The 57,819-nt window shown below is 43.1% G+C and overlaps 1 protein-coding gene and 1 long non-coding RNA gene across 2 annotated transcripts; one reads left to right on the top strand and one right to left on the bottom strand.

Moving 5' to 3' along the window:
* Window positions 1-200: 200 nt before the first annotated feature.
* On the bottom strand, window positions 201-33,188 carry fscn1a (fascin actin-bundling protein 1a). The gene is made up of 5 exons (XM_050068490.1): window positions 32,134-33,188; window positions 10,370-10,526; window positions 6,963-7,084; window positions 4,237-4,404; window positions 201-3,629 (listed from the first exon to the last, which is right to left on the bottom strand). Exons 1-5 carry the CDS (start codon window positions 32,972-32,974, stop codon window positions 3,421-3,423), a joined length of 1,497 nt encoding a protein of 498 aa, XP_049924447.1. The 5' UTR covers window positions 32,975-33,188; the 3' UTR covers window positions 201-3,420.
* On the top strand, window positions 24,818-57,326 carry LOC126405009 (uncharacterized). The gene is made up of 4 exons (XR_007571547.1): window positions 24,818-24,915; window positions 31,014-31,147; window positions 40,675-40,760; window positions 57,204-57,326. It is a non-coding gene; the product is annotated as an uncharacterized LOC126405009 (long non-coding RNA).
* The last annotated feature ends 493 nt before the right edge of the window (window positions 57,327-57,819 follow it).

The raw sequence follows: 57,819 nt of genomic DNA, 5'->3' as shown, positions 1-57,819 counted from the left end.
CCACCTTACTGCCTCTTGATAATTCTCATTTTAAAACAGTGACGTTAAATAATTTGCTAATTAGCTACAGCTGATAAAATCTGTTTGTGCCAGTTGCCATTTCAGCCTGAGTGTGCTTGCAACTCTTATAATTATATTTTCTGTATCGGAAAATTTGTAGTTGAATGAGGGGAACACTCATCAAGAAAGGACAAAGAGACTTTAAGCGTTCCAAATCCCAGTTTTATTGGTCGTTGGATTTCAGGTGAACCAATGGCACGAGAGAGAGGTTAATCCACAATATCAAAAAAATTATACAAAATAATAATACAAAAAGAAGTTCCAGTTATACAAAGCAAAGATGTGGATCCTTTTTTTTTTTCATCTTTTATTTTCCTACTGCCCAAAAACTCAAGAGTAAGGCACAGTCATTACCACATGTTTACCCTTCCACATCCGTTTGTCTAAGCCTCGGTCTCGGTTACCTCGGAGACACGAGTTTCTCCGGGGACAACCGCTCCTTTTATTCGCTTGAGATTCTCAACCCTTCATGCCAAAACGTTAAAAACTTCAGAGAGAAAATTGGACGGACTTGGTGAGGAGCTGGCTACAATCATGTATCATTTTATAGGGCTACGATGTTTGGTTTTTCCGTACTGATTTTCACATCAGAGGAATGTTTGATGATGGAGATAATGGATGGATGAGCCCAGCAATTCAGGGCTCAGCGCCACAATAATCTTTACTGTACTGTAAAAATCAGTAGACAGAAACCATACTTACATGTGTGGAGAAGCTGAAGGGTAGAGAATCAAAGGTGGGCGCATTGTGCTACACGACTGCATAACAGACACTTCAGTTAAATAGACGACAAATTCAAAGTCTGCTTCTTTTCTTCTTTTTTAAACATATCCCGCCCTCGCTGACGAGCCAGGAACATAAAACTCCAACAAAAACAAACACAATTTGGTCACATCTCATTACGAAGGCTGTCGTGACACTCCTCAAAGCTCAGACAGAAATTAAAACTAAAGACGAAGCAGGTTTAAGTAATTAAGGGCACTCTTTCAGCACCTTCGGTTTCATGGCAAGGCTCTCAAGTGCAGGGGCAGGGACGCAGTATAAAGCCACTATCTGTTGGTCCAGACAGTGCGAGATGCTCGATGAGACTAACAAATCTGAACACGTCATGAGTTAGTAGCACCAGGTTCCAGTTGTGTGTGTGTGAGATGATAGTTTGTTAATCCTGTATCAAAGGTTTGGTCTAGATAAAGGCTGAGGTCTAAGGTTTGGTTGAGGGATTCAAAAAGCAGCTTTCAAAAGGGTCTATAAATCATTTCACTCCAGTTGCTATGGTTACCTACTGTACCCATGATAATGTCTGTGCCTTGGACATAGAAAAAGAAATCCAACTGTGTATCAGGGAGTGTTTTTTTAAATCTTCCAGTAAGACAGGTGAGTGCAGTAAACATACAGTATGTGGCCGCACCATTTCTATTTTTAATTTCTTTATACTGTTCTCGGGACAATAGGTTTAGTGTGTGGAGAAGAGGGGGAGGAAGGTTAAGTGTTTTAACTTCCTACATCCTGTCAAGGAAGCTGTAAAAGAAGGAAAGGACATCAAGGATGTTAAATCTTGCATTGGAGCCAGACTGTAGTGCCATTTTGGCACACCAAATCACACTGTAAGCCATCATAACTTTGCTGTTTCACCTTTGACTGAAAAATCAATTCTCTAAATTAAAAAACACACTTTACATAATGCTTACTGATGGTTTTAATCTAATTATGCACGCTTGTTTTCCTCTTTATTGGTCTCCAAACTGATTGCGGCTCTGTCTGTCATTAAGGGAACAGACTGGGAACGCCATCTCCTCGTTTACGACCTGTCATTTTAACAGAATCATCTGTAATTTGTTGCTCTTTAATAAGCTAATGTTTGATATACTGGTTGATATATATTTCCTCAGATAGCTTGTGTATTTTGAGTCCATTTTCCCCACTGAAAGAGAGGGGCACAGAGTAGCTTAATTTTTTTAGACGACAATAAGCCATAAAATTGCAATACTCAGAAAGGTTAACGTTAGCTAGCTCTTTCGATAACGTTTACTATTGTTGTTAGGAGGTGGCACTAATCAGCAAGTTGTATACGCCTCTGTAAATCTGGACCTTGATCACTTAAGTGACCTGCAAGTTACCGATAGCCGCCTGGCTATAAATGCAGTCTGGTCAGCGATAACAGGTCCGACCTGCCCCGTTCGGTCGTGCATCATGGTGCAGCCATTTTGGAGCAAATGGGCTTGACTTGAGCTATGATGTGTTTGTAGACCAATTACAAGGAAAACAAACGCACACATTACGATATAAAACGTCAGTCGACATCACGTGATATAATCAGGTGATTTCAGTCCAAGGTGAAACACCAAAGATACAATGGTTATAGTGTATGTCGTGCCCACTTTGACTCCAATAGAAGTGGCACCAAACTTTGACGTCATATCCTTTCCTTCGTTTATCGTTTCCTTGTTTTGGTCCGGGTAAAAATTTCCCTGCAACCAATGAGAACACAGCTAGAGAACAACACAGGAAACTGGTTTACATTTGAATATCTTACAGTTGAGATGAATAAGAGTGGGAATGGGTTAATAAACCCGTCAGTTACATCATCTTCAATATCTTCATCATCATCAGATCCACTCCAGTTATACCACATGGTCATCACACAGAGGCAACGGCGCCTGCTCATGAAAACAAACATACTCGGCCTGGTCTGACAGAAGCAGTAAATCTGTTTTCTACAGGATGCAACCGCACAAAAACAGACCCACCGTCTCCGCCTTGTATATCCAGCTAACAGGAAGCAGATTTTATCCGGTGGTGGTGGATCTGTTTTGGGAGATTAGATCAGGTAGAAGCAGATCCAGCAGACCAGGTCAGATACCATAAATACTGCCACCATGTGCTGCTCACACAGACAATAGAGACAAGTGGAAAGACGAGGGGGGTCGAACTCAGAGAGGAGGGGGCTCTTTAAACGTGGCTCTGCTCTGCTCTGGGAGAGGGACGGCCCAATCGTAAGGCGAGGAGGGAGTGTGTGGCAGGTCGAGCAGCGAACCAGATCGGAGCAGAAGAAAGTGCACAGCCCCACGGTAACTATGGCAACAGATAAAGGTCGGCGCTGCAGAGCAGAGCTGGGAAAGGGAGGATAAAGGGAAGGAAAAGGGAGGCAGGAGAGAAAGGAGTGTCTCCTTCCTTTCGTCTTCTGTCCTCCCCGTTCTCTCTGTGCAGTTTATCAACATATAAAGTCAGGTTATAATATGAGGAACAGGACAGGAGGGGGAGTGGAGGGTGTGGATAGGTAGATGTATGGACGGGTCGTGCTGCGTCGCCACACTTCATTCATCAGCATCGCAGCAGTGGGCGACCGCATCCCCGCTTCCCTCAGTACTCCCAGAGTGTGGCGGTTTCCAGGTCATCAGCGTTGGCCTTCAGGACACCAGCGTGGTCACCACGCAGGTACTTCCCATCAGCGGCGTGGCGGACGGCCAGCTTGTTGTAGTCGCAAAACTCAAAGAGGAAGTCGACGGGTGTGTCGCTGCTGCTCACCACCGACTGCTCATTACCCACCATCCAGTATTTACCCGTGGAGTCTGCAGGAGGAGAGGAGATGGAGTTGAGTTGGGGGGTGTCATGTGGCAGAAAGGTGGGGGAAGGGTGTGAAAAAACGGAAGAGGGAACAAAAGATACGGCTTAAAACTGCTTTGTCTGAATTACATAATGCGAAGGCGGGGAAATTATCCGAATCAAATCCCTCTTTTTGGCCCAAACCTAAGTCCATAATGAGAGTTAATGATTTAATCCCTCATATGCCTGCAGGAGGCCCCTACACACGCTCAAACAAGCTTTACCTTCCTGCTGCCTGTGGAACAATGCTGCACATGTGCAAGTTTACATCCCAAAGTAGCCAAGATGTCCTTCAGCAAGAACATTTTGTGGACACAGTCCGAACAGGGATGGTAAATGAATGTTATGCCATAAAGTGCCACTGACACGTATGTTATATGTCACACTAGAGGCCAACGCTGCTGTGTTACACGTCACGCCTGTCATGCTGCGTTTGTCCCTGCAACACCTCATGCTATCTAAATCACTCACTGGGGGCGGCATTATGCGGGCGTGATTTGGTTCTGTATAAAAAAGACAAGGTGGTGTAATGAAGTGACTTTGTATTCGGTTAGCTAACACGCTTAAACTGACCTTGCAGGCTGTAGGCTCCATCTCTGAACTCCAGGGTGAAGTAGTCATAGGAGGAGCGGTTGGAGTCAAGCGTCCCTGTCACCTTCCTGCAGCCGATGAAGCCGTGCTCCCCTCGCAGCACGATGATGGGGCGGTTAATCAGCTTCATGAGAAACTCCTCGGACTCACCTGGAGACAGACAGAAGGCACAACATGCTTACTGGAGAGTGTATAAATTACCATAAAGACACAACAAAGCTCAACAGTTTATTTCACTGTGGGCTTAAATGACTGACTTAAATACATTTCATTTAAGGTTTACTATGCAGGATTGTCGTAAACATGCTAATGAGCAAATGTGAAAGTAAAAGCCGACCCCAGGTTCACTCTCGTTCGATGTTTCGCCTCGCTATATTTGCATTTTTCAGCGCTGTCTCTCTTGTACGCCTGGTGCTTACAGCCTGGCACCTGGTCGCTTCCTTTTCATAAAGCCTCAACCTCACCTGAGCGCTGTGGGAGCACATATCAAGTGCCGAAAATAAGAAAATACAAGCAGAACGCAGAGTCTCTGCAGATAAATACACCACCACACACTTCTAGTGGGTCATAAGTGATGACTCAGAGGGATTACTTCTCTACAAGTCTGGTTTTTAAAAAAGAAATCCTGCATATTATACCTTTATAATAACACGTTTGGCTACAATATTTAAAACACCACAATCTGTACATTAAAAACACAAAGTTGTGCATTATACTGCAGCTCAGTCTTTGAAGTTAAAATGCTGAGTTTTCATACATCTCATTAAAAATGTATGCAAAGCAACTTGGCTTCAAACGTGCCCTAAAAAGACCAGTGTGGCAGCCAACAGCTCCCTCATCAGAAACTGCAGCACAAAGTAAAAGCTTGTGCTTTGATCCACTAATGCCAGCACCCAGCGCCCGCCTTATAATTGGACTATCTTCTGATCTGCTTGCTGACATGACGCTCGTTACTTTGCAGCCATGAAAGCGGAGGCTCTAATGGCCAGAATCTCTGCAAAGTCTTCACATTGGCTGTTTGTAGCATCTGTGTGAGCTGGCGTTATTAAAAAGTTGTAGATTTTGACATTTTGTGAAATATGTTTATTTGCCGTCTTGCTGAGACGGATCCAGCTGCAGAGCTCCAGGCTTGGGCCCACCTCCTCTGTCGGACCCTTTCTGGTCCCAAGCTTGGAGAAGGAAATCTGATATTGTGTATGCCCGCAAGAGACAATCATCAGCAGTGCACGTTCATTAATTAGATTAAGCCCCAGGCCCTGCACCAATTTTAGTAAGGTCAACAATACAACCTAATATTTTGATATAACGGTAAAGTTAGGTAATGTAACGTTAAGCAGCAAATAACTTGTAACTCGCAGCATTCACAGACAAACACTTGTCTTTATCTGGACACATTTTTCCCACAAATACAACATGCTAACGTTATTAGCACAAGCCTATGGCATTTTACATTGTATAAATTAGCCTAGCATTTAGCTGACTTTTTCCTCTACTCATATGAAGCCAGGGACAACAGCAACATTTACCAAAGCTAAATTCAGCTGCATTACAACTCAAGGTTCACCGACAAAACAACTGTCTTATACTAAACATGTTTTCCAAACAAATACAACATGCTAACGTTATTAGAACAAGCCTATGGCATTTTACATTGTATGAATTAGCCTAGCAACGAGCGGAGATTTCCTCTGCTTATATGAAGCCAGGATAAATCACACACAAGACTTAAAATACTATTTTTGTGGAGGCCTTATTGTCCTCACAATTTATTGTTTCTTATCTGTGAAATTAAAGTAAATAAAAGCTTCGTTTCCACTGAGGGAAATGGTTTGATTACAGAATCAGACAGGAGGCCTGCGTTGCTGGGAGCGTAGTTACATTTCTGGGGAGGTGTAAGTCAGGCTAGGGGCGTAGGGTACGTCAGAAGTATAAATCCCACTTTAGAAGATCAAAACTGCTCTCATACCTGTCTATTAAATGTAAGGCTTCAGCCAGCACCTGGTTAACTAAGCTTAGCACAAACAGTGGAAACAAAGGGAACCGGCTAACCTAGCTCTGTACAAAGGCAACAAAAAAACAACCTCCCAGCATCTCTTAAGCTCATTAATGAACAGGTACTGTAAGAACAGAATTTGCTGTGTTACTGTGGGTTATGTGCACCTAGATCAAAACCTTTACTGAAGTCAAAGTACCTGCAGTCAGCATCTTGCTTAAGTAGAATTAAAGTAAAAATACTTGTTCTGTTGTAAAATGTCCCCTAAGACAGATACACTATTATATATGACATAATTAGATTGTTTATACTGATGAATCATGTTGAGGTACTTGTACTTAAGTAGAGTACTTGAGTAAAACTGTTTTTCCTCCACTGTTTTTGTGTCACAAGCTCCACAGTGACTCTGCATACTCTGGAGTTTTCTCATGATGTTTCCAATCAACATGATTGACTCAAATAGAAACACAGCATGAGCATGGCAGTGGAACAAAGACACAGATTGCAACGAAGCTCATTCTCCGAAGAGTAAACAGCTACGTTCTGCTGTTACGAAACAGAACCGGCACTGAGGCCTTTGAAGCTCAGAAACTACTGGAACATCCAGCCATGATTTAATTCCTGCGCTGTGCTGAAATCCCCCATCGCTGCTGAAAAGTAAATCAGTTAGCTACGTGTCATTGTCTGAACGGCTGAATCAACAAATCTCACCGACCGGCAGAGTCGATGGTGGCTGCTAGCTGGCCGTTTTTCTTGGCGGCGACGTATTTCCCATTGGCAGCCCGGAGAGTCAGCCTCTTCCCACGCCACTCAATGTCAAAGTAGCAATTAGCTGACCTGCACAGAGAGAAAGAGGGAAAGTGAAGGCATGAGAGATAAGCGGGATAATTACATTTACATGGCAGTTAGAGATCCAGTGGCACACTTGTGTGAGTGTCAGGTGTAAACACACAGTCACATTTAACTCTCCTGTTGCTGAAAACTACACACACCTGTTTAATCCACAACTTAAGTAGCTGTAATCGGATAGGTAGGGTCAAGGTAGTGGGATAAGCTTCACTTGTAGTCTTTGTGCCAAGTGAAAGGATTAACTAAGAATTTGATTCAACTTCACCAGAGTAGAGTTTTATTCTCTCATACTGCCATCACATTCTGCTTTGCTATCTTTCATTAGAGAAGCTCTGAAGTATTCTCCTAAAATGTTTCCTCAAACCTCGGAAAGAGGACTTCACTTAGTGGGAGCAAAGATTTTTGTGGTCTAATCTGTGAGGAGAGTCAAATGTCAAGAATGCGATGAAGGAATTCGGTGGACTTCCTGCGGAGCGCTCTGCAGTGTCGATGACTGTCTCTGCTCTTATCTTTAAAAAAATGGAGCGGTGTTAACTCGGGACATGTGGTTCTCTGACCGCTCTCACACTGGAACACATTTTTGTTGCATCACTTCTTTATCTTCTTCATGACTCTACATCCATAAAAACACTGAGGTATTCAAAATAAGGGTCTTCTTTACAGGAACAGTTCACCCCAAAATCAAAAACACATTTTTTTTCCTCTTACCTGTAGTGCTATTCATCAGTCTAGATTGTTTTGGTGTGAGTTGCCGAGTGTTGGAGATATTGGCTGTAGAGATGTCTGCCTTTTCTCCAGCATAATGGAACTAGATGGCACTCAGCTTGTGGTGCTCAAAGCGCCAAAAAAGTAAAACTGAACAACAATATCTGTTTCCAGAAATGATGACCCTGTTACTCAAGATAATCCACAGACCTTGTTGTGACCAGTTTTATGTAGGAACTATTTTCTCTCAACCAAACTACACCCACCAACTGTATCAGCATGCAAAAGGAAGCATGCATCTACTGCTAGCTCTCCATGTTGCCGACATATTTGAAGGGGTGAGACGACTAATGCATTTCAAACTTAGCCAGTGACTACTGTTGTGATAATTGAAGCGTTGTACAAATAAACGTGTGTATTTTTCATTACCACTACACTGTTATCAGATATAAACAATCAGCTTTTTTATTTGGTTAATTGACCCTTCGTTAAGCCCCGCCCCCCTTAGTTACTGTTGCCATGTCCGTCAAGCTTTCGCTCCTAGCATAAGAAATATGGAGTTTTCAGCGATATCAGTGAGAGATATTCCAAAGGATATAACATCAAATTTCTGGAAAAACTGTTCCGAGATATCAGAGAGAAGCCGACAGTAAGGTCTTCAATATGCATGTGAGAGCTACATTCACAATATCATCTGCTGGCGGAGTATAAATCACGAGAACGTTAAAATAGAGGGAAAAGCTCACCAGTCGCAATGCAAGTGTCAGGCACCCCATGTCTTGAACAAAGAATGTTCTTGTACAGCAGGGTAAGTCAATATATGGTTTAAATTTAAGTTAATGTTGAGTTATGTTCCCTCCTTGGGGCAGACAAAGGGAGAGCAGCTAGCACACAAAGCTAGCGTTAGCTAACGTTAGTTAGCATCTTAACTTTGAACAAATGTAGGTGTTTTTATTGAGCTTTGCTGGATTCAGCTGTTCGTGTGGTCTTCCACACTGTTTTAGCCATATCTTCCTTGGGTCTTGGGCTTGGGGAAAGGGAAAAATTCAACACCACCTTCGACACCTTTTGGGTATCAGGTGTCGGACTTGAAGGTAATGTTACCGTATGCATGCCGCTTTGGCATATTAGCTTCTGCTGAAAGCTTGACGGACCTCTTGGTTGCTACACACGGTTGCTAACGTAGGATTGGACAGTGACTGATTAAGGGAGAGACTTAGCGAAGGGTCAATTCTGTAATAATTTGGTACCGAACAAAATGCTAACATTAGCTTGCTAACTAAAAATAAAAAAAATTAATTTCGGTTGAGAGAATCCCTTCATTTTCTAAACTTCTAAACTTTTATTGTGAAACATTTGCAGGAACCTGTTGTAAAGGATTCAGTGACGTGCACAGTTTGCATGCTGTACTTCAAATGTAGCTCCTGCCACCTGGTTGCGCTTTTTACATAACTACTATAACATTTCAGCTGGCACATGAACAGACACAGTGACTGAAATAATAGTAAAACTAATAAAAAATAGGACAAGAATAACCCGATGTCATGAAAGAAGACTGGGGATAGTTGGTCGTGGACCATCGTGTAGTGTGTCATGTCTGTCGGCCAAGTCACGGCACGATTTTATGACTCCAGAATCGTCTAATGTGACATAGAGACTGTCGGAACAGACAAAAATGTTGTGTAGTGTGAACCAGGCATTGTAGTAGAAAATCTCAGTATTATATTTGTGGTCAGATGTTTGACAAGTTGTAATTATTCCCAAAATGTGGCAGCTATCATTAACACAGTATATCAGGTGGCGATAGAGCCAGCCATATTGTGAAAGCACTTTTGTGACATTTGTTTGTCACAAATAGGTCATGATTTCTGGAAAGAGAAACTGATGTTGAGTTTTTCAAACATACCTTTTTGGCGCTTTGATCGCCACAAGCCAAGTGCCATCTAGTTCTGTTATATTGGAGAGAAGGCAGACATCTCTACGGCTGATATCTCCAACACTCTGCAACTCACCCCGAATCAATCTAGACTGATAAATAGCACTACAGGTAAAAGGAAAAATATGTATTTGTGATTTTGTGGTGAACTGTTCCTTTAAAGAAGACAAGAAAAGTCTGAGATTCTACTCTTGAATCTGTCAGGGGGCTCACAGGGAAATCATCCATGAGCAAAGGGTGAAAGGTCAAAGGTCGGGGGTTAACAGCCCGCACTCTGGCCGGGCAGAGCCACTGCACATAAAAGAAAATCACTCTCCACAGGTTGAGGTTGAACACAGATGCACTTAATCTCCCACAAGATGCCACAGCCATGAGATGAGGTCACTCACTCTTCACCTCCCACACACGTCATCCACCCCTCACTGTGCGCACACACACATACACACAAATCTCCTTTGTCATGTCACAGTTCACATTACTGGGACTACAGACTAAGAGCTGTGACGGACCAGTATCAGGTTCTCTGTGATCACTCACACACAGATTGGAGCAGGTGTGGTGAATTTAAAGTTTCAGATGTGTATCTAACGGAGTAGAAAGGAAGAGACATGACAGTGATGTGTGATGCGTACTTGGTGGAGGCAGTGCACTGCAGGCCACCGTTGGCAGTCAGGGTCCAGTATTTCCCAGCAGCGGTCCGGAATGCGCACTTCCTGTTTTCACGGCAAATCTCCACCTGGAACACTTCCTGGTCGCCCTCCTCATCCTGATTGGCTGACAGGTCCATACCTGGGTGGGGTCGGACAGTTGGGGGAGAGGGTTTAGCTAAAATACAGGCCAGTGGGTCAGTCGTTAACGCACATGTGAGGGCTGCAAATAGCCGCAGAGGATGACCATTACCTACAAACAGTCCACACACACACACACACCAACACACAGTGAGGTATAAACGGCTTCTAACACACACGCCCACACACATCCTCTGGTCAGGATCAGACATGCTAAATGAGCAACATCAGACGGGTTTGGATTAGTGAAGGATTTCACACAGCTGCACACCCACACATACATCTGTCACAGTCCAGACAGACCCCTCTACAGTTCAAAGGATTAGTCGTCATGGTGGACGGTCACTCAACACAGAAGAAAAGAAACACACACAAGGCCACATGAGTCTTCACCTCACTGGCATCTACCATGGATAAAGACTGCAACAGCTAGAACTGGAACAGTTGATCAATGAACAGAAAATGTATCTATAACTATTTTGATAATCAATTATTGACTTAATTTATTAAGCTGAAGACTGAAGAGTCTACAGCCATGCCAGTGGCTCTGTGAGACTGCACTTAGACACAGCAGTGCTTTGAGCTAAACACTGATGTCAGCATGCTGATATCATCAGGTGTCATCCTCCTGGCACCACTGGGCTGTTCTCATGCACTGTTCGTATGTATACGTACGAAAACAAATTCATATAACCCACAAAATTGTGAAGGCTGTGACCACATGACGAACGCGCTGACAACTAAAGAAGGAAGCGGTATGAAGAGCAAAGAGCATTAAGTATGTAATAGAATGTTAAGTACGTAACCTGACGATGGCCAACTATGCTTCACATCCTAAACCTAATAAACATGACTTTCCTAAACTTAACTTGCATAACTCTACTTTAAGTACGTCACATATTGAGACCCATAGAAATTACAAAATCATTAAAACCACTAGGAGCAACCAAAGGCTGTTGAACATGTACTTCGATATTGTCGATAATAACTGTGGTATTTATTTCTGTAGTTATCACGATAATATTGTTATTGTGAGCTCTCTTGGCCACGATAACCGTGAAGTGATCTGTCGTCTTGTCAAGCCCACATCCAACATTATAGCTCTACTTTGTTGCAGTCTTAGCAAAGGAATTAACATTTGCACCTACAGTAACTCTACATGAGTTTACTTTCTAAATCTAACTTATATAACTTTACGTAAAGTTAGTAAGTTCACCTTTACTACCTTACGTGACTACACCCAACCATGATTCTTTTTCTAAACTTAACCTAAGCAGGGGGATTACTAATTTGTTAGAGATCATATGAACTGTTGAATGGGGATACGTTGGCACCATAGATGTCTGTAACTAAAATTTAATGGCAATTCAGTCAGTAGTTGTTGAGATATTTCAGTCTGACCAAAATTCCCTGGCAAAAGATGTCAAACACGTGGACTCTAGCTCCTCAAATAAAAAGGTTTGCTGCTTATCTGTCTCTTATATATCACTTGAAATTGAATATTTTGGGGTTTTTAAGTGCTGGTCAAACAAAAACAAGCAATTAGAAGATGTCCGCTTCGGCGCTAGGATATTGTGAGAAGAAGCTTTTTGCCAGTAATTGACAGGACAGTTGTTATTGTGAAGGGGGGGTTTAAAATGCTGCAAAGGCTCATAGGTTCCAATCGAACCCACGGCCGCTGCAGCAAGGACAAGGCCTTTGTACCTGGGTCACCTGCCCTACCAGGTGAGCTAATGGGCACCCTGCAAAAGGCTTTTTTAACTATTTTCTGACACTTTACAGGCAAAACGTTTAGCTGATGATTTACCGGGTCATATCTAAATCCGGCACTGTTGGCAGCGGGGTGTGTGTCATAGGAGTGTTGGATTATGTTGGATTATATAGCAGTGACCTCCATATCACCTTCTGATGCCTCTGTGCCTCTAAATAGTGGAAGAGTAACTGTACATTTCTGTATAAATATGTAAAAACTCCTGTTAGCATGGTTAAAGCCAGCGCTATTTTGGCCACGTCCACCACTGTATGCAATGACGCCTCATTTGTGACGCCTCACAAAGGAGACAACGGCCCAAAAATCATCCTGGTTACACATCCACGCTGAAAACAGTTTCTGAAAAATATCATGCTGGAAAAAGTTTTACAAAAGGTTCGTCTCCAGTGAAATAAAACGCAGTTTGCATGTGGACAAAAGACCAAAACGCACAGAAAAAGCGGTTTTAAAAATACGCGTGTACGGCTTAAATCTATAGGCAAAAGCGCTGATGTGCACGTCTGTGCTCGTATGTCTGTGTGTGTGTCCATCAACCTGACTGTATGTGTACAGAACGCCAGACCTCATTAAAATCACATCAAGCCCTCTGAAGTACTTACAGCAACAAAGAGGTAAACAAACATGAGAGAACTATAGGATGGAGACATACATGACTCTCCAGTGCACCACTCCCCTCACACTCACTTCATGCAGCACAAAGCGTGCTATTGTATATGATGAGGTCACGGCGTGGATGGACCTGTAGCCAGAGGGCTGCACAGAGAGAGATGGACTGTCTGTTGGACTGCTGTGTAAATGTGTGCAGAGCGAGACAGACGGGGAGAGAAAGAGAGATGTGTTCGAGAAAACAAACCAGCACACTCATGTGTTCCCCATCCGTCTCCCTTTTCATGTGTGACGCCCTCCCCCACTCCATCTCAGTTTTACCCATGTTGTCTTGTTCTCTCACAGCCTCACAACTGGCCGCAGTGGTCTCGTAAAATATGTTAAAATCTGCCCGAAAATGCTGTTAAACAATAAATAATATCATCATGTGGGTCAAAAAATGGAAGTAGGCTTTTTCTTTTGCTAGAGACAGGGTTGCATAATTTTTGGGGATAGCAGGGGAGTGTTTAATCTTTGTTTTCTCACCCCAGATTTATAGAAAAAAAGATTACATGCTGTAAATGATGGCTTTAGTGTGTGCAATGATTCATATATGCATGTTTGCCATAAGCAGAGGACAAGAATCCTGTGTGTTTGATGTTCAGTCATAATGAAATGGTAGCTCGTACACACTGGGGGTGTTTTTGTCGTGTGATTAAGGCCATGTCCACACGGATGGCAGTATTTTTGTAAACAGGGTTTTCCATCTTTCGTTCTCAAAAAACATCCCACCCACACACAATGATAAGTACCGTATATTTATGTGTATGTGTTTATGTGTAAACATGTAATATGTCATGTTAGTAAGGGTAGAATCAGCACTATTTTGGTCACGTCAGCCATGGCACGAAATGCTGCCTCATTTGTGACGCATCACAAAGAAGATAACAGTGCACACTCTGTCGTTACAAGCCAGACCTGTTTTCCCTGTCTACAAGTCAACACTGACAAGAGTTTCTAACGGTCTTCTGAGTTTCTAACAAAAGGTTTGTTTTTAGTGACTTAGTTTTGGAGAAGCCAGGGGTGGACTCAAAGACTAGTGATGCCTCACAGAAAGCCCATCACTAAAGCAGCTCTGTCTTTTAATATCCGTATCTAATGTCACAACAGGCGATGGACAGTGGTTACTAGCATTGTCACCTCACAGAAAGAGGGTTCCTGGTTTGAACCCCAGGGTGGGGGAGCCCTTCTGTGTGGAGTTTAATTATTCTCCCCATGTCAGCGTTGGTGTCCTCCAGGTACTCAGCTTCCTCCCACAGTCCAAAGACATGCAGGTTAATTGGTGACTCTAAATTGTCCGTAGGTGTGAATGTGAGTGTGAATGGTTGTCTGTCTCTATAGGCCCATTTCCACTGAAGAAGTTCCTGGTACTATTTGGGGGACAGGAACTACTACAGGAACGTCCTCTCGCTTGGCCCTCTCAACCGCCGTGAGAGAGTACTGAGAGAGCGGAGTAGGAGGAAGGTTCCTGTAAAGTTACCGGGCTCTGTATGTGATGTAATCGTTGGGCGACCATTTTGACCGGGGCGATGTAGGGGCGTAGGGATGCCGTTAGCGGTGTCTGTAATAACTCCGGTCACGGTCCATGAAAAAAATATTTTTTCCAGCGGATGTCTTAGTTACAACATGATTGAGCTAACTGGAGTAGTTTCATGTCGTATCCGACAACGGGAGGCTTTTAACAGATGACGTCCTGATGTTAGCTTTGCTGCTGCTGTTAGCTGTCCCTGTCAGCTGATGCTTTCTAGACATCGTGATTTCCCAAAACTGAATAAATACCACACATAGCAACACAAAACTGCTTTGCTAGCTCAATCATGTTGTAACTAAGATATCCGCTGGGAAAAAAAAATTTTCACGGTCCGTTTATTGAGTTATTACAGACACCGCTAACAGCTAACGGTTAGGCCATCTAATCTACGATAACCATGTTGTTTACAAAACGTCACATCCCGCCTTAAGTATATCCAATCAGTACCAAGTAATCCCCAAGCCCCAGCCCCCAAGCCCCAGCCAGGAGTTTCTCGGGGCCGTTCTGAGTACCTACTCCAAGGCAGGGACTTGTTTTGGCCCTGTAAAAGTTCCAGAACTCTGTCCTTCAGGGGTGGTTCCTGCGGTGGAGACACGCACCAACGGCCCCGGCCCCATAAAATTACCCCGAAGTTCCTGCGGTGGAAACGGGCCTTATGTGTCAGCCCTGTGATAGTCTGGTGACCTGTCTAGGTTGTACCCTGCCTTTCACCCAGTGTCAGCTGGGATAGGCTCCATGAGGATCGATTCGCTCTTGGAGCCAGCCCAAAGTGGTTATTCGAGGAACTACAGTTTTTGGCACCTCTGTGTTGGCTTCATTTTTCAGCCCCGGGGCTGCCGCTTGATTGCAATCAAGGATGTGGTTGCATGTTTTGCAAATTTACATCACTGCCAGTATGAATAGTTTTGATTCAAAGTATTTGACGGCAACTATTTTGCATTTTCGTGTCATTTATTCATCTTGCCCAACTATGTAAGGTCCTTTAGAAGTAGAAGAGTCTCGAGGAACCTTTAAGGGTTCCTCCACAATGGCAATGGCAAGGAACCTCTGAGAAAGCTTCTTAAAGTACTCTCTTTGTGGGGTTTGGGGTTCAATTTTAAACTCAACCTTGATCTAATCCCTACTCATCATATTTTGCTGCTTGGGCTTAAGCCCCTGGCATTACTAAATTTGGAGGCAGCCATTTGCATTGCATCTTGACGCAGAAGAGGTTGGCGGTTAGGTTTAGGCAACAAAATGACTAAGTTGTGATTAGGAAAAGATTGCAGATGTTGCACATGGCTTTGAGTGGCACAGCTGCTGCAGTCGATGTTGTTTGCTGGTCTTGAACTCAGGATTTCTAGGTATTTGTTGGACGCAAAGGGGTAGAGGTAGTTGATGAGGTGGGTGTGCTACTTGGTAGATGGGAAGGTTACCTAGGAGGCAGTGGGTACACTCTCCTATATATTCTGGCTTTTTGGCTGATAGGTGAGTATACTGTAAATGGCCAGAAAAAGAGGTGAGTATACCCCGTATACCTGTGTATACCCTCCACTACACCACTGGTTGGACCCATATTTCAAGCTGAGGGTCCAAAGAAAATATTAATGGCTCCCTGGAGTGCTTTACCTTTTCAAAAACGTCAAACAAAGTTCAGCTCTGCTCCCCAGTCCAATAACTTTCACGCAGTCCCCGACAGTTTCACAATAACCTCGGCTGGTATTCCTTTTACCTTTAACACAACACAATACCAGCTGTGCGCTGTTTGTCTCTAACTGAAGCCAGAGATGTACTTTTCATTAAAAGAAAAGTATTACGTCAGGTTGTTATCACCAAAGAATTACTGCTCGTATGTCGTGTCTGAAAAAAAACGAAAGAATTACGTATCACTCCTCTCCTGCAGAGTGCCCGCTAAAGTCAACTCAGGAACTCTGGCCTCTGCGGAAAGATTGAATTTCTGCAGAAATATGTGGGGATGCACACGTACGAATGCAACACACACACACACACACACACACACACACAGATGATTGAGAGGGAAAATATAAGTGACCATAATGGGAACCACATGATTGAGAGGGAAAATATAAGTGACCATAATGGGAACCACATGGTGCAGAGAGCGCGGGGGGGGCAAAACAAGATGAAATGTAAGTTTAGCTTCAACAGACAGGGTTTAGAGGAACACATTAGAGGAGGGGCAGAGGAGGAAAAAATGAGGAGAAAAGNCGCGGGGGGGGCAAACAAGATGAAATGTAAGTTTAGCTCCAACAGACAGGGTTTAGAGGAACACATTAGAGGAGGGGCAGAGGAGGAAAAAATGAGGAGAAAAGAGGGTCGGCCTCTGCTCGCCTCCACGATCATCAGTCACTTCTGAGCTCTCCTTTAATCCTCGCTGCTTCCTGCTTGGCCAACACATTCACTCCTCGGTACAGTAGCACAGGAGAGAACATTTATTACTGTGACAGGAGGGAGAGGAAACCATCTACTGCACACTTCTACCCACTAGAAACTTACTGCGGGATTACTGAGTCACCTACGTCATGAGTTTGCTTATTCCAAAAAAATGTTCATTCAGATGTTAGCAGTTTATCAATCAAGGACTTTGAGTCATGATATACAACAATAAACGGCTCAAAGTCCATAATACCTTAATTAAAAAAAGTTATAAGCTCACTCTGAGGAGGAAAAACACTTTATATAAATACAATCTAAACTAGAGGAACCACCAAGGCTGCACAAGAACCACTAAATTTGCTGCACTAATTCAAATTGAACTGCAGTAGTTCAAAAAAATATACAAAACAAAAAACAACAATTCACTGTTTATAAGGGGTGTTATGACCTGGCAACCAGTGATGACTCCAGGTAGTTACTGGTTGAATAAAATGTCAAACTTTCATGTTAACACTTCATTGCACAGACACAACTTGGACAAACATCCATCATATACTGCGTCTTATATAACGTGTTAATTAGTGAGCTTTAGAGCAGGGTTGGGTACTGTTCACATTTGAACCGTCGGTACTTCACTTTCTCTGAAGTAACATAAATGTAATTTCTGAACAAGCTGCAGAGTTGACGGAGTAGAGTCAAAAGTAGTTCTGCTCTCTGCACTTTTCTAATCACACACAAAGCCAATCGTCTGTCTGCTAGCAGTGATACGAGCCAATTACTAAAATAATACAGAAAAGAAAATAGACTAGGCGCTGAAAATACTGCAGTTTTGGCTCGATGGGAAGCTGACAGTGAGGCCTTGGAGCGCCAAGACTGGCTTCCAGGCTTTGCAGCACTTCTGCCTCCTGTCTAAACCTGGTATTCTCACCCAGATGCGCTCTCAAGATTGAACGCAATTCAGTCTGTACCCTTATATGCCAAGTCCAGAAACCAACCTCACTTTAGAGGTGCTGGTAGGCAGATTTGTAGACTCACTGTTTCCCTGTTTCCAGTCTTTATGCTAAGCTAAGCTAACATTAGCTGCTGACTGTAGCTTTATATTCATCACACAGACATGAGAGTGATTGTGAGAATAACTTTGGGCAAGAAAGAAACAGGCATATTTTGGGACGACCTCTAGCTCAGCAGGTGGAGTGTGCGCCCCATGCAGGCAAAGTCTGTTGCAGCAACCGGGTTCGATTCCAACCTGCAGCTCCGTCTTTCTTCAGCTTTCCTGTCAATGTCCCACTATGCTGGTGAAAGGGAAAAGGGCCCAAAAGTAATCTTAAAGAAAAGGGCATATTTCCCAAATTGTCAAACTATTCTTTTTTTTGTCCGTTTTCTAAAAATGCTAACTATACCTGAGACACTCTGGCCGACAGAGCCACTAACTCATCCTAAAATAACATGATTTGTGCAGGATAAATACTTTCAGCTCTCAAGACTAAAGTTAGGTAAATACTTAATATTTCTGGCATGAAACTGTCTTCCATCCGGCCATCTTGTTACCGGCTTCTTCTTTGGTTACGTTTTTAATGCTATTCGACTTGCGGGTCAAAGCCCAGGGTGAAAACTGCGGAGCATTTGGGTCCGATTGTGGTGAGTGAAACTGCACTCCCTTTAGCGTATTTCTCAATGACAGGTTTGATGAGTGGTGGAGGTTGCCTGATATCAAACCAAACCGTCAACTCATTACACTGCGTTTCTATCTTCAGTCTGATGTGGCGTTCACCAGCTGATTTCCTCTGCCTATCCTGCATCGGTAACGTGAAAATTATTTTGTGTATCCATCTTGTTGTTCAGATCTGCTGTGGATCCTTCCTTGGCCGATGCTACACCCTTCGACCAAGTTTCATGGAAATCAAGCCATCAGTCTTTCCGTAATCCTGCCGACAAACCAACAAAGGTAAGAGGTAACGAAACATCTCTCTTACGTTTCCTTTATTTTTCTTTGCTCAGACTGCGTTAAAAGTCAACTGTCACTGTAAAATCAAATATTTGAATAAATGTAACCCTGTATAAAAAACACAAATCCACACTAAAGTCCGTCATCATCCTGACAGTTAGTTTCTCACGTGAGATGAAAGGAAAAAACAACATGAATTTCACTATATGAAAATAAACCAGACATCCTTTTACATGCTGTACTGTGAACTGTTTCCTCTACTGCTGAGCTGGTTTGAATAAATGATTCCCAAAAAATCTCTTGATTTGAATTTATGTGGTTGAGTCTTTTCAGAGCTGTCGAAGAGGTTTTTTTTTACTCCTGTCAATATTTACAATCCTGAATCCTTTGAGGGAATTAGCATATTTGACTAGTCTGTAGGTTTGAAGAAGTGTTTGTCTCTTTTCACTGCAGTCACAGGGCTTAGTGTCTCATCTTTCAACACACACACTGGCCGAGTTACCACAAGGAAAGAAAAATACTGGTGGGTACACACACGCAACATGAAAAAACAAGACTGACAGAGACAAAACAGTCACTCTGAGGCCTGCAGAGCCTCCAGCCGTGACCCAGAGAGAGGCCGCGGCTGCCTGTCAGGGTTCATCAATGTGTCTGTGTGTGTGTTATGTACCCAGATACGTCTGTACTGATCACTGTGAAGCTCACAGGGTTAATGGAGGAGGAGGGAAGAGGGTCACTTACACACACACACTCAGAGTCCCTCTTCAGCAGACCACACCAAAAGAAGTGACCACACATCCAGAATCCACCCAAACCACACCAAACACACACACACACACACACACACATGAAAACAACCCCTCTATCTTTCTGTCCACCCCACCCACCACATTCAGCCTGATGGCGGCAGGCACAGATTGTCGGCCTCGGTTACTGTGAGCCAGCAGCACCGGGGGCCTGCTGTGAACGCACGCGATTGTATCAAGTGCGTGTGTGTGTCTGTGTCTGTGTTTGTGTGTGTGTGTCCTATTGTTCAGCAGGCCTGACCGAGGAGGCGACCAGCTGGGGCACAAACAGGGAGGCAGATCGTCGGCCTTTGTTCTGATCCAAACACACACACACACACACACACACACACACACACAGGCAGAGCACAACCAGCCAGCCAGCCTACACACTGAATACTGTAACATCTCTGCTCATACAGTACACACAAACTGAACACACACCACTCCAATACTTCCTCTAACAAATGCAAAAAAACAAGGTCAGACATGCGAGACATGGTATTGCGCCCGGGGATGTCCCAAATTTTTTGGTAAATTGATTTCAACCTCATTCTGTGTTCAGTGTGTTGCAAAACATCGACTGAAGAACAGTTGGAGTTAGAGGACATTAAAGGGTAACTTTGGTGTTTGGACCCTGTTTTTCTGTGTTTTTGTGTCTCAGTGATTAATGGGAACAAATATTTCTTAAACTGGTCCAGTATAGAGAGAGCCCGCTGCAGCTGGCAGACGCGAAACAGGCTGAGGGCAAGTGTGCATCCTCAATAGGTCCACTAAAAGTGCTTCTTTTTTGCCACTGACAGGCTCAGACTGTAATTCACAGGGCTCATGTATGCTCAATGTTAGATACGGACACCAACAGAGCCTTCTATCCATGCTCTGCATTCATTTTGTCCATATCTGTTCATGCTTTCTGAAAGCTTACAGATACGAATGAAATGGAGCAGTACCGTCGGAGATCATGGAGGCAGTGTAGCGTAATTCAAGCGAGACAAGGCCGTAGAAGATAAGGAAGAAAAAAATGAGATTATAAACAAAATGAATTGGTTATATGTAATAATATATAGTGAAAAGAATTCTCCTTCCACATGTCGGGAGGTATATAATGGCCACGCTGACCGCTGCCTACAACACTATCTCAGTTAAAAGTACAATATCATGACCTCCTCCATTGTTGCCTCGTTTGTTGTTGTGTGAAACTTTTGGCTCTGTCCGCTGGTGCCATTTATTCACTGTATTGATGCCATCATTAAGGACGCATAAAAGTATGAGGACAGTGATGTTAATGTTTGAAATGGAGTACAAATGAGCCTTAAGCGCTAACAACATTATGGTAAAGATTCCTACAGAGATAGACTTTTTGTTAAAGAGTAAGATCCTTTTTGTTTGACCAGAAACAGCCCCAAATCGCCATCGCCAAACTCACAAGACTCCATTTAAATAAACAGTAGTTAACATTGTAAAACACACTTAAATCAAAACAAAAACAAAATAAAACTCATTAAAACCATTTTGGTTTGTCGCTCCATTAATTCACCCAGTTGGATGTGAAAATATGTTGGCCTTATACATGCTAAAATTACAGAGGGCTTGGCAGGGACGGAGCACCTACCACCTACATTCTTAAACCAGCCGCCGCCAATTTGACCAGCTGAGTTGCAGGTAACACCATCAGCCGGCTTGAGTTGAGCTCAGACTGGCCAGTTCGCACAGATGCAACTTTTCCCTGCAACGTTCTAAAATGGTTTCGTCTCATCGCAAATCTTTGGTCTGAACTGGGCTTAATGGGAACAGCCAGCCCCACAATCACCATCACCAATTCACCAGACTCCATTTAAACAATCAGTAATTTTAGCATGTGTAGAACCAACATATTTTAACATTGAACTGGGTGAATTAATGATTTATTTCAACCAAACCAGAGATGGTAACTGTTGGAACAGTGTAAAGATGAACCAAGATGTTTTTTCACTAAGTTTTATTTTGTCTCTGTCGACTTTGAATGAAGTGTATTCTACAAAGATAAAATTATGGTTTATTTCAATGGACTGGTTTGGTTTCTGGTTAAACAAGAAGGATCTTACTCTTAAAAAACATCTATCACTGTAGGAATCATTTCCATAATGTTGACGGACACTTTTTATGACAATCTGAGCCTGTCAAGCTCTTTAAGTGGTCATAAACTGATGGTACAAATGTACCCAGAGAGGTAACATTGCAGCCTGCAGCACTCTCTCTTAATATTGAACCAATGTCAAACAATGTTGTTCCAACTGGTAACACAGAAACATGGGAAAATAAGGTCCAGGTTGAAAAATACCAAAGTTGCCCTTTAATGTGGAGACACACCCAGAGCAGAGCAGAATGACACACTGGAGAACAGCTTAACTCTAACCTATAATAAAGCAGATGACATTAAGGAGCAGAGACTCCCTGGTGCTCTGCAGTCGACGTGAGGCAACTCCCCTAGCATGCTCCCAGCACACACACATAATGACATAAAACACACAAACAAACCGAGGGTCTATAAACACATTAAAGCAACAGCGTGTCGCAGCCAGTGAACGCTACCAAGGATGCATGAATTTATGCCTCCCCTCTTTTTTCCGCTGTCGGGTGAATGTGAGCATGTTGATGTGTCGTGGATGGAGCAACTCGTCACCCTTTACCCTGCAGGGATTAACTCACACCAGCCAAGGTCGGGGCTGCATGTCTCATGTCTCATTTCCTGCCAGCGGGAGGCTGAAGGATACAGAAAGGGTGTCAGGGCTGAATCATGGCCAGACACAACACGAAGCCTCAGTTTCTGTCTCCATCTTTCACCACACACACACATAACACAATACATGATTCATGACTGCTTTTGACTCTGGTTTTATGTGATTATTGTTTTTCAACATTTTGGAGAGCTTTCACTGGAGTCTGCAAAAGTTTTATACCTTGAGCTGGTTTCTAACATTCTTCTGAACAAAAGTCAGCTGTTAAAGAATAGTTAAGCATTTTAGAAAATGTGCTCATTCACCTTTTCACTAAGAGTTAGATGAGAAGCTAGATACCACTCAGCCAGCTACAGCCAGCAGCCAGTTAGCTTAGCATAAAGACTAGAAACCGGGGGAAACAGCTAGCTTGGCTCGATCCAAAGCACCAGCAACTCTTAAGAGCTCACTAATTAACTTGTTATATATCACTTGTTTAATTGTTTAAAAACAAAAAGTGTAAAAACAACGATGACTTTGGGGATTTTTATGTCAATTCCTGGACGTCAAAACCTCAGAAAGTAAGTGTTTCTGGCCAAGAAATAGTCCTGCATGGTGGTTTTTGTAGAGCGGACAGAGCCATGCTAGCTGTTTGACAGTGTTGTAAATATAAAGATAAAGCCAGCAGCTGGTTAGCTTAGCTTAACATAAAGACTGAAAACAGGGGAAGCAGCTTTTTGCTAAGCTAGGTAAAGCTAACTGGCTACCATTTGTTGGACAAACAAATATCTGTCCGGTAAATGTTAAGCTATAGCTAGCCGCTGGTTAGCCTAGCTTAACATAACGACTGTCAACAGGGGCAAACAGCTAGCTGGGCTCTGTCCAAAGCACCACCAACGCTATATACTCACTCATCAACACATTATATCTCGCTAAGCTAAGCTAAGCTAAGCTAAGCTAATTGACTGTAGCTTCATATTAAACAGATATATTTCTCTAGTAAATATGATGGTGCATCCAGAAGCTGGTTAGCTTAGCTTAGCATAAAGACTGGAAACAGTGGGAAACAGATACAAATTAGACAAACTAGATATCAGATGTTAATTTGTGAGCTTTAAAGGTGTTGGTAGGCAGATTTTGTTACCTGTGGATAGAGCCAGGCCAGCCATTTCCCCCTATTTTCAGTCTTTATGCTAAGCTAATTGGCTAATGTGGTAGCCTATCAATCTTACCAACTAACTGGTCTATTTCTCTCAGTGTCAAACAGTTTCTTTAAACATGCGACCCAGTGCCCTTTCAGAGTTTCTTGGCATTTTATATCTTTTCGTGTGGCTTTAGTCATGTTTTATAGGACTCAGTGGGGCCTCATACATTCATACCAAGTCTTGTAAAGCCAGTTTCCAGTCACTAGACAGGAGGTTAATTACAGGATGTGACCAAAAAACAATGACAATGCACTGCCTTATTACCATATCATCAGTGGTAAATATTTGACACGAAAAATACCCCCGTCTCAACAGGGTCACACTCCAGAGACACAATTATAGGTGCTAAAACCAATGAAAACCCACAGGATTTATATCTCCGCGTCACCCTGCTCTTGCTTTCTCGTACCCAGAGACAGAGAGGACCACCAGTCAGCACTCAGCGGTCACACCAGTAGCAAACAGGATATGATGGCTTATCATCCATTTAGCTGACAAACCAACCAGCGCTCACTCTTCACTCACACTCGCATTTTAGGGCAGAACAGGCCACTTAAAGGCCATTGAGCTCCAGGCTAACTGACTGATAATGGTGTCTCAGTCCATATGAAGGTCGTTAACTGTCTCTCAGGGAATTTGTGACCATCTCTAGTTCAGGGAAGAGGAGAGTGGACGTTATGGTCAGGAAACACAGGGTCAGATTAATTTTATGAATTATGAATGCACAATTTGGAGGACAGCAGAAGCAGGACAACTGCTGTAACATGCATCTTGTATTTCTGTGACTTGTTTCTGGTGGTTTAAGACTGAATAGGCCTTAATTATTAAATGGCTTTGGTTGAAATTCAAAGAAGAATCCAACATCATAGCATCATGCAACTGGAACACGTGAAGTAATGTGACCATGCTGGCAAACAAACAGCCTCCTTTATGGTTATTAGTAAATCAGGAAAATAAAGAAGCAGTGATGACAGATGTGAGTAGAAGAACAAATAAATAAATGACAATGGATGGAACAAATGCCCAATAATGAATTCCACATGATTTCTTTGAAGCAGTTTGGATTCACAACAACAAACACACAACTCGTGACGGACTACAATGAGCTCAGAATATTTGACTCGCTGATATTTGATATATTTCAATTATTTAACCTAATTTAAGTCAGCTGGATTCTAAACTGAGCTACATAAACAGAAAGTTTGTCATTGTTGTTCAACATGGGTCTTACTTTTGTAGTTTGGGTAAAGAATGTCATGAGAACCGATAAATCTGACCCACCTTTATGCCACAATTCTGAGAACATGACAGTTCTTGTTCTTCTCCACTACTATAGGTACAAGAGATGCATTTCTTCTGGACCTGACAGTGCAACGTATACACCTACAACTGTTCTGGTCTGCTGTTAAATGCCAAAGGAAGAAGAGCGGTAAATGGTAAGTGGACCTGCACTTGCATAGTGCCTTTCTAGTCATCCGACCACTCAACGCGCTTTTTACACTACGAGTCCATTCACCCATTCATACAAACATTCATACATTGGTGACCGAGGCTACCGTACAAGGTGCCACCTGCTACTCAGTTTTTAACACACTAGTACACCAATGGAACAGCTATTGGGAGCAATTTGGGATTCGGTATCTTGCTCAAGACTGGAGGAGCCGAGGATCTAGTGGACGACCTGCTCTACCTCCTGAGCCACAGCCGCCTACGTCTACCAGCAAGGAACAACAACATGTGGAAGATGGCGACAAGTGCAGCTGCAGTGACAGCTCTGCCTCGACTCATTGAAAAGAAAGCGTTTTTTCCCTGAGGCCAGCGTGTTTTCTTTGCAACACTTACACTATGCTACAAACCCCAGCAGGGTGTCGAAGAACTGAGCGTCTATTCTGTGCTGAGCGTTGCACTTTTGGCTTTTTTTCCTGATGGCTAAGAGTTGGCAAATGCTCAACATTGGGTGAAACATTTCGCTCCTCACTGTCACTGTTAACCCAGCCATCCAATGACAATGGAGGAGGAGGCGGGACAAATACCACAAAGACCACACGTGACATCTGACATGTACATGTGCCGAACAACAACCAGAGAAAAGAAACATCTTAATATAGTGTAGGCTGTATATTAATGTGTTTCCTAACCCACAAAATCTCATGAACCTAGGATGAATAACGGCATTTAAAATTAATTTCTAAGTTCACCATTTTGTTTTTTACTGTGATATTGAATTGGGTGTCGGAATTGCAGAAATTTGCTGACATTGTACAGGCAACTACATTTCTGGTATTGTGACCTGCCTAGTTTTGGTTGTCATGCAACACATGCACAGCAAAGTTCATGAGAACAAACACTACTGAGGATAAGAGATGTTTTAATCTTCCAAATAAGAGGTTTAAAACCCGTCTGACTGCTCAGTTTTCCCCTATGAACTCCAAATTAAAGATCAAATAAGTAAAAACAATTACATTTTTTAATTTCAGGAAGAGTTACATGTGAACAAATACATTTAAATGTCAGAAACAAGCATGTCCCAACATTTCTGACAGACTCATTCCTCCATCTAATGAAAGGATGTTTAAACTGGATTTGATCTTGGACTTGGTCACCAAACCAACAGTTTTGACTGGACAAAGCAGCTTTTTGGACTGACCCACTTCAGCTCTCTCCCACCGAAAAACCTTCGGCTGCTAATGAAAGCCAGCCAACTTCAGCTGCCATCTTGGCTGAGGGTCTGCCCAGCGAATAGCCGCGGCAGAGAGGAGCTACGAGCAGCTGTCGGTTTATAAAAACATCTGGAGCCAGTTTAATTCCACTCAGCATTTAATCCACATCACAATGATCCAGTTGTTGGAGGGTTGAACGTGGTCTTCCTCTACAGATTCAGACCTCCTGCTCATTTTGAAAAAGATTTGAGCTGCAGGGTGGCAGACAGAGCAGTGAGGACACGGCTTCAACTGCACAAGAACCCTGAGCATGGCATCATATCAGCCACTGACCTCTGATTAGGGATACGTCAATACAACGTTACAAATCATTCAGCAATACTAATTCCCCCTCCTTACAGTCTACTGGTTTGCTGCTTCCTGTTTGGTACCAGAGAGAGTGCAGCTATTGGCTGCAGACAATGTTCACACCATTGAACTTCACTGTTTGCGTGAGCCGAGACCAAAAAGTTACGATCATATTAAACATGTTTGACTTTGTCAGAGCATCAAGATGAGAAAAAGACTGACTTCAGACAGCTCAGACTGAGTTTTATCACCACCCAAATGGCTCCCGCAGGAGAAACAGTATTGCCAAAAATGTACAGTTAGACTTCTACGGTCATATCACCCAACCTTAGTCACAAACCTGATGTTTTTATAAGTGGGTTCTTGTTCTGTTTGTATCACGATCATGTATCGTGTTTCATGCACACGAGGATCACATGAGCACATGCAAAACATTCCTGCAAACAGTTGAACACCAATCCTCTAGGCGAAAACTGGCATCAGTAATATGGACAGAAATGTAATGCCACAACAAAGGAAAGAGGGAAAAGATTGCAAGTTCGTAAACAATCCAGGATTTTTTAAATATTATTTTTAGACACTTTTTTTGCCTTTATTAAACAATACAGAGATAGACATGAATCATCTTCTAACTCAGCCAATGTGGGTGCTTGCTCAACCAGGTGAGCTACCAAGAGAACCCCAACAATGCAGGATTCTACAAAGGAAATGCACTCAACATGTTTGCTATACGCGAGGATATAGTTGTCACAATACTGGATTTTCTAACTTTGATACAATACCGTGAAAAATGTCAATATCTGACCCCATTTTTTGATGCCACAGCACAACAGCGACAACTTTTCTTTTCTTGGTTAGTAGCATAGAACACCAAACTATTATCCTTGAAATTCCAGAGACATTTAACAGCCTCACATCAGCTCAAAGACGACTTCTTAACTATTTCCTTATGTCAGCTAAGACATGCTTGCTGATGTTGTGGAAGGGTACAAACATCCCTAATGTGAATATGTGGCTTGATGAAGTTGCCAGTAATCTTGAGGTGGAGAGGATCAGATATATTAGACATGAGCAGGTGAATTGTTTTGATGCCATCTGGCAACCTTTTATTAAATATCTGGAGAAGATAACAGTGTGATGCCATTTGCAGATTCTTGTCACCAGTTTAATGCAGGATCCTTCCATTTTGTTTTTGGTGTCTAGGTTGGGTGGGTTGGGTGTTTTGTAAATACACTAATTATAGCTATATTGCATTTATTATTTACCAATAAGTTCTTAATTTGTATATGCTTACTTACGATCTGTGCACATTGACACCACTCTCAATAAAAGCTTTAACTACTAGTAGCAGAGAACACTGGGACCACTGTAGTGAATATTAACAACAAGAGAAAGCGCGATGCATTTTGAGAAACACTGAATGTAAAGACAACTTTTGTTTTCCAGAAAGCTCCACAGGCACCTTTAATGTGGGTCACCATCAAGGCCGATACGCGACCTGCGTAGTAAGATCAGTATCAGCACAGATACCTGTCCGGTGTGTTGGATTGGTATGTTTCTGTCTCTAAGGAGGAAACACACACATGAGCATTTCCCTCTAAGCGTCAATAAAGCACCCAGAGCTACAGCTGATGATTTTTATTGTTCTGTCTACTGGCTATTAAAGTTAGCAAAGCCAGAGTCGAGCTGAATTTTCTTGCTTTAACAGGACAATTTTACAGAGATTACTCCTAAATAGATGTAATAATCTTGGTTGTTTTTATGTAGTGTGAGTATTTGCGCTTGTGTAAGCAGGATGCTGCTGGGACATTTCACTCAATTGAATTTCCCGTAATAAAAAGACATAATCTGGTCTCACAGACAGCAATCACATTTTTCACTAGGGGGATTATTAAAGTGCAATTCATGCTCTCATTACAGACGACGTCATCATCTAATTCCAACAGATCCCTTTAAAATCGCCCACATAAATAGTGTTTTCATGACCCTTTTTATTCAACCTCCACCTGTAAAACTGGCCTCCATTTTGTGTCCAACTGAGCTCTACTTCTGGAGGAAAAAAGGAGTAACAGCCGACAACCCAAAAAGGTGGATAAATATCTCCTCATCACATAAACAAAGCCGGGAGGCAGAACAAACAGGCTCAGGGTGTGACGGAGACACAGGAGCGGAAAATAAAAGAATAGACGGGTCATACTTTCTGAGGAGAGGAGGCAAAACCACTAAACCGCACAAAATACTCAGACGCTAAATATAGATTTAAAGAGCATCAATTAGAATATTCCTATCATTCATTACGGCAGACGTCAGCGCCACAGTCTCTGCTTTCTCAGAGCACGTATGATTTTTGTGCTGACTCAAAGAGGTTTTTAGAGCGTGATTCACACTTCTCACTGGGACCTTACATTTAAGAGCAGCGGTGAAATTCAAGGATTCATCCACTGACAGAAGGTGGTTATCCATTTAGACACACATCACCATGAGGGATGTCACTGGTAATGACCTCAGACAGGAGCAGCAGCAGCCAGGCCTGAAGGCTGGGGGAGGAGGCAGGAGGTGGAGGAGACGTGAAGGGAGGATGGGAGAGAAGAAGAGGAAATGATGAAAGAGATGTTTAAAAAAGGAGAAGGGAGGCACAGCATGTGAAGAGGTGAAAGGAGGTGATGGCGAGGAGGAGATGGAACAAGTTAGGAGGGGTTGAGGGAAGGAAAGGAAGGAAGAAGGTGGAGGACATGTTTGTATCTGTGCCCACTCTGACAGCTGAAAACCAGACACACATGGACAAAATTAGCTCTCACAAACATAACACTGAACAATGTGGAAAAGGAAGATTAACCAGTTAAAGGAGACCTATTATGCTTTGTGTCTTATAGTGTAACAGTGACACACGTTCATATCAAACATGTCAAAATTTTCAAATAATGAGGTGAAATGTCTGAGCAAAAACCTCAGACTCCAGTCTGCTCTGAATACTCCCTTTCCAATGCTTTTTCTACTCTGGGTGCAGTCATGAGGGCCGAATTTTTTCATATTGTCATCTGCTCCTGGCACGCCACTGCAGGTGTTTACATTACCTCGCCTACGCTGCTACATGAAGCTACATGCTAACATCAGGGACGCTTATGCTGCGAAGTTTTCCCTGATTGCGGATCATGTTCAGTGTGCTTAGAAGCTTTTATTGGTGAGTTTTTGTGGTAGAAAGTGCTGCTAATCTCCATTATAGTCATTCCCTGTCTGCAAGTACACTGCTAATGTACAATTAGCTACATGCTAAAGTTAGGAAAACATGTAAACTTAGTTTCCAATGTAAATTTTTCTCTGATTTCAGATCACATTCCTGCTGAAACACGTTCAGTTGTGTTTCAAAGCTTTTATTGGTGACCTTTCATGATAGAAAGTGCCACTGTTCTCTGTTACAGTCATTCCCTGGCTGCAAGTACACTGCTACATATAGCCAAATGCTAATGTCAGGGAAACATCTTGTCTGCTGATGTAACTTTCTCACCGATTTCATATCATTGACTGCTAGAACATGTCTGCTTTTGTTTAGAAGCTTTTATTGGTGATTTTTATGGTAGAAAATGCCGCTATTCTCTGTTATGGTCATTGCCTGTCTGAAAGTACACTGCTACGGCACATAGAGCTACATGCTAACATCAGGGAAACGTGTAAACTTGGTTGCCAATGTTGTAAATTTCTTCCGGATTTCAGATCACATTCTTTTGGTTTAGATGCTTTACTTGGTGATTTTTCTTGAGAAAAAGTGCCACGATTCTTTGTTGCACTCATTTCCTGGGTGCAAGTACACTGCTACATGTAGCAACATGCTAACATCACTAAAACATGTAAACTCGGTTGCCGATGTGGTACATTTCTCCCTGATCTGGGATCATATTCCTGCTGGAACATGTCCAGTTGTGTATGAGAAGCCTTTAATGGTGATTTTTCATAAGAACAGTGCTGCTATTATCTACAGTCATTCACCGGGTGTGAGTACACTGCTAACATACATGTAGCTACATGCTAACACCAGGGAAACTTGTTTGCTGATATTAATTTCTCCCCAATTTCAGATCATATTCTTGCTGGACCATGTCAGGTTGTGTTGAGAGAAGTTTATTGGTGATTTTTAATGGGAGAAAGTGTCGCTATATACATGGTCATTCGCCGGCTGCTAGCGCACTGCTACATGTAGCTACATGTTAACATCAGAGAAACACTTTGGCTGCTGATGTTGTAAAATTTCTCACTGATTTAGGGTCACTGACTGCCGGAACATGTCCGCTTTTATTAAGAAGCTTCTATAGAAAGTGCCGCTATTCTCCGTCACAGTCATTCCCTGGCTGCAAGTACACTGCTACATGTAGCTACATGCTAACGTCAGGGAAACATGTAAACTTGGTTGCAGATGTGGTAAATTTCTCCCCAATTTCAGATTGTTATCCAACAGGAACTTGTCCAGCTGTTTTTAGAAGCTTTTATCTTTGGTTTTTCACTTTAGAAAGTGCCGCTATTCTCTGTTACAGTCATTCTACAGCTTCAATGACGGTGCAGAGACACCAAGATTCGGAAGACCTGGAATTGCTGACCAATCGGAGCAGACTGGGCTTTTACAAGAGGAGGGCTTTAAGAGACTAAAACAGAGCATTTCAGACAGAAAGTGAGTACATGTGTTCCAGCACAGATTGTATAGGGAAATAAAAGGTTTTTGACCATTAAAGCATGTAAAAATATTCTGGTAGAAACACAAAAAACAAGCATGAACCTGGAAATGAGCAATATGTGAACTATATGAAGAACCATGAATCTGTTTGAAGAGTTCATTTTGGGTTGCCATGACATCAGGCCTGTGTGACTAATGATAGATGTTGTATTCAGTAGCTCATTAGTGTTAATGATGATGACTAACATCTGACTGAGAGAACAACAGTCCAAGGGACGTGCTTCAATACAGATTATGGGACGATAAACTTTAAAACAAACTTAATTTTTCCTCCTAATTTTAGTAAATATTCTGCAGGTTTTGAGGCATTGCACATGCACCCTTCCTCTCCTCTATGTGTGAAGCTGCTCTGCTCTGTGCCAGCTCAGCCTCTCGCCAGTTTAAGGCTGTTTTACATCTGAATGATGGCACACGCTCAAATGATGCTGTATGTGTGTTCACAAGGCCGAGGACTCTTTGTTAACAGTCCTTTCATGTGTGTGTCTGTAAAATGCACTGAAACACTCACAGCTAACATGAACAACACTCAGTGTGCCTTTATTGAGTCGTATTTTTATTCTGTGGGTTTTCCCCTGCACGTCAGTATATTACAGGCCCACAGTGTTTTGGAGTTTGAATGATTAATAGCCTATAGACACATATAAGGAACTGGACTGTGGTCAGACAAGCTGATGTTTAGCATGTGCAAATACACTCACAGAGGTGTGTTGTGTGGGTCATTATCATGCCCTATATCATACATTTTAGGGTGTGTGTGTGTGTGTGTGTGTGTGTGTGTGTGTAGGCTGCAGGGGGGATGCAGGCTGACATTCCATCACTTTAACCCTTCATCTGCCAGAGGATGAGATACCAACACACTCTCACACACACCCTTAGGAGCACCGGGCCACTCATACACACACACACCGGGTCACCACACCCACCTTGCCGGGTGGAGACGTTCCTCTCGTTGGCAGCGGTGAGCACGACCTGCGGGTGGCTCTGCTCCAGCACGAACAGCTCATCCTTGCCCACGCGCATGCTCTTACCGGACTTCATGGTACCGGAGGGCCCGGAGGGCGCCAGGTACCTGCCGCTACAGTCCCTGAACGCCACCTTGCCGGAGCGGAACTCCAGCGTGTAGCCCGTGCTCTTGTCCGTGGTGGCGACCAGCGCGCCGTCGTTCCTCAGGAACCGGTTGTCGGAGGTCTGCAGGTGGTAGCGCTGCTCGCGGAACACCAGCGTGATCATGGAGTCCACCCCCCACGGGACGTCCCGGTCGATGGCGATCTCGTCCACCTTGCCGCTCAGGTGCGCGTACCGCTTGCGCGTCATGCTGAAGATGTTCACCTGCGGGTGCATGGCGATGTGCACGCTCCATTTCTCCGCCACGGACGCGGTCTGCGCGAAGCAGATGATCCGGTCCTCGGTGCCGCCCAGGTAGCGGCCGTGCGGCTCGGACTGCAGGGACCAGCGACCGTCATCATGAGCGGTGATGATGAACCGGCACTCCGGGCCCGGGGTCTCGCTGTCTCCGGTGACGTTCCCGTCCTTATCGGCGGCGATGTACCGGCCCAGATGTGACTTGAGGTGGAACACGTTCCCGCTGGACTCGTCGCCGCTCTGCTCCAGGGTCCAGATCTGCTTCTTCTTCATGCTCGAGGCGGAGGCGTTGATTTTGAAGCCGAAGGTCTCTGCCGTTAGGTATTTGTTCCCGCAGTTGATGAGACCGAACTGGATCTGCAGCATGTCGCTGGTTCCGTTAGTCGCGCCGTTGGTTGTCATCGTCGGTTCTGTGCGCTCGAGCCTCGGACCGGACCGGTTCTGTCTGAGAGGGATGGGGGGGCGGTTCTGCTATAGTGAGCTCGCGGCTGAAAGGGTGGGATGCTGTGCTGCCTCGCGTGCTTCTCTTTGTTTGGGGAGTGTGTGTGTGTGTGTGTGGCTGAGAGGGAGTCTGTGAGCGCGCGCCACCGGTCCTCAGTGCTCTGCCTGTCTCAGCAGCGCGAGCCCGCCGCCACAGCTGCAGCCTATATAACCATCTGTGACGTTGTGCTGCTGGCCACGCCTCCTCAGATGGACAGAAATCTGTGATATGAACTTTTATTTGTATTTTTCCTCTGCTGGTGTGTCCAAAGTCTTGTCCTCAGTCTGTCATTGTTAGTCAAAATAGTGTGTGTGTGCAGACAAGGGCGTAGGTTTTGTTCAACATTTGGGGGGGACACATTTGAAAAGGGTGGATGGGTGTCCCTCGCCAAACAATTTTGAGCATCAAACACATAATTCCCTGCATTCTGTCAAATTTTATGCACCATTTTGTGCCCTTTCTGCATCAGTTTATGGTGAAAATGTCTAATTTTGTCAAAATAAAAGTCCTCTTCTGCTTTCGAGTTTTTACAGGGGCAGCCAACACACATGCCGTAAACATTGAGGGGGACGTGTCCCCTGTGCCCCCCCCACTAAATGTACTCCCACGTATGCAGAGAAATGAAGAAAGGCTGCAACTAAGGGTGCTGTCAGACGAGCCTGGTCTTACTCCGAAGTCGTTGAAATCCGGCACTTGGCAGTGACTTGCAGCGTCAGAAACCAACGAAAAAAGGCGTCCTGTAACTTCGGCATGATACGCAGCCAGTTGCCGTTATTGTTTAATGGCACCCAGCGGTGTCAGGGGGAAATGCAGCGGGACAAGGATGAAAGTTAAGGAGACGAGAGTCCGACTGGGTTGAGTGGGAGGGTCCACTGTGTTTTCATGGCAGCATTTACAAGCGGACCAGATCAAATGCCTTGTGTGACAAAGCTGCTCTTGATTTGAATTTCCATGAGGGAAAAATCCAGGAAGTAAAGCAAACGTTGAAGAAGAGTACACTTGCAAGATAAATGTGACACTTTCTAATGTCACAATGGAGGGACAACTACGCAGGTTGATTTTAGCGCTGCTCATCGTGGACTATATTGCTGTCATTGTTCATTTTAGTCAAACCATACAGTTTGAAAACGAGGCGCGGCTCCAACTAGAAAACAATGTTTTGATGCATTGGATGTGCTGAATGTGCATATTAAGGCAGTACAGGAGGAGGTGCACATTAATAATCCTCCAGGACTGTAACATGCTCATGTTTGACCCAAACAGTGTGTCATGTGACTGCAGTTGCTTCACATCCAGGTCGGAACACTGAGACCACCTCATCAAGAAGGTCTCAGTCTGGTTGTTTTGGTGCACACCTGAGTGCGATTGCTGTGTTCACACCTGCCCAAACAAACCGCACTTAGGGGGCAAACGAACTTGAGTTCGATTGAACCGAACCAAACAGGGCAGGTGTGAACGCACCCTTAAACTATAAACTCAAAAGAAGTGTGCCACAAAGTGAGAGGACGTCTTTACAAACATTCACATATAGTGAATCTGTTTTGCACCGACTGATAACATCATATCACTCTCACTCTCTCTCTCTCGGACACACTGATCAGATGGACTCAGCATTTGAATCACAAGGATGGGGTGTGTGTGCATCCACACACAAAGCTCTATTCATGGCTTAAGCACGCACATCAGAGGGCAGGAAAGGCCCGGCTCCATAAACAAAGAGGCCAAACAGATCACACTGGCATCTTCTCAGTGCGTGTGCGTGAGCGTGCACTCAAACACACACAACTGTGTGAGGCGTGGGGGTTATCATATCAGCAGCAGCTGCGCAGAAAACACACACACACACAGCAGTCAAAGAAGAAGCAGCTCATACCTCATTTCTCTCCCAGTTAAATTACACAAGTGTCTTTCCAACATGGGTGCAGCTCAGCTGTGTGTCTGTAAGTGAGCGATGGGTGTGAGAGTAGTGGTTGAGTCCTCCGCCTCCTCTGCAACCCGCACATCATTTATGCAAAGGAAGACTAATCTGGATCAGAGCTCTGTTTGCACACATTACACCAAGTTAAAGACCAGACTTCACTCACAGGACTTAAGTTCAGCAGATGTCTTTGAGCCAAACGTTGAATCCTAACCAGCTGTCTGAGTCACACCCTGACCTTTAATGTACAAAATTTATTTTGTCATTTTATTAATATTCAGTGTTTGAATGGCTTGTTATAGAGGCAGTGTGTAGGATTTAGTGGTATCCAGCTGTGAGGATTACAGATTGCAACCAGCTGAAACTTCTCCCGTGTCAAAAGGGTTAACAACCGGTTAGAATTCCTTCAGTTTTCATTGTTCAGGAGGTTTTTACCAGGAGCCGAATTATCCTCAGAGGTCTCTTCCTCTCCAAAACAAACAAACCAGGTGATTTAAACCAGTAGAACCACAGAATAAGCAACCCAGTCTCAATCTGAACTTGTCAAAATCCGGCGCTTGGGAAGTGACTTACGCGGCCGGTCAATGTTATAGTTTAATGGCACTCAGCCGCATCAGGGGGAATCAGGCGGGACAAGAATGAAAGTTAAGGCAGCAACACATTCTCACTCTGACCTCGTCACATATTGACATTTTATTGTCATGGACTTTTAACGTCCACATACAACGTGCAAGGTACCCTGGGTATGTTGGTTGTTGACGTTCTGGGACGCCGTGTCAAGTTCAGCCTGTTACATACATTGTCTTCTTTCAAAATAAACGCACTACGTCAGTACAACACTACGAATCAACGTTTTTTTTCCTCCAGTGCGAACACTGCTCTCCTGGGTAAAAGTCGGTGTTGGTTTGACCCGTCCTCCACCACTCCCAACTGCCCTACTTGGACTTTCCCCACCTTAACTTTCATTCTTGTCCCGCTGCGTTTCCCCCTGACGCTGCAAAGAGTTGTTAAACTATAACAGAATGGCCGCATATCATGCCGATGTCTTTTTGCGTCAGTCTCTGACACTGCAAGTCACTGCCGAAGCGCTGGATTTCGACGACTTTGGAGTGAGACTGGTTTGGTTTCACATTAAAAATCAGGTTTTTCCAATGTTGTTTGGCTTATAACGGAGGGGCTGCTAACTACATTGGCTAACGCAAAAATGTGCAAACCTGAATGGCCCTATCTAGAGCCAGTGTTTGGTTTGTCTGTTCTGGGCTACTGTAGAAACATGGCGGTGCAACATGGTGATCTCCATAGACGAGGACCCGCTCCATATGTAGATATAAACAGCTCATACTAAGGTGAAGAAAACACAACGATTCTTATTTTGAGGTGATTAAAAACAAAAAAAAAAAGTCATACTTATTATATTCCATTTCTGCCAATATACCTTTAACTTTACTCGTATCTGATCAGAGCGTCATCTGTGTTATTGCCTCTGTGCTGTATCTCAATAGTTCAGATTGACAGGAAGATGAAGCAGAAGTAATTTGCCTCCTTCACATAAATAAATGATATTCATAAGTTATGCCTGTCACAACCAGTATGCATCAAAATAGTTCTTCAGTGTGTTTCATCCACCTCCCTGCATGCTGGTCGTTCTGCAAACAGAAAAGTAATCCGACCCTATAGATGTAATCTAATCAACTGTAATCCCTCCCTGTCTCTTTCTCTCCTGCAGTCACGGTAAATCCAATCTTCAGACAGAACATCTTCAAACAAATCACATTTCAATGTAATTTCAGCTCCAGAATCACGTAGTAATGAAATCACCAGACTTGTTCTGATACATTTCGGCCTGTTTGTGTTGTGCAATATTTATTCCTAATAGCCCGAGTTACAAAACTGAATTTTACAGAGACGTCTGAGCCGTTTCCTGCAGTGGAGCTGCATCAAGAATAACGACGTTAAAGGGAGAGTGTGGATATTTTGAAGTGGGGCTGTATGAGTTGCTTATGGACAGTCAGTATATGTCAGTCGGCACGTCCACAGTTTGGAGAAACAGGAGTACCACCATAGAAGATAGGCAATGTGAGCAGCAGCAAAATGTATTTTAGCCACCTAAAAAAAATCAAAATCAGTTTAATCAGTGCACTATATTTAGAATATTTTCATCACTCTACCTTGCCGCAAATAGCCTTTTCTGACAGGGAGCTGAAGTCATTATATCTACATCTATGGTCTCTTAAGGTGCGGACACACCAAACCGACATCAAAGAACTTGCACCGACGAAAGCCAACTGTTGCGTCGTCTACGTCACCTCACGTTGCCTCACGTCGCCTCACGTCGNCTGGGAAGCTAGCGGAGACTAACTGGCTGTGCTTCCCTCCGGTCATGCTGAGGCTATCGTTCCGCCAGCCGCTCCCAGCTAGCCCCGGTTTGTTATTCAGGTTAAAGTGGGAAGAAGCAGCGGATCTGTGGGCAGCTGAGTGAAGTGGAGCCTGAGGAGGAAATACCGGTTATCCCCGGTTTCACTACAGGCAGATTCACTCGCTACAGGGGCGAGGGAATAAAATCTGAACAACCAATCAGAGTGACCTCTCTCACTGACTAGTTCTGCCGCTGTTTCAACATGCTCAATCGGCCGAAAAGCCGCCGACACCGAAGGGCCGACGGTGCGGGACACACCGCAAAAACTAGGCCGACAGACGCTCACCGACGGCCCAACTTTGGTCGACGGCCGACCGTCAGCTTGGTGTGTCAGAGCCTTTAGAATCCACCAGACTTCATTGACAAAAACAGTAATTTTAGCTCGCTGAACACAGGAGCTGTTTTGGTCTACCACTGCCTCGATTGTTTGGCTTGTTATTGTTATTGTGTGGCTTTGGTGAATCCAAACTCACCCTTTAAAACACCAAAGTCACACAATAATACAAACAAACGAACAGATCGAGACCAGCAGCTCCTGTGTTCTGCAAAGTAAAATTACTGTTTTTGTCAATGAAGTCTGGCTTTAAAGAGAGCATCAGTAAGTTTCACTTAAAGTTCAGTTTCCCATAGGAAAAGAGCTGTTTGTCATCCTTATGATAGCGTACACCTAAACTGATTTTTTTAGGTGGCTAAAATGTGTTTTGCTGCTGCCTCCATCCACAGCAGTACTTGCTTAGAAGAACGAGATAGTAGTGAGCTCGAGGACCATCTTTACCATATGATACTCAAGAAAAAACGCAGATGCTCTTGAAGAAAGGGGTCAGCACATGGGAAGAAAAAAATGAACTTTAGGCGGGAACAGATGCATTTGAAATAAGTTCAACAGCCTTTATTTCAAAACATGGCTGCTTACATAAAAACAGCGACCAATTTTGACCCTAGGGTCGTCGTGAGGGCGCAAAAAAGGAGGACCTTAGGGTCAAAACCTCTCTCTTCCTGTTCCACGCATGAGTGCCTGAAGTTCAGCACTTTGTTGAGCTTCTGTGTTGGCACTCCTGACTGCTTCTCCAAACTGGGGGTGTGCTGACCGCCCTCTACTGTATGTCACACACTGACTATGGATAAACACCTCACACACACCCACTTCAGAAAACTGATCAAATTCCTGTTTAGTATGTTGGTCACCTTATTTAAAGAGGGATCTCTGAGAAGGAAATAAAAGTTTAATCCCTTTCAGGTCACACAAAGAGCCTTTATATGCCTGATTTTGCTTCCTGAATTTTTGTTTTGGGTTTTTTTTCTTTTTAACTGCTGGCAGAGCTCCTGTGACGCTGCCTTCAGGTCCTGTCAGAAATATCCAAACTCAAGTGGCATACGAAGAATAAAATGTAATATATTTTGTAAGATAGATTTTAAGATATTTTTTGATCTTGACCAATGGTTTTTAAACTTTTTGCACCCAAGGCAAACTAATGGCAAACTAAAATCCCAAGGTCCATCTGTGTTAATATTGGTCCACAGTACCTTCTATAACGTGTGTTACCACTTTTATCACGAGATAAGACAATAAAAATAGTAAAAAAATAAGACAGTTTCTTTTCTCTTTTCTTTAAGTGGTAGGTCGTCTTCGCTGGTGCTTTGTTGTAATTTGCTCCGTACAATAAGGCGATCCATTGTTCCACTCACGGCTTTCTCCTTTTAAATGTTATCACCCCTCACACTGGCTGCCAATCAGGGCTTTGATGTGTCACGCACTTATAATTCCTATGCATGAACAGTGACAAATAGATTCCCCATGACGTTTTTTTAAAAAAAATTCAATTACTTAAATTGAATTTTTTAGCTAGAGTTTGCCTCTTTATTAGGAAATCGGTGTGCACAACACACTGATACAGTCAATTAAAGATTAATTCATATCTTTCTGTATAGACCCGGTTGAATATTGCAATAATAATGTGTAGTTATCACAAAATCCCACGGCACATCATTTGAGAACCACTGGCCTAGATGTACCCACTGTAAAATTCTTTTTGATTTAAAACAAAAATGCAACAAAAAATACTCTCGTATAGGCACTAAACAAGACCCAATAAGCTCTTATTTCTTACAACAAAGATTTTAAAAGCTGTGCATGGAAGTATACATTTATGAAGAACACTTCAAGTTGGCATGAGTGAAGAATAACCTGACACCTTTCATTTGAACAGCTTAAAACATTAATGTTTATTTATTTATTCATTTTATTGTGAGAAATGCGCTGGTTCTAAATCTGTAATGTTCATGTCGGGAAAATGGCTGCAGTAATTTTAATGATTATCAAAAAGAAAATAGAGCATTTAAACATAAATAATATTAAAAAAGAAGTAGCTTGTTCGTAACTCCTAAAACCACAACCTGTTTCAGTTTATGGACTGGACAAACAACATGGACAGAGTCGGGCTGACTGTTTCCCTCTGTTTCCAGTCTGTATGCTAAACTATAATAACTCCCAGCTTCACATTGATCAGAGTGGTATCGATCTGCTCATCTAGGTCTTTGCAAAAAACAGCAAATAAGCGCTTTCACCCCAAAAAACACACCAGAGCAGAATGACTGCTCCTAAAATGGAAAATGGAAGGAGTCCATTATTTAGGATTGACTGACAGAGTCCAGCACTGCAGCAGCGTCAATAAGCTTTTTCTGCAAAGTGCAAATCCCTCACATCATCTGGTGCCAACTGCAGCACAAATTAACTGAGAGGATTCAGTTAAATAATTGATTCAGGTTTGTTGTTGGATTAACGGACAGTCAACACTTGCAGATGCTCCACTGGGAGTTCATCTGCTGGTCAGGATATGTCATCCTCATTACCGAAATGCTAATCACAATGAGCTGGGACAAGTTTGTTCTCAACTTGGTCACATCCATTTTGGGTTATATCTCAGTATCTCTAAACTAACAGATGTTCAGTCCTGTTGACGAACAGGATGAGAAGCTGCAGCTGGACACTGGGTATGACTGACTGTGCTGACATTGGGCTGGAAGAGGCACAGTTACTTTAAATTCCTGACTACAGTTAATGTCATAATCACCTTTATTGCCCATTTAAGTTGACAGATTTGTCGTCACTGACTGTGTAGTTAGGTCACTTTTTCATCACGTCACTGTTCTGTAGCTGTTACTCTTAGTTCAGTACAAAACTCTGTCTATACAACTACATGAGGTTAATATCAGACCAGCTTCATTACCTCCTTCAAAGATCTTATGTTTTCTGCTCTGTTTATTTGTTGCTTTGTCTTTGTCAGCAGGATTACGGAAAAAGTACTGGATGATTTTCATAAAACTTGGTGAAAGGATGCAGAACGGGCCAAGGAAGATCTCATTACATTTTGGGGTGAGTCCCAATCAACAACACATTCTCACTCCGACCTCATCACATATTAACGTTTTATGTGAAGTAAACAGAGAATTTTATCGTAGAATAGATTGCTACTGACTCTTTCACAAAAAAAAGAAACCATGATGGAGACGGGTTTGCCTTTACAAGGGCATATATAGCAGTCGGCCTCACTTTTTTAATTTAACATGAGTTCTTCTTTGAACATGGGTGTATTTCTGAGGTAGCAATCTGAGTTACAAGAGCCTGTTCTCTGGCCAACACGTTGTTAAAGGGTTTGCTGTCTCTCTCAATCTCCCCATCCCATGGGCCCCAGTGCAACCACACTGTCTGAACTGTCTATATTCATGCCCCTGCTCTTACTCGCATCCAAATGTGATTTTCTGCAATAATCTCCACCAGAGATTTGAAAGAAATATCTTTAATTTGAAATTACATGATAAATGCACAGCTGAGATGATGAAGCACAATTTTGACATAATTCTAATAGTTTTTGAAATATATCCAGACATATGCAGTGGCTGCACTTGTAGATTCACATATAAGACTAGACAATTGGCCTTGGCGGAGGTCTGCACTCTCCAAACATCCTTTTAGTTATGATTGTTTTATGGGCTTTTATGGTCCTTTGATGTGGTTTACTGAGGAAGTGACATACTTTGCATCACAGCTGAGCTGTCACCAGTGAGGAGCTCCACTGCTATATCTGGTAATTTGGCTGCCGTTCATACGTAAACCGAACATCTCTAATATGTTACTGCCTGGCTGAAAGCTTACAACCATAACCTCTTACACCAGTGATTCCCAACTGGTGAGGAGTGGTCCAAAAATGGGTTGTGGGTCCATTCTGAATGGACCGCAAGTGACTCAGAAACATATTAAGTTTGTAAAAACACACTTTAGTTTTGTGTACAGTGAAGCACCATTTTCTGCTGTAGATTGAGTGACTAATGGACAGCTACTTAACAGAGACAGCAAGCTAGCTCGACAATATGGCCAAACACAATTATGATGCTAAATTTATTTAACTGTGTGCACCTTCAACTAATGACTAAGGAGAAATCTGGACCCATGGCTGGACCAGTTGGGAAACACTGCCTTAAACAGTCATGACGAGATAAATCTGTTGCAGATAAAATGGCTGCATAGCTCTAACATAGTGTTTGTAAAGACCAACTTCTGCACTGGACTGAATGTAACAGCGTGAATAAGCAACAGACTGAAGGATCGTAGAGAGCTGAATGTTGCAGCTGTGATGCGTTCACTCATGCATGTACATGAAAACCTTTGAACTGAACATTCAAATCAGCAAAATGATTCCTCAAAACAATCCACAACAACCAAAATAATGTCAGCGTAGTATGATGTGGTGTATGTGTGTGTGGAGGTGCAGATGTATCTCCTCATTCTTCGACTATCTTTGCCACCAGATGGGCACCTCCAATGTTGCAAATGTAAAATCATTTGTGCTTAAGGAGACACTTTGACATGCCACACACACACACACACACACACACACTGTCCCTCGTTCCCTGATTATGCATTTCTTAACGAGATTTTGACCCTGATATGACATTAGCATGGTTGCTGATTACAACACACACACACACTCATAGAAACACACGCCCCTGGAGAGGGCTCGCCCCAGGAGTTGCACACTGCTGGTCAGAAAGAAGAGCGAGGGGAAGCTATCTTTGTTCCCAAGCCTAGCTTTGAAGACGGTTGCCATGGATACCAGCCTTCGAATCAGTCGGTTGATGAAGGGCGGGCGGTCTGCTGCAGCGAGCACACACACAAGCACACACTGACACACTGACACACTTGCTGCGCTCACAACAACACCTGCAGACGGCGCAGCACTGCAGCACTGCGTCAGAACACACAAAGCTGACCAATCGGCGCCCTCGACTAACACACACCTCTGAGCCGGAGCCAATCAGAGCGCCTCCACCACCGCTGCATTATAATATCCACCAATCAGGGAACATCAGTCCAGATGTGTCTGGAGAATATGAGCCAACCAGCATCCAGGCTGCTGTGAGAAGATTTTTTTATTGAAATGGAAAGTCCAGGATTTTTTTTTGGGGGGGGGGGGAGAAGTCTGAGTCTGATTAATTTAATAGCCTTAATTTCCTCATTCTTTGTTTTTGGCTGCAGCTGCGGAGATGTTGTTGCAGCCTTTAGTCATGACTCACAGACGTAACTGAAGTGTAACAAAGACACATTTGATAAAGAGAAAGACAATGAAGTGGAAACATCAGCGACGGAAGGAAGGATATGAAAAGAATAAGAGAGGAGGATTGAATGATGTGAATATGAGGAGGACAGGGATGAAGAGCGCTGAGGGGGATCTGCGTCTCTCCCCTGACCTACATTCAGTCATACACAGTGTTGTATGATGATGTGTATGTGTGTCCAAATGTGTCCGCAGTGACCTTGGTCAACACGTTGGTTCAGCTTTAATCAGATTTACGCTGACATGTTCGAATAGGAGCTTTGGCAGGTTCAGTGTGACGATACACAGCAGAATGATTATAAGAAACATGTCGCCTCTCCTGCATTAACCTACATTTCACTGTGAACATTGACCGATTAAATGGATGCAGTAGTTGGCATCCAGTGGCCGAGAGAATCTGGATCAGAGCGTGTTGGAGTTGAGATGTTTCTGTACATGGAGGCATCAGCGTTCATGTCACAGTCTGTCCCATTTTGGCGCTCCAGTGAACAGAGGTGTGGACTCGAGTCAGACACGAATGCAACTTTGGTGACTGTAGCCTGGACTTGACAAAATCAAAAAAGGCTTGCAACTTGACACGGACTCTAAGACAGATTAATCGAGGCTTCACTTTGACTTGAGCCTTTGGACTTGAAAATACTTTGTTTCTCTTCTCGTGCACCGAGCTGAACTGCCAATCAGAGTGATTTCTCTCACCGACAGGTTCCAACGTTTCCAATACCAGTTCCACATGCTGAGTCAGCCAAAATTTAAACGCTGTGGGATACACTGCAAAAACCAGGGCAATAGACGCTCACCAACGCCCAACTGTCGGGTCAATGTGTCAAGAAAAGGCAGATATTTCTGTGGCCGATATCTCCAACACTCACACTCACACCAAAATTAATCTAGACTGACAAATAGCACTACAGGTATGAGGAAAATATGTATTTGATTTTGGGGTGAACTGTCCCTAGTGGTTTATTATTAACTCAAGCAGGGCTCAACTCTCATGATTTTTTAGATTTAACAGCTGCAGCTAATTTTGATAGACATGTCTAATCCTGATTGACAGGTCAGGGGTGTTAAGATAAAATCTTTACACAGCTTAAACCTGATAATAAGATATCGCCTTACAGTAAGTGGTCAGCTTTAAAGAGCAAACTCTGCTCTCTTTCTCCTGGTCTCTGAGGAAACATGATCCTAACAAGCAGACAAAGAGAGAGATGGAAATGATCAATACAATCAATATACAGACCAGCTATAATCAGGGATAAGTGATAAAAAGTGTCAGATCATCTGCTCACCAGAGAAAAACACATTAGGGTCGGTGTGGTGATGGGACACTAAGAAATAATTTGGATTTCATGCTTTCTTGGAGACAGGTTTGTATCATCTGCCTGAAACAATGTCACATGATTTGCTTAAGTCTTTGCACTGAAGCCCCGAGTCAAGACAGGCACGCTCAAGTCCTAAACTAAGAATTTTAAGTCCAAAACAAGTCATAGTCACCAAATGTAAAGCCATTTTAACAACAAAGTCATAACATATACTCCAGCTTCCTCCCACAATCCAAAGACTAGTAGACTAGGTTAATTGGTGACTCTAAATTGGCCGTAGGTGTGAATGTGAGCGTGAATGTTTGTCTCTTTAGCCCCATTTCCACAGAGCAGTACGCTTCAGATCAGTTCGGTACGCTTTTTTTTGTTTCCACTGTGAAAAGTTGTGGATGGTACCAATGAACCGTTCCGTACNTCTCCACAGCAGCTGGAGTCTGAGAAAAATAACTTCATTCACTGGGCCGACTGCCGGTGACTGTTAAGGTGGAACATTAACTTGTAATGTTACTCAATGCATGAGTTGATGACGTGAATCCATCAGCACACCTTAAATTTCACTGTGACAACTCTGACCATCACTTTAGTTTTAATTCTCTCTGTCTGGCATACACTTTTAGTAATGAGTGGATTTTTCAAGCATATATATATATATATATCAATTTTGACCGGGTTATGTGAACTGCATATATTCAAACGGTGCTTCTGGGACTTGATGGCACTTGGCAACAAAAAATACATTTCAAAAACTGATCAGCAATGTCTCTTTCCAGAAATCATGATCTGGTTACTCAAGATAATCCGCAGACCTTGTTGTGAGCAGTTTCATGTAGGAACTATTTTCTTTCTACCAAACTACACCCACCAACTGTATCACTGTGCAGAAGGAAGCATTCATGTACTCATCAACCAGAGGACAGCGCAAGATGTAAACTTTAATGACGTCCTCCTCGGCTGAGCTGTAACATTAGCTAACTCAGTGGTGGTAGGTGAGCTAGCAGTCGATACACACTTCCTTCTGGCTCTAAAGCTAGAAGCTGCAGCCATTTCTAAGCCTCAGCTGTACTAGTGCTAGTTAGTAAATGTTAGCATGGTGCAACACATTTAACCAAGATGTTGATCGTGGCAACATTATACCTGCTAAACATTAGCACGTTAGCATGTTGGTGTGTGTGGGTTCTTACAGGCAGAGAACAACTTTTATAGGAAAATGACTCGAGGTCTTTTCTTCAAATGTGCAGTGAAACATTGTTAAAAGTGTGAAATGGCTGTGTGAGTGAGTACGCTGTGTGCGCTGGTGTCTCTTGCAATCACTGAGGAATGTGTGTGTGTGTTTGCACAAGAGTGTGTGTGCGCACAGCTGCAGCCCTACCAAGGGCCTCCTCTCCACCAACAAAGAACTGGAGGCTGGAGCCACTGGGGAACACCACACACTCCCCTCCTCTCCTGCGGCTCCATTCTGCACACAGCGGTCAGGTCAAAGGGCAGCATGTATGTGTGTGTGTGTGTGTGTGTGTGTGTATGTGCCCATGTGTGTGCTCTGGGGGGGGCTCCAGTTCCTCCACCCCCCTTATTGTCATGGTGACTGTGAAGCAGTCGAGCCAAGATCAGCAGAGCAACTTCATAGCTTCTCCCTCTGTTTAACACATTATGAAGAGTGTGTGTGTGTGTGTGTGTGTGTGTGTGTGTGTGCGCGGCAATAATGCCTGTAGCCGACAGAAAGATATAGGTCAGTCAAGAGAAACAGAGCAGTTCGGCTGGAGTGGGAATCCGCAGGGTGTGTGTTAATGTGTCAGAGTGTGTTTCTATGTGTTCATACGTTAGTGTCAATTATATCTGTGTGTGTGTGTGTGTGTGTGTGTGTGTGTGTGTGTGTGAGTGAAAGCATGACTTTCAGCTATGTGCACGACTGTCACATTATCTCATGTTCAGCTCCCCATCCCCCCACAGCAGACACACTGATTTCTGTGGGAGATGAAACGAAACTCTTTCCTCTCAAGGTCACGAGAACACATCACACTGCTTTGTGTGTGTGTGTGTGTGTGTGTGTGTGTGTGTGTGTGTGTGTGTGTGTGTGTGCGCGTGTGTGTGTGTGTGTGTTTGAATTGATTGCGGGGGCTGATTGGCGCCTCCAGCACTGACTGCAGGGAAACTTGATCAGGATGCCACTAAAAATACTTCTTCCTGCCTCTCAGCGAGGGCCCGTGACATCACATCCTGTCCTCATGAATGAACACTGTTGCTGTGGTCAGTCGCCTGAATATCCCTCCTTCCTTTTTGTTTTTAATCACCTTGTGCAGCCTCTTTGATCTCTGAGGCAGCTGCAGAGTTTTATTATACCATCTCTCCATCTTAATAAAGAAACAGACTCGTGACGATCTGTAGAAAATGTGTTCAAACGGGTCGACTTAGTCACATAAATATTTTAAAGCTTTGGACACGTGTGGGCGGTGGAGAAAGCTTCAAGTACAACCTTATAAAGTTGATGTGGCAAAGAGTGGCATGGTTACACATCGAGCTGCCACAGAGCAACATTAATTTAGAGTCATGTATCTGGTCACCTGATAAATGTTTTTAGCTCTGCTTTGGTCTCCACCAACTCCTGGGGATGTATCTGGCTCTTTAGCTCCTCAGTGCTTCTCTGTTTTCACCCAACCCGCTCTCACTCCCAGGGCGTCGAATACAGCAGCCTGGTCAGTGGCCCTCGGCTTCTGACACAGATGCACTAGACTTCCTTTAACATCTGTACGAGACGTATTGGGCCCTCAGCTACTACTAGCTAGCTACCGGACGATTTTGATTAAACTTGGTGAAAGGGAGCAGCACGGGCCAAGGAAGATTCCATTACATTTTGGGGCGAATCCAAATCAACAACACATTCTCACTTCAACCTCGTCACATATCAGCGTTTGGTCATGGACTTTCCACGTCCAGATACAACTGAAAGGTACCCTGGGTGTGTTGGTTGTTGACGTTCTGCCTGTCACATGCATTGTCGTCTTTCAAAATACACTTCAGTTTTCACAGGAAATTTAACGTTTACATACAGTCTCTTTCAAAATAAAAGCACTATGTCTAAAAAAGGACAGGGTTTGGTTTTAAAATCTTACAGGATGTGAACACCGCTCTCCCGGTTGAAAGCTGATGATTACAGGACCCATCTACCACCCCTTTCACCGCCCTACTCGGATCTACCTCTTAACTTTCGTTCTTGTCCTGCTGTGTTTCCCCCAACGCTGCCAGGCACAGTTAAAGTATAACAGCGACCGGCCGCGTATCACGCTGATGTTAAAAAATGTCTTTTTTCGTCTGTGTCTGATGCTGCAAGTTACTGCCCAAGCGCCTGATTTTGACGACTTCGTAGTGAGATCAACATACTGGGTTAGATCAAACTTTATTGATCTCTAGGGACAGAATAAGAACTATTAATATGAATACAATTAAAATAAGAGATAAAAGAAATCAGGAAGACGACATTAAAAGGCTGTTTACAGTTGAGATCATAGGGTGAATACACAGATTATTTTTCACTTTTATTAACATTGCCAGATTGAGCATTTGGCCTTGGTGTAATAAAAGCCACACATCTTAAAATCCAGTAGATAGTAGTAAAGTTCAGTGGAGACAAAACATAGCTGTTTGTAGAAATACAATGACTCAACATCACAATCCACGCTGATGGGCACCAATAATCCTCTGAGGTAGCCTATCAGGTACGTAGTTGCCTAACAACCCGACCTCACTCTGAAGTCGTCGAAAACCGTTGCTTGGTTAGTGACTTCCGGCCTCTGACAGCAACAGAAAATGCCGTCATTTTATGTCGGACGTGGCCGGTCGTCATTATTGTTCAACAGCATCCGGCGTCAGGGGGAAACGTGGTCGGACAACAATGAAAGTTAAGGCAGTAGAAGTCTGAGTAAGGCTGACAGGGGTGAAGTGGATGGTCCAGCAACCACCATCTTGTGAGATTCTAAAGCCAAACCCTGTTATTTTTCCTAAATCCAACCACGTGCTTTTGTTGTTGAAGGAAAAAAACATCAGTTCATGGTGCTGTACCGACGTAGTGCGTTTATTTTGAAAGAGACTGTATGCAAACGGTAAATTTCCTGTGAAAACAGAAGTGTATTTTCAAAAGAGACAACACATGTAACAGGCTGAAGTTGACACAGCGTCCCAGAACGTCAACAACCAACACACCCTGAACCAAAGCACATCATAAGTCTGCATGGAAAGTCTATGACCAAATGTTGATACGTGACAGGGTCGGAGTGAGAATGTACTGGTCAAACACACACCAACTTTTACCAGAGGACTGCTGTTTGTGTCCCATGTGAAACCAAAAGTCAACTTTGACTATTTTTAACCATATTACATAGTTACTGGTGTACGTCTTGTGACAAAGTTGTCACTCGACATAGTTTTTGATGTAACAAATCAAATTCAAATCACGTTTATTTATGTAGCACATGTAAAAACAACTGCAGTTGACTAAAGAGCTGTACAAATTAAAAGAAAGACACACAAATATATATAGAAATGAAATATATGTGTACACAAATATAAAACATTAATCATGATTACATAATTATTACATAAATAATGATTACAAAATTAGTCATTTTTATTGTTATTTACACTTACAAAATATATCAATGATTGTAGTTCTCATATCATGGCTGTTAGAGCTGCACAACTGGATGATGTTCACACAAATATCTACATAAAACACATCATATTGTCTCATTTATCTTAATGTACACACTGTAAACAGCTCTTTAATGTCGTTCTCCTGATTTCTTTTATCTCTTGTTTTAATTGTATTCATGTTAATAGTTCTTATTCTGTCCCTGGAGATCAATAAAGTTTGATCTAACCCAGTATGTTGAATTAGTTACAGTCCTGCTGCCTCATGGAGTCTAAAGGAGCTCTGTTGCTCCACCCACTGGCTGCAGATGGGAACTACAGCAGCCTGAACATCCGCCTACTGATGAATCCATTTCATTGTCACACACCCACACTGCTGAGAGTAACACGTGTGTATCCACAATGGATGGACACACACACACACACACACACACACACACATAGAGGGTACATGTTGAACTGGCAGGTGTTGCTGGTCATTGCCACCACTTTCCTGTTGTATCCCCTGAGCCCCCTCCTTCCTTCTTCCTTGTCCTCTCCCCCTCTTTCTCTCACTCTACCTCACCCTCTTTTGCTCTCTACCCCCCCACCCTCCTCCTCCTCTTCCTCTCTCTTCTTCTGTGGTGCTCCCGTCCTCTCTTGTCAGCTTTTCATCTCTCTTTCTCTTTATGGGCAATAAGGAGTTTTAGATGCTAATGATATGCCCTCTTGCAACAAAGGGTTGGAGGCCCCCTTACAGAGCCTCTTTGGACACACACACACACACACACACACACACACACACACACACCAGCTGTTCTCTGCTGGCCTCTTATTACAAAGACCCCCTGAAAGATTTAGCTACTCTGGTTCTTTTCCATTTTACACACACTCGTACAGTACACACACATAAAAACACACAGTTTTTATTAACAAGCATGAGCACACACACACACACACACACACACTATGAGTGGCCAAGTTTGGTCAGTTGAAAATAATTTTGTGATTTTGAAGTTTTCAGGGCGAAATGTCACCAATTTGTCTGATTTTACAGTAAATTTGTTTTGTGGGTTTCTTTTTTTTTTCGTCACTGGTTTCAGTCTCCTGCTGTGAATAATTTATGATTGAGAGCTGATAATGAAGGACAGCATGTGTGTGACAGACACACACCATCTGCTGACACACACACACACACACTCACACAGTGGGATCATTAACATCTGGTGCAGATGGCCGTCTTAAACACACTGACCAGTCGCCCTTGAGGGCCAAACCAGGGGGTAAACTGGTTTGAGCCCAGTGTACAGACAGGGACTGGGCAGATTTTCCTCATGATAGACTGAAATGCAACTTATTTTTTTCCTTTGAGTTTACCTACATTTTTAATCTGAAAAATTTTCCTTTATAATAACTTGTAGTGATAAACGAGAGACGACCCAATCGCGTCGAAAAAGTCAGATTGTACGTCTCTGCAAACCATGGATATGTTACATTTGTACATTATGTCGCGGATAAAATTACATTTTATGTTTCATGCGTGGTTAGTTTTAGGCACAAAAACCACTTGCTTACAGTTTGGAAAAGCTCATGTTTTGGCTTAAAATACCAGATTTCGGGGGGTATGATCCCCGCTGGGAGCGCAGCAATGTCTCAGTTCATAACAACTACTTTTCGTGACACTGTCCCTGCTGGAAAAATGGCAACAGGTCCATACAAAACACCAACGCCTGGGGCTTAAAAAGCCGCTGGAAACACAGCAATGACTCACAAAATCACAACCAGTTTTGTTGGTTGTTGGTTTTAAACACTGGTCTGTAGCTCAGCAGGCGTCTCACCTAGGTGCCACACCATCCACCATCCCCTCCACCTCCCGATGATAAAGTGAGCTCATATATTATGTCACTTTAGAAATGCTGATATGGTACGTATAACATGTGCGTGGCAACTATGCTGAGAGAGATCATTTACCTCTGAAGCTTCATCACCTGAGTATTCAGAGGAATTTGTCATTATTTTGTCGGGCTGTATCGAACAGTCTGAAGCCTTATTCATAGTGGTGATATATTTTAATTCTGTGTCAACATTCAAATGCTGCACAGCTTTTTTTTTGCATGTCTGTTCATTCTGTTTAAACCCAGCATTTCTGCAAAGTTGTCACTGAAGATTAGGCTACACCAATATTACTACTACTAAACTCTTTGTAGTAGATTTAGATTCAAGTGTTGGCTGTTTCTGACTCGTGTGATCCAAATATTTCCGATAACATAAGTTGTAAAGTCCAAAAGTCAAGCTTGATTGGGAAAAAAGATAAAGATATGCATTTCTAAAATTCACAGCATGTTTTTATCTAACAAAATATTCTGCTTCAATACATTTTTGGGGCATTTAGCCTTTCAAAAACAACATTTTCACTACAGTCGAAAAATTGTTTGCTCTCTGGCTTGCTTCACACAAAGGGAAGGATGCGCATGTATTAATTGGGAGGTCTAACAGCACCTTGAATTACATTTATTGATCAAACAAAATGGATTTAATAAAAGAAAACGATAACTCATTTAATGTGATGAATCACTTCATTCAAATTAAGGATTTTGATCAACTTTGTTTTTTCTTCTTTTTTTTTTTAGGGTGATGACGTAATGAAATATGACAGCAGCCTAAACAGCTTAAAATATGAAAAAAAATGACACACTCTGAACAAATAGTCCACTGGTTCAACTTTAAAAAATTCTTTTTTAGTCAAACAAACTTAGTTCAGTACAGCCAACAGGGTTCGCTTTGACCTTGAAAAACTAAGTTAATATCTATCTAAAAGTTGTGTTGATATTTAGAGGTCAAACTATTATATTTAAGATATTCTAACTTATTTATTTTAATTCAAATATGTCTTTAAAACGTCTTAAAATAAGTTGCCAACTGAATAAAACACATTAATGAAACGTAATGCTCAAAACTTCTTTATTTGAAGCATTATCTACTGACACCATGACTCATTTCTTAGAGTGCATTCTTTTCCACTCTAGTTAATCTACATTTCCTGTATGATGCAACAACCTCTGATTCTCTGTGTACTGGTCGGCCAGTTTAAGAAAAGTTAAAATATTTTGTTTACATCTTCCTACAGTTAAAATGAGCCAATCTATTTTAGCAAAGTTGACAAAACTTGAAAGTTACATACAGTTTTCTACATGTGAATCAGACTGTACCTCAGGTCTGCCCCTTCCTGCTGAAGGACAGAACTGCACGTGTTAGATCTGACTAAGACTGAATTAACCTCAACTCTCCTTTCTGAACCAGAGCCCAGAGATATGACATGTGTATGATATTAGAAGTACACTTGTGGAGTCAACCTAGCTTATCATACTTTCTCCTTTGTAAGAAAACATGCAACTTAATCCACATGTTAGTAATGCATACTGCTGCCCTGTATTTCCAATCAATACAGTCAATAGTATGTGTTTAAACTGTTTGAACTGTTGATGTCATTTTTGTGCAGGGGTTCAATCATGTCTCATGTTATCTTAAAATTCAGTGTTTGGTAAAGAAAAAAATGTCGAGTATTATGATCTGTAATAAAAAGAAAAATCTGACATCCACACAGGAAGTTAAGTTTCAGTCCTGTTTATTTTTCTGTTTTGTTGTCAGGACTTATTTCTTGTGACACATTTCATGGAAAGAAAAGTCATTTTAGTGCAGATCTGGCGATACTTTAAAGATTTCTGAACACTGAGAGACAAGACATCCATGAAAATGTCCCCTATTTTTCTCATTGCACATGTGCCCTGTTGTGTTCAGGCACTGATATCTAGCTGGTTATGAACTAGCTCAGTCAACTCTGGGTTTTCCTATCCAGCCACAAGCGTGTTCGTGTAAAAGAGGCGGGGGTGTTAATTATGAGCGACATCATCAGAGCCATGAATGAAGGAGGCTGATTCATATGAGATGAAACAGTGACACGTGTAGGCATCACTGGCCTATAGACCTACATGATGTTAGCTTTGAGGATGATGATGAATATGTCACATAAAACACTAACACCAGACTGTTTCTGCTGCTGAAATCATGTGTTTAGAGCGTAAACGATCTCTGTGTTTGTTAAAACCAGTGGAAATAGAGCCCTGGAACACTGAAATGATTCAACGGACCTATAACAGCATATAGGCTCCTCTTTTTGACCCGTCACTCCAGACTTTTGTTCATGGATACTTTTTTCTTCAGTGATCTGATTGGTCAGAGGTTGAGGCGTTGACAGGCGGTCATCCCATACCCTGAAGTTAACCTTCTCTGGAAAAAGAGAAGCAGCTTCATGATACTGAAAACCCCAAGGTAACCCTGAAGTTACCTCGCTAACTCTAAATCATGCTTCGTAGCACAGGCATCTGGATTCAAGGGTGTAGGTTTCAATTCAACACTGGGGGAGACACATAAAACAGAAGGTTGGGGGTCCTCTTTCGAAAAGTTTGGAGCATGATACACTTAATTTCTTGCATCCTGGTGAATTTAATGCACCAGTCTGTGCCTAGTCTGCATCAGTTTTATGGCGTAAATGTCTAACTTCATCAAAATAAAAGTCCTCTGCTACTTTGATGTTTTTATCAGGAAAGGACAAATGCTCTTGTTCTAAATATTGACAGCGACGTGTCCTTTGCGGGCAGGCAGATACTATTTTTCAAATTTACTATGAAAACAATAATTTTGTGTCAACGTATGTGCACAATGACTGTGAGTGAGAGCGAAAGAGAAGTCATCAGGGTTCCCATCAGGTCACTGAAGAATTATTAACTTTCCTGTGTTGTATGAGTCATCATGAGTGCAGCGCAGACAAACATATTTTAATCTTTAATCCATTGTTGAGCTCAACAAAATACCCTAACAGTATAATATGATGTTTCAATGGAAACAACCTTCACAGTCTTTGTCTGGTATTGACAACAGCTGATAAACAGAAGATACAAACAGAGTCAGAGTGAAACTGTAGACGGGGGGTTGGAGGGTGGTTCACTGGGTGGTTTCCCCTGTGCAAGTTTTACTTTTAATATTCAATGCAAATAACATAATTCCCCATTAAACTATTTTTTGTTTTACTTCTAAAATGACACAGAAATTTACAGGATTTTTTGGTGAATGACTCAGCGGGACATTCAATGGTCTGTCATGTTTATCAGCTGGAGAAAACAACTGGGATGACCCCTCCTGTGTGGGTGCTTTTTAGAGCACTAACGTGTCTCCTTGTTTTCCTCACTCGCATGGCTTCCTCAGGTCTTATGGTATGTGTCGTTTGAGATAGAACATCCGGTCCTTTTTGGCATAAAGTTTAATTTAGGCTTCTTTCTGCAAATCAGAGGCATCAGAGGTGCAGAATGAAGAGCACCCTCTGCATCTCCAGGAGAGAGGAGGTTTTGCCAGAGGAGCTAAAACCAAGGTTGCACAGGTGTATCCTTTGACAAAGTCTTTTTCCGTACCCGTGACATAGCCATAGCATTTAACCATAGTTGTCTTTGTATTTGTTGAGGGGCAGTGGTGGCTGGTATGTGATAAAATTTTGAGTTTTGAGCCATGACTCCTTCTATTCTGGCTCCCAATAACACCACAAGACCACATTTTAGGCCTCCAATGTAGCCTACAGCCCTGTGATGGCGAGTCATGTCTTGCTTCCAGCTAATGAAATGACATCATTGCGATGTCGGCCCTGAAAGGGTCTATAGTGGTGCTTCAAAATGTAGCAACAGCTGATCGTCCCCCTGCCAACAGCATCTCAGACAGATTCTAATTCTGTGGGGAACACTGCTCATAATAATAGGTTCCGAATCTGAGACAGCATCGCAACTATTTTTGTAATTGTCGCTTGCCCCCACAAAAAATGCCTATAAACATCACAACATGCAGTGCAATTTTTTTGAAAAGCTGACATAAAATCAGGCCGCAACAATCCCAAAAACAGCCCATGAAATCCTGAGGGACTGGTTTATAGTTGTCACTGCAAAATGTGCCCAATACGGGTGGCCCCAGACATTTGCCTGGTGGTGCACCCCTGCCTGCTCAGACAGACCACGGATGTGACTGATTGTTCACATCTCATTAATTTGTGTTGCCTCATTAACATTATTTAACAAATGTTTCCTCTCTGACCTCCACCCTTCTGTGTGCCCTCCCTCCTTTTGTCTGAACCGTGAGCCAGTTCATGACACCATCCACAGCGTGATATCTGTGGCGATATATTGTGAAATTAGGTCAGTGTAAGAGAGAAGAATTAAAGCCAGGACTAAACACACTCACTCAACATATTCCATTTCCTCTCGACAACATCGTGGCCTCCTCACACACACACACACACACACACACACAAACCACAGACACAAGCAAATTCCTTTTACATTAAAAAAAAAATGGCAGTGTGACTAATCTGTGCGTTACCAAAGAAACGGGTGGAAAACAGACAGGAGTTGGACTGCTGCTTACTGTGTCACACACACTTTCTGCTTACACACACACACACACACACACACACACACACACACACATAGAGTCCCTGAGGCTGTCTCCTATCCCTTATGTAACAGCTTGCTAGTATGTTCCAGGTTATCAGCTTACAATCAGATGAGCCAAGAAAGGTGTAACTCCTCCTCTCGCTGTCCCCCACCTCTCATTCTTCTATTGTCCTATAAGCTTTCTGCAACAAAGACAACTGAGTAAAACAGCGGCGAGGAAAAGGAGGGCTGCAACTGGATCAGAAAGTAAAGAGAATAAAGTAGAGAAATAAAAGAAAGAAAGAAGGAGTGATCTTCAACGAGGGATTTACAGCAGGTCTGTGACCACTGTCTCCTTATAAGGCAATCCAGTCCAGGTGATTACCTGCAGCCCTCAGCCAATGACCACGCAGCGAGCTATCAACCTGCAAACGCCTAATCTGGACACACACACGCCTAAACACACTGAACATTTTCATATCAACGTGCAGAGCTATGGCACTTGAGGGAGTAGCTGCAGCTGAGGGTTTCATGAAGAGCTTTTACAGTTGCTCACACTGGACGTCTTCCCAGCACATCAGCTAATGTAGTGTGTCTCGGTTGTGCATGTACAGTATGTGTATGTGTGCGTGGTTATGCAACAGCGCGGGGAGGAAAACGCGGTGCCTCTTGACCTACATTTTGGGGTCTGACTCGATCCCAATGCTCAGGGAATCCCACATTGTTAGCTGTAACACGCACAGACACAAACTTTTCTTGTCTTTTCTCGTATGTATCCTCTGTGAAACATACCTTGAGCTGAGAGAGAAATGGGAGTGCAACTTGGCCGCAGCTTTGAGAAAATCTTGCGGTCAGTGTAACAATGCAGAGGGAGAGGAGAATGTCTAGAGGGAGGGAGGGAGGGAGAGAAGGAGGGAGTAGGGAGGGAGGGGTGTTTTATTTGGACACACTGCCAACCAGGTTTGTTAACCTGCACACACACAGATGGTGGAGTTAATTAAGAAACATACTGAAGTCTTGGAGATGACACGGAAAGAGTAAAGAAAGACAAAAGAGGAGAATCTAGCCGAGGACTGTCGACCATTACATCACCTCTTGTTTCCTCTGGGATGTGTCGAGCTGGTGGAGGCAGGAGGGGTGAGGGCTCTGGGCTGTTAATGGGAGTAGGAGGAGGAGGGGGAGGAGGAGGAGGGGTGAGGGGTGAGGATGTTGATGGGAAAGAGCAAAGCCTGAGTCAGAGAAGGATCAGGAATGAATCCATCTTATATCCCTGTCTGCCCTCTTCTAACTCTTCCCTTTCTGTTTCTCAGCTCCACCTCATTTTTCAGTTTATTCTCCGTCCTTTCTTCTTCTCCGTGTCTCTTTTTATCTTTCTCTAAAAGCCTGGGGGTGGAGGTGAGGAGGTGGAGTTGAGTCAGTGGAGGTCACGCACTGATAAACAGAGTGCCAGGAATGACAAATGCCTGAATTAGAATCTGTTTATTAATTTCCTGTGGTACAGTGTCGGACGGCAGCACATTCCTCAGACGATACAGGGACAGAGTTCAGCAGGAGAATAAAACTGGGTTTAGTTTCATGGCTACTTCCTGTCCTGGGCTCAACACTAACTTTTTAAACTGGTTCAGTTTTTGGTTTCAGAAACTGAAAATATGGTTGCTATTTTTAGTCACTTTATATTCTGAGTAATTAAGATAAGAAGCAGCTACATGTCAGCTTAATAATGAAAATATGACGCTTAAAAACGTCACACTGACTGAACAAAACTCTTTGTACTTTTTGTTTTATCTGATTGCAGAGCCTGGTCTCACACTGAAGTCGTCGAAATCCCACACTTGGACACTGATGTGTGGCATCAGAAACCAACGAAAAAAATCCATCCTTTAACATCGGCATCAGCTGGACAAGGATGAAAGTTAAGGTGCAGAGCAACTCAAGACAAAGACGGACTGATCATACAGAGAGTTTAAAATAGACACTGACAATAAACTAAATAAAACATGTGTTAATACCAGAGAAGACTTTCAGAGATGGAGAGAAAGTGTTGCTAATAGTTTAGCCTTCTGCTAACAGGAGCTAAAGGTTGACTGCTGCAGCTTCACATTTATGTAGCTAACGTTAGTTAGAGCCTCAGGTCACAGTGTGTCCTCCACCTCACTCCCTGCCGATACACTTCACCTCACTGGGAGGACAGTAGACAGCAGCTCCAGAGACTGACCCACTGTCAGCTCTGGGGGACCGGATAGCCCTGACTCCCCGCTGGATCAGCAAACTTTCTGTTGCTGCCATTACACAGGTTAGACCTGATGCTGCTGCTGGCCACCAGCCGCTGACTGAAGGTCTGTCTCCAGAGCTGCTGCTTGATGAAGCAACCTGGTCTCACTCAGAAGTTGTCAAATACTGGTGGTTGGTCA

Source organism: Epinephelus moara, chromosome 18 (assembly GCF_006386435.1).
Source record: "Epinephelus moara isolate mb chromosome 18, YSFRI_EMoa_1.0, whole genome shotgun sequence".
Classification (NCBI taxonomy): Eukaryota; Metazoa; Chordata; class Actinopteri; order Perciformes; family Serranidae; genus Epinephelus; species Epinephelus moara.
This window is presented reverse-complemented; position numbering and strand designations above follow the sequence as displayed.

Bases quoted from the DNA above. Each gene is read 5' to 3' on its own strand.
- fscn1a (XM_050068490.1), bottom strand. From the start codon at position 32,974: ATGACAACCAACGGCGCGACTAACGGAACCAGCGACATGCTGCAGATC. The intron at 7,085-10,369 runs GTACGCATCACA...CTCTCTGTGCAG, and splicing joins CAGTGCACTGCCTCCACCAA to GTCAGCTAATTGCTACTTTG. The intron at 4,405-6,962 runs GTCGGTGAGATT...GTCTGTCTCCAG, and splicing joins AGCCACCATCGACTCTGCCG to GTGAGTCCGAGGAGTTTCTC.